Source organism: Lactuca saligna, chromosome 6, assembly GCF_052625555.1.
Source record: "Lactuca saligna cultivar CGN05327 chromosome 6, ASM5262555v1, whole genome shotgun sequence".
NCBI lineage: Eukaryota > Viridiplantae > Streptophyta > Magnoliopsida > Asterales > Asteraceae > Lactuca > Lactuca saligna.
Genome location: NC_136422.1, coordinates 14232456 through 14304544, shown reverse-complemented (window position 1 = coordinate 14304544; position 72089 = coordinate 14232456). Strand labels below are relative to the sequence as shown.

General features: G+C 37.4%; 1 protein-coding gene, 1 long non-coding RNA gene and 2 pseudogenes across 2 annotated transcripts; 2 read left to right on the top strand and 2 right to left on the bottom strand.

The window, feature by feature from the left end:
- Positions 1-34878: 34878 nt before the first annotated feature.
- On the top strand, positions 34879-36214 carry LOC145001304 (ethylene-responsive transcription factor ERF021 pseudogene; annotated as a pseudogene).
- Positions 36215-56658: 20444 nt separating this feature from the next.
- LOC144999604 (uncharacterized) lies at positions 56659-57423 on the bottom strand. The gene is made up of 3 exons (XR_013660921.1): positions 57161-57423; positions 56932-57082; positions 56659-56815 (listed from the first exon to the last, which is right to left on the bottom strand). It is a non-coding gene; the product is annotated as an uncharacterized LOC144999604 (long non-coding RNA).
- Positions 57424-59574: 2151 nt separating this feature from the next.
- Positions 59575-60322, top strand: LOC145001345 (ethylene-responsive transcription factor ERF022 pseudogene; annotated as a pseudogene).
- Positions 60323-60492: 170 nt separating this feature from the next.
- LOC145001344 (PITH domain protein (DUF1000)) lies at positions 60493-62632 on the bottom strand. Its single transcript, XM_078960717.1, has 9 exons — positions 62410-62632; positions 62001-62081; positions 61560-61609; positions 61409-61486; positions 61241-61298; positions 61113-61162; positions 60935-61043; positions 60797-60858; positions 60493-60708 (listed from the first exon to the last, which is right to left on the bottom strand). The coding sequence occupies exons 1-9, from the start codon at positions 62491-62493 to the stop codon at positions 60666-60668; spliced, it is 615 nt and encodes a 204-aa protein (XP_078816843.1). The 5' UTR covers positions 62494-62632; the 3' UTR covers positions 60493-60665.
- Between the last annotated feature and the right edge of the window lie 9457 nt (positions 62633-72089).

The window sequence follows — 72089 nt, the reverse complement described above, 5'->3', positions numbered from 1 at the left end:
ACAAACTAGATGAAACTATTTTGCTATTTTATAAAGTATTAAAAAAACGAGAATAAGTGAATGTAGATGAATAAAAAGATGGTCGTGACAAATGCTTCTTCTTTCTCCAACGGTGATGGTTGTATTTTATGACTAACTTAAAAACATAAATTAAAAACACAAGATAAAAAACAAAAAGGGAATGGTAATTAATAACTGATAATGATGGTGGGATGTCACATTTTATTTGTAATAGTATATCTTTTATATTTAATGATTAAAAATGTAAAAATATTAAGGTAAAATAGTTTTTTCATATTTTACAGAGATAAATAACTACTTTTTAAAGGCTGACACCTTAGCTATATAAAATGAAAAAGTATATAAAACGACAAACCAGGTGATGCATTTTTGTAATTTTAAAAAGTATTAAAAAACGAGAATAAGTGAATGTAGACGTTCGCTTTAGGAATTTAAAAAGATGCACCGTCATATATGAGAAGGACCCCACGAAATCTAAAAAGATTTAACTATACAAAGTTTCTATTTGACTACATATAATAATAACATCTTTAAAAATTATTTTTAAAAATTCCAACGCTTAGCAAGTTCTTAATAAATAAATATTTTTTAGCTGCATTTCAATCTTTCATTAGTTTTGATACTTATCATTTTGTGGTATTTTTGAAATAAGTATTATCCACTTGTCAATTTTTGGTTTGTTTCAATTTTTAAAATTAAAATCATATACTTATATATCTAAACTATCAAATATATATATATATATACATATATATATATATATATATATATATATATATATATATATATATATATATATGTGGATAGTGAATATATACATTACAGCTCTATCTAAGCTTAGGTACTAAACTTCTAAAATATATCGTTTTAACATGCTAGATATACCCGGTTTGGTTTCACTTGGTAAATATATCATCCTCCACAACATTTCTTTCTTTCATTATCGTTTTATCATCCCTGTTTTCTTTCCTCAATTATCGTTTATTACTTCACCTAAGTCAACATTACTAAACCCTAAACCCTAAATTTAAACCCTAAAGCCTAAACCTAAACCTAAACCTTAAATCTCAACCGTAAACCCTAAATCTAAACCCTAAACCCTAAACCCTAGACACTAAACCCTAAATCTAAACCCGAAACCCTAAACCGTAAACCTAAACCTAAACCCTGAACCCTAAACCCTAAATCTAAACCCTAAACCCTAAACCCTAAACCCTATTGTGTCGATCTTGAATTTACATCTTGAAGTATTAATCGTGAATCCATTACCCGTAATCTTTATATAGTAAAACAATATATTTTCAAGAGGTTTAGTACATAAGTTTAGGTGGGGCTGTAATGTATATTCCTTTTTCCTTATATATATACATATATATATATATATGTATGTATATATATATATATATATATATATATATATATATATATAATTCCAATAAATATGTTTCTTCCTTTCTTATTTTAAAATGATACATTAAAAAATATTTTTTATTTACACTTAAATGTTTAATCTTTTTTTTTTTAAAATCAAACCGTGTAATACACGGGTCTCACACCTATCAGGTATTAAGTATTAACAATCATTGGCACCCCAATAAAATACTAACCAGGAATACATGTATAAGTTGATTAGAAGTAAATTTTATGTCAAGATAGACCACATGAAAAAGATAAATAAATCATGGGCACACCAACCACCAACAAAAACGTCGAATAAAATCATTGCACACCTCCGGCCGCCAACAAAAACGTCGAAGTCTGTGATGTAATTCAATGGTCATGGTTATTGAATATATATTGGATAATATAAATATAATCTTCTACTACTAACGGAATAGAAGTTATATTGACAATGAATATCACTCAATCACAACACACGCCTAACAATTTGACGTTTACAAATGTATTATGTAATGGCGAAAAGTCTTCTATGCAACTCTTCATGTCTGTTAATAATCCTGAAAATACATGCATTAAAATATGTTAACAAAAGATTGTTACTGAGTTCTACAGCTTTTGACACGAAACACTTTTATAACCAGAGTATTGTATATAATTTGTATCTGGTTGACCAGCTTATATAAATACATAATTTTCTATCAAAAGTATAAAAATAGTTGGGTTATAAAAGTGTTTTTAGACTCATAGAATATTACTTGTTCAAATCCAAAAGTATAAAACTTAAGAAATATCTAAGTAATTCAAACTTATATCAAAATTTACCGTTTCTATGACCAAAAATGCATTTTATATAAACATTTTGAATATCAAGTTATATAAGGTAAAGACGTGCCACACTTTGTGAAAATATAAAAATAACCAACTTTACTCTTGCAATTGCGTACAAGTGATTGTATAGTTTATAGGTAAAACTCATAAATTTCGAGTTTATAAACTTTGTATGGTCATGTTGTAGTATTTATTAAGTGTAATATTACTTAATTTGGAACCAACACCTATTCAGTAGGGAAAAATCCTCCTACATAAATGTTGTATTTTCGTATCACAATTATTATTAAGTATCATCTTATACCTTTTTATTCGTGTCAGAAGAATCAGTTTTACCACAAATGATTTTGTACAAAACAAATGCGTTTATATAAATAACTTATTAAATGTAAGTTAATAATCCTTGTCCAACCGTGTGATGATGTTAATTAAGTGTTATATAACTTAATTTTTGGTATCGCCACAAATCTTTTTGAGTCACAAACTATCCTATTGATGGGTTTTGAGCACTCTAACAAACTTAAGGTACACATACAACCCTAAATGCTTTGAATCTATGTTTTCTCTAATTATGCATGCAATTTGATTTTCCAAAGCATTATCCTAACTGTTGGGTTTTAAGCATTATAACACTCCTACGGTGCACATGCAACCCTAGATGCTTTGGAACTATGTTTTCTCTAATTATACATGCATTTTTTAAATTTCCAAAGCATATAACTTAACTAGCATACTACTGAACATAACAACTAGTTAGATGGCTTACCTCTTGTGTAGTTCTTGGCCTTGGAAGCCTTAACACCTCAAATGTAATGCCTCTAATGTGTTAAAAACACCAATGCAAAAGAGGATTTTAGAGAATATGTTTACTAAGCTTAAAAATCAGCTCACACTCTTAGTATGATAGGGTTAACCGAATTTTGGCTCAAGGGGATTCTTTATATAGTGTTTCAAACTCTAGGGTTTCATCTATGTAACCCTAATACACCATGACCTTCCATATCCCTTAGGCTCCATGGGTTAAATCTCCATGGATTATTTAGCCCATCCTAATGGATCATTGACCCACACTATAAGAATGATTGATTTACACAATCAACCCCATATATTTAATTAGTCTCTTTTGACCACTAAATTAATTCCAAATTAATTCTTGATCAATAGTAATTAAATAATATGATTTCTTAATTAATATATTATACGTATAATATATTAATAAATCCTCAATAACCTTATTCTCAAAAGTCCATCCTATAAAAGTGCACTGGTAAAGGCAACCCAAAAGGACCATGCTACAATCGGGTCAAGTACATACCATATATAGTTATGGGCTTAGACACCAAATCAAATAGTCTCCCACTTGGATAAGTCTAATAACTATAACTGTCAATGTAACTTCAGGATCCGATTAGCAATCGTAGCTTCCAAAATCCGTTGTCAAACTCTGATCCAGTCAGTGACTGTCCTTAGATAAGTGATCATATATTGCTCTATTCTTCAAGATATCAACGGACAAATACATAGGACATAGTCATACTTATTGTCCTGCAATCAGTTTCTCGATTTACGATATGTTTGACATAGAACAAAATTGAACACATCAATTTAGTTCTGATCGGGCCTGTCACACAAGTCAAAACAAATCATTGAAGGGCCCAGATATCGCTTTTAATCCTCTTAGGATGAAAGGAACATATAGACTTCGACATTATATGTTTTTACTAACTAATCATCAAATCATGCACAACAATACGTTTTATAACTTCAAGTTACTGATGTGTTTTCGTATTATCAATGCACAACCAATTTGTAGTCAACAACTCATATATCTTGTTTTGAAGATTATATGATATTATCATCTCACAATCACTCGTGATAAATTCCATGAAGTGATTCAGGTGAGTACGAGTTGATCCAATACTCAAATTTAATTTCAGAAGTACTCATGAATGGTGTAGCAAACCAGTTGCTATGTCTAACTCCTTAGACAAATCTAAAAGACAACTCATGACAGTCTTCTTTCATACCTACTTCCAAAGTATGATCGACTGTGGATAGTTTGAATAATCTTATTATTCTGGAAGTCAAAACATGCAAAGTGAAACAATAGTAATTAATTGACACAAGATAGTAACTTTACTTATAAATAAAAAACACCTTTTATTTAATCATCAAAATGTCAATTACAATTTAGCTATTGCAAGTTTCTTATTTATCTAATCACTAAAACTAATATCATCCTTTAGCCCAATGCCTCTTGCATGTTGCAAGTGTTTAACCCTACTTGGTCCCTTTGTAAGGGGATCTACTGGGTTATCATGTGACGATATCCTCTTCACCACGAGGTGTCCTTCTTCTACCTGATGTCTTATGAAGTGGTACTTTCTTTCGATATGCCAGGATCTACCATGATCTCTCGGTTCTTTTGTTAAGGCAACCGCCCCTTCATTATCGTAGAAAACTTCTATAGGCTCTTTTAGGATATCATAACTCCAAGGTCTCTGATGAAGTTCTTCAACCATATCGCCTCTTTCGACGCTTCGTTCGCTGCAATGTACTCTGGTTCACATGTTGAATCAGTCACCGTCTCCTACTTGGAACTTTTCCAAGTTATTGCGCCTCTATTAAGGGTAAGCACCCAACAAGACTGAGAACACATATTATCTCTATAGGTCTGAAACCTGACGTCACAATACCCTATCACTCTTAAGTCATGACTCCCACCGAGGGTAAGGATCCAATCCTTAGTCCTCGGCAGGTACTTAAGAATGTTCTTAACTGCAGTCCAACGAGCTCTACAAGGATTCCCTTGATATCTATTGACCATGCTTAAAGCAAAGGCCACATCAGGGGAAGCATATAGTACTCGAATCATTTTTGCTATCTCAGCCTATGTACTCGGACTCTGAGTCTTACTCAGTTTGGTATTGCTTTGGATAAGTAAGTCACCTTTCTTGGAGTTTTCCATGTGGAAACGCTTCAGCAACTTGTGCAAGTAGGTACTCTGACTAAGTCCTATTAGTCTCTTATTAGTGTCTCTCAAAATCCTTATCCTTAGGATATAGAAAGATTCTCCAAGATCCTTCATAGCAAAGCATTTCCAAAGCTAGGACTTAACCTCATGTAAGGTTGGGATGTCATTTCTTATGAGTAGTATGTCATCCACATACAACACGAGAAAGCTAACCACACTCCCACTAGCCTTGACATAAACACATGACTCATCATCGCTTCTCGAAAATCCAAACTCTTTGACTTTCTCATCGAAACAAAAGATTCCAACTGCGAGATGCTTGTTTCAATCCATAAATGGATCTCTCAAGCTTACACACTCTATTAGGGTACTTTTGTGACATCCCCAAAATCACGGCCAGAAAAGACCGATTTTTGTTTATGCTTTATAAAAATCAGAGTACTTCATTTTATAAAAAGGTTGCGGAATTTGTTCCCAGAAAAACATGGTAAATACGTTATTAAAACATTTTCGAAGAAACGTATTTATTTCATTTTAAAATGTTTGGGATGTCATCGTTAATACCGAAACATAAGCATAAACAGAACTTACAATGATTTACACTAGTGATCTACATCTCTTTTAAATCTCTCAGTGTAATGTCACTTCACTTCGTCACCTGTGATATACATAAACTGAGTGGGTCAGGTTGGGAAACCTGGTGAGTACATAGGGTTTTCAACCCACAATAATATAATTACTATGTTCAATCAAACAATCAACCCAATTACCCATCCCCATTATCTTCTTTACTCTTTAAGGATTTAACCTAAGAGTCATCTATCCTGCATTCGTTTATTCCGAAGTCCCTTACCTCCAGGGTTATAGGACTGGCACTAAATCCATAGCTGCCAATGTTCGTTCATAAAGCACTAATTCCATAGCTGCTATGGTCTATTCATCAGGTACTAAATCCATAGCTACCAGTCTTTATCTAATAGGTACTAAGTCCATAGCTACCAATGTTCAACAGGTACTAAGTCCATAGCTACCAATTCCCAACAGGTACTAAATCCATAGCTACCAACGTTTAACAGGTACTAAGTCCATAGCTACGGGTGTTTGTCCCATAGGCACTAAGTCTATAGCTGCCAATGTATCATCTTCTATCTCTCATCATTCATCTACCCATCTCATACCCAACATATTCGTATATATAAAATACGTATACAACTTAAATTCTTTAAAACATGTATAAAACGTTCATCCAGCATAGACAACAAGTATTCAGATAATATGCACACATAGCACGTAGTTTATATAAAATACTTCATATCTATGTGTAAGATGAAAGGGACTATGCACTCACCTGAGAAGGTGGTGACTCGGTACTCGGACAGCGCTTCGAAACCTAATATTATCACCACTAGATTTTAGTCTAATATTACCGTCACTAATTATTAGTCTTATTATTATTATTATTATATAAGCGTTTAAACAATACTTTCCAACTACTATGTACAGACAGGGGCCAGACATAAAACACCGGAGGGCAGGACCATTTTGGCGTATAGCACTTCTGAAATCCAACAACCCTATGCGGCCCTTTAAACCAGATTCCCCGTACCGCGAGTAGTTAAAAGATATTATAACGACACTTATATAAGTCATAATAATAGCTCAAATATTTATTATAAATTTATAATAACAATACTAATTTTAAATATAAACTATATTTAAAATAGGGTAAGCATAACTTACTTTCAACTGGATTTTAGCTAGGAGTCGGGCTCTGCAGGGGCAGAACTTCGTCGCTGAATCTTTCTAAGAAAGATTCGTGCAGCGCTTCAGCGCTCACCTTACTATACTAAAACTACAGAAAGAGAAGTCGAATCACGAGGGACCGAAATGCTCGGGGGATAAGGAGAGAAAGACTCTTGAATCAAGAGAATGGTGCAAGAAATATGAGAGCCCAAGGCTCTTATTTATACTAATTGAATTTTCAAAAACTACCCTCCATAATTACTTAATGACCTTTTAGTTATATAAACAACTAAACACCCCTCTATAATACTATTTTAAATGGATTTAATGATATTTGTACTAAACTAATGTCGAAAGAACTCAACATTAGTCTTATAATGACCGCATCGTCGATACCTTTCTAATGATATATACATATGTATATATATGTGTACGTATACATGATTTATACTTTATTTTAATACGTAAATATGCTATTATAAATTGTAACTCGTTCATACGAACTCCGTTTTTGACGTTCTTTATATCCACGCGTAGGTGGAGACGTACTCTACAACTTTCGTTTAGACTCCGTCGGCTAATTTTGACTTTATTTTTAAAGTTATATTTTTAACAGGCCGGGACAGGATTGGTCCGTTAAAATCTCATAACTTCTTTATCCGATGTCCATTTTCGTCTGTCTTTTTATCGTTACGCTACTAATAACGAGATCTTCGATTCTTGTTTAGGTTGTGTCGGCTAAAAATCAATCGATCTAAAATTCGAATTTCGGACTGTACACCGCTAATCCGAAACTTCGAAAAATCATAACTTCATCATACGAACTCAGATTTGGGCGTTCTTTTTATCGATGTTCTTAGTTTAACATATTCTACGACTTTTGTTTAGAGCGCTAAGGCTAAATCTCTCTCTATCATAAATTTACTATTTACGCTTCCCGGCACCGTGCCGGTTCCAACGCGAAACTTCGACGGGTCATAACTTCTTCGTTATAACTCGGATTTCAGCGTTCTTTATATGTACGAAAACCTTGTGACATATTCTACAACTTGGTTAATATTATTTATTCTAAATAATCTTTTTGTCAAAAAGTTGTTTTTGACCCCTATTGCCTTTAAATTGACTAGCCCGGATCTGCGGGCGTTACAATTATCTCCCCCTTAGGATGATTACGTCCCGGAATCATCAACGAAAAAGGGCTCGTATAATGACTCCATACGTCATCTCTTCATCCTAGGTAATAATTATAACTTCTATATTCCTTCAAGTCTATCTCTTAGACTCATTGACTGTAAGCAGTACTCGATCGTGCACCTGCTCTCTACCTCAGGCTAGACTTCAAATTATGACCTATAATCATGTGATGCACGTTTAGACTTAGGTATCTTAGAGTTAAATTCTAAAATAAACTATGCCTTCCTTCATGTTCTAATGTGATATAATCACACTTTAACATGTAGCGTTTCTGGCTACCAACTTCTTTAACAACGAACGCGATACTTCTATTGATCGCTTTGATTTCAATTGTTTGGTTTAAGTCGGACGCTACATTGAACTTGGTTCCCTGAACCACGCAACATAGTCATCGTAGTCGGACTCAATTTGGTATGACCACTAGGATCGGAAATCAACAATCTTTTTAGTTATTATCGAAACGATGGTAATGACATACTTGAAAAAAATGAAATCAATTACTAGCTTCTTGGTAACCTTGTGACTTTCCCCGATCCAAGTGTGAGTCCTGTGCTTCCGGTAGTATAGGCCTCTACTACCATTCACACCTACTCATACTCGTCCCAAGTATTGTCTCACAGTTTCCCAAGTCACCATGCAGCAATTCATACAATCATTCAACACATCAGATAACAAAATGAAGGTTTTATATCATTTCTTGAAACGATTACATAGGTGTTCAAGTTCACCCCAGACTATGCCTCTACTAGGTTACATCATACGAAACTATGACTACTGCATAATCCGATCCTCGGGTAAGAAGTCCTCATTCTTGATTCCTCGCATGGTTCTCTGCTTCATCGAGGATCATGTGAAATGCCCTTGGCCTTGGTGGCGTTTCTGGTCTTGCTGCTTTATTTTTCCTTGGGCAGTCTCTGGACATGTGCCCCTTGCCTCCACATCCATAGCATACTTTGTCATTATGCGTGCAGTCTTTGGAATAGTGACCAGTCCTCCCACACTTGTAACAAGTCACTTCTTCGTTGCACTTTCCACCATGCTTCTTCTTGCATCTATCACACCATCTTGCTTCACCTCCATTTGCTCCTCCAAGCTTTGAGAATATGCTTTCCTTGTTCGGCCTCGAAGATCCTTCAAACTTCCGCTTCTCTCCTACCTTATCTTTTTCTAGACCCTTTTCTCTTATCTGGGCCTCTACGTTCTTAGCTGCCCTAACAGCTGCTTTCAAGGTAGTTGTCATTTTGACCATTGGGCCAAAGTTAGTGGGCAGCCCGTTAGCAAACCTATCAATCTTGGAGAGTTCAGTAGGCACCAAGTAGGGGAATAGCTTCATCCTCTCGGTGAATGTGGTGGCATACTCATCAACACTCATCTTTCCTTTCTTCAGGTTCTGAAACTCGTTGTTTAGGTCTATCAGATCTATCTCCGAGCAGTATTGCATTTTCAACTGTTCCAAAAACTCTTCCCACGACATCCTTAAGGCTTCTCCTCGTGGCATCGTATCTGCCAATAGCTTCCACCAGCTCAATACTCCAGTTTTAAGCTGTCTTACTGCGAAGACAGTCTTTTGTTTCTCGTTACAGCTGCAGCTCTCAAACACCATCTCCATCTCAGAGATCCAATCCATAATCTCAACCGGCTTCGGGCTTCCTGAGAGACTTGGTGGTTTCGCACCCAAAAAATTCTTGTACATCCGCCCATCCTTGTTGTTTCTCCCTTCTGGGCCATCCCTTTGCTCACCTTGAGTCCCTACTTGACTCACTTGGCGGTTGTAGTTCCCTTCCTCAGATTGCTCGGGAACTGGCTCCGTCGGTTCAATATGTATGGTAGGTTTGTCCCTGTTCAACATTTGTCTCATTTCTTCCCTTTGTTCAGCTAACATAGCCCGAATCATGGCTTGAACTCCAGCCATGGTGACTGGCTCAGGCGCAACTTCTTCAACAACAGGTATTTGTTGAACCACTGGGGGTTGGTTTCGGTTCCCATTCGCATTTACGTTTCCGCTACGGGTTCTTGCCATCTTGATCTCTACACCGAATAAGGTGAATCTAGATCTTAATTTAGGATTGACGTCTTAAATCATCCTTATCACCCCGAAACGTTTATATGCTAGTTCTAATATCGTAGTTAAACGCTTAGAATCCTAAACACATAAGGTTTCCAGATCCGGTCGGCAACAGACCATAGATCCAAACAAATCATATCATGCGCAAAGCATTTAGCACATAAAAGCAATTTAGGCATTATTCCTAAAATAAGCTAGTGCTCACACCTCACAATCATCGCTTAGCATTCTAAGTTTAAGTCTAGAAATAAATCCATATTCCTAGTTCTCTTAAACTAATGCTCTGATACTAACTGTGACATCCCCAAAATCACGTCCAGAAAAGACCGATTTTTGTTTATGCTTTATAAAAATCAGAGTACTTCATTTTATAAAAAGGTTGCGGAATTTGTTCCCAGAAAAACATGGTAAATACGTTATTAAAACATTTTCAAAGAAACGTATTTATTTCATTTTAAAATGTTTGGGATGTCATCGTTAATACCGAAACATAAGCATAAACAGAACTTACAATGATTTACACTAGTGATCTACATCTCTTTTAAATCTCTCAGTGTAATGTCACTTCACTTCGTCACCTATGATATACATAAACTGAGTGGGTCAGGTTGGGAAACCTGGTGAGTACATAGGGTTTTCAACCCACAATAATATAATTACTATGTTCAATCAAACAATCAACCCAATTACCCATCCCCATTATCTTCTTTACTCTTTAAGGATTTAACCTAAGAGTCATCTATCCTGCATTCGTTTATTCCGAAGTCCCTTACCTCCAGGGTTATAGGACTGGCACTAAATCCATAGCTGCCAATGTTCGTTCATAAAGCACTAATTCCATAGCTGCTATGGTCTATTCATCAGGTACTAAATCCATAGCTACCAGTCTTTATCTAATAGGTACTAAGTCCATAGCTACCAATGTTCAACAGGTACTAAGTCCATAGCTACCAATTCCCAACAGGTACTAAATCCATAGCTACCAACGTTTAACAGGTACTAAGTCCATAGCTACGGGTGTTTGTCCCATAGGCACTAAGTCTATAGCTGCCAATGTATCATCTTCTATCTCTCATCATTCATCTACCCATCTCATACCCAACATATTCGTATATATAAAATACGTATACAACTTAAATTCTTTAAAACATGTATAAAACGTTCATCCAACATAAACAGCAAGTATTCAGATAATATGCACACATAGCACGTAGTTTATATAAAATACTTCATATCTATGTGTAAGATGAAAGGGACTATGCACTCACCTGAGAAGGTGGTGACTCGGTACTCGGACAGCGCTTCGAAACCTAATATTATCACCACTAGATTTTAGTCTAATATTACCGTCACTAATTATTAGTCTTATTATTATTATATAAGCGTTTAAACAATACTTTCCAACTACTATGTACAGACAGGGGCCAGACATAAAACACCGGAGGGCAGGACCATTTTGGCGTATAGCACTTCTGAAATCCAACAACCCTATGCGGCCCTTTAAACCAGATTCCCCGTACCGCGAGTAATTAAAAGATATTATAACGACACTTATATAAGTCATAATAATAGCTCAAATATTTATTATAAATTTATAATAACAATACTAATTTTAAATATAAACTATATTTAAAATAGGGTAAGCATAACTTACTTTCAACTGGATTTTAGCTAGGAGTCGGGCTCTGCAGGGGCAGAACTTCGTCGCTGAATCTTTCTAAGAAAGATTCGTGCAGCGCTTCAGCGCTCACCTTACTATACTAAAACTACAGAAAGAGAAGTCGAATCACGAGGGACCGAAATGCTCGGGGGATAAGGAGAGAAAGACTCTTGAATCAAGAGAATGGTGCAAGAAATATGAGAGCCCAAGGCTCTTATTTATACTAATTGAATTTTCAAAAACTACCCTCCATAATTACTTAATGACCTTTTAGTTATATAAACAACTAAACACCCCTCTATAATACTATTTTAAATGGATTTAATGATATTTGTACTAAACTAATGTCGAAAGAACTCAACATTAGTCTTATAATGACCGCATCGTCGATACCTTTCTAATGATATATACATATGTATATATATGTGTACGTATACATGATTTATACTTTATTTTAATACGTAAATATGCTATTATAAATTGTAACTCGTTCATACGAACTCCGTTTTTGACGTTCTTTATATCCACGCGTAGGTGGAGACGTACTCTACAACTTTCGTTTAGACTCCGTCGGCTAATTTTGACTTTATTTTTAAAGTTATATTTTTAACAGGCCGGGACAGGATTGGTCCGTTAAAATCTCATAACTTCTTTATCCGATGTCCATTTTCGTCTGTCTTTTTATCGTTACGCTACTAATAACGAGATCTTCGATTCTTGTTTAGGTTGTGTCGGCTAAAAATCAATCGATCTAAAATTCGAATTTCGGACTGTACACCGCTAATCCGAAACTTTGAAAAATCATAACTTCATCATACGAAGTCAGATTTGGGCGTTCTTTTTATCGATGTTCTTAGTTTAACATATTCTACGACTTTTGTTTAGAGCGCTAAGGCTAAATCTCTCTCTATTATAAATTTACTATTTACGCTTCTCGGCGCCGTGCCGGTTCCGACGCGAAACTTCGACGGGTCATAACTTCTTCGTTATAACTCGGATTTCGGCGTTCTTTATATGTACGGAAACCTTGTGACATATTCTACAACTTGGTTAAGATTATTTATTCTAAATAATCTTTTTGTCGAAAAGTTGTTTTTGACCCCTATTGCCTTTAAATTGACTAGCCCGGATCTGCGGGCGTTACAACTTTGCATTGATAAAACCCTCTGGCTGACTTATGAAAACATCTTCAGCCAACTTTCCATTAAGGAAAGTGGGTTTGACATCCATCTGCCATATTTCATAGTTATGAAATGCAGCTATGTCCAACATAACCCTTATAGACTTTATCTTCGCTGCTGGAGAGAAGGTGTCATAATAGTCAACTCTCTGAGTTAGAGTAAATCCCTTTGCAACCAATCGCTCCTTATATGTGTGTACTTTCCCATCCATGCCGATCTTCTTCTTGAAGAGCCATTTGCACGTGATTGTCTTTCGACCCAGAATGTTGTCAACCAACTTCCAAACTTGATTGTTATACATGGATTGAATCTCGCTGTCCATAGCCTCTTTCCATTTTGCAAACTCGGGGCCTGCCATGGCTTCCTTGTAATTTTTAGGTTCATCCAGATTTATCAATGTACTATCACTGATAAATGTATCACCTTCAGCTGTTATATAAACCATATAACACAGGTGGAACAATAAATCTACTGGAACCTCTTAGAGGTACAGTCCTGTGAATTGGTTCAACAGGAGTTTCCTCCTCAGGTTGATTGCTAGTGTTTGAAATTCCTTCACCGTTTGACTCTTGAAGCTCTTCAAGGTCAATTTGCCTCCCACTGTCCCTTTGGCATATGAGTTTTCTCTCGCGAAAGACTCCTCTTATCGCAATGAAGACAACATTGTCACTCGCATCTCACGAAAGCCTCACAACCCCAAACTTTGATGTGATCCAACGAGGGAACCTTCCCCGTCCACATCTCGTGAGGTGTTTTAGCAACCTTCTTAGTAGGGAGTAGATTAAGGATATGGGCAACAATCTCTAAGGCATACCCCCAAAATGAGATAGGTAATGAAGCTTGACTCATCATAGAATGGACCATGTCCAACAAGGTTTGATTACGCCTTTCAGCCACACCATTCAGTTGTGGTGTCCTAGGAGGCGTCAATTGTGAAACAATTCCACATTCCTTAAGATAGTCGTAGAACTCGATACTAAGATACTCTTCTCCTTGATCGGATTGCAACACCTTTATCTTCCTGCCTAGTTGATTCTCCATTTCCGACTTAAACTCTTTAAACTTTTCAAAGGTTTTTGACTTATGCTTTATTAAGTAGATATAGCCATACCTACTATAATCATCAGTAAAAGTCACATAGAAGCGGTTAGCATCCCTTGTGGCAGATCTGTAGGGTCCACACACATCAGTGTGTATGAGATCCAACAAAAGTGAAGGGTGATTTGGTCATCTTTCCAAGTAAACAAGATTCTCAAGTGTCATCCAATTTTAGGTCGAATGACTCCAAGACTCCAACCTTTTGAAGTTGGCCTATGCGCTTCTTGTGACATGTCCAAGACGACAATGACACAAGTATGCATTATCCAAATCATTGGATAAATCAATATGTAACACGTCATTTCCTAAGTTATCTATAACCATCACAGTTTCATATATGCTATTGCAAGGTAATGCTTCAAAATAAAAACATGATTATAATAAGCATAAATACCACCATTCTCATATTAAAAGAAAAGGTAAAACCTTGTTTTTACAAACTGTGGAAGGAAATAATATTTCTTGCCATATCGGACGAGTAGCAACAATTATTCAGATCTATTTCTAACCCACTACTAAGAAATAAAGAGTAAACTCCAATCTTGGTCACATGCAACACTTTCCTATTTCCTATGATTAAGTTTATCTTCCCGTGCTACACATCCTTACTTCTTTTTAGTCCCTGCAAATCAGAAAAAATGTGAAATCCACAACATGTATCAAGGACCCAAGAATTATCATGTGATGAGTTATTAGATTGAATAGTGTAAATACCTGCAAAGGAGGGCTTGATCTTCCCATCCTTTATGTCTTGCAAGTACTTAGGGCACCTTCGCTTCCAGTGCCCCTTTTCATGGTAATGGAAGCACTCTGATTCCTTTGGATTAGTAGAGGGTATAACATAACCAAATTTGGTTCCACTAGAAAAAGATCCATCCCGAGACTTTCCCTTTGGAGGAGCCTTCCTCTTCTTACCCTTACCATGTCCAATTGCCAAGATAGGGGCAGTAGCAGTAGGAGTAGGGGTGGTAACAATAGATTTACCTTTCAAATTGCTTTTAGCAGTTCTGAAGAGGCCTTAAAGCTTGCTAAGAGTGACCTCCTCCTTGTTCATATGATAACTCATGTGGAACTGGTCATAACAAGGAAGTAGAGAATGAACAATGATCTCATACCTCTCCTTCCGAGCACTTTGATTTTATCTTTCCATCAAATCTTGGTGCATCTCATAGGGTCAGAAGTCCTCATAGGACTTTTGTAGCTCAACAATCATGGAAGCTATCATAATACACGACACATTTTTCGCGTACCTCTCATGAACCTGGTACTCCTCAATTTCCCCTGGAGTAGCAGTTTGTTCGTCAATTTCCTTCAGCTCTTTATCTAGGACATATTCTTTGTCCTCATATCGAAGGGCCATGCGAATGTTTCTGATCCAATAATTGAGCCTGGAGGGTTTGAGCCTGAAGTATTATTTAGGATAGACATTTGTAAGAAAAGGATCAAAGTTTAGATTAGATGAGAATCCTTAACATATCACCTAAATGAAATATTAAGGCTAGGACCCGACACAATATTATACAATTGCGAAGAGCGATGCCGTAATCCAATTGTAAAATATTTGAAAGTTGGTAAATGATCATTTACCAATTTCCACCATAAAAAACACGAAATTGCTTATTAGGTATTTCATTGGATTTGAAATTCCTAGATCCTTTAAGATTCATCGAACTTTTCGATGGCATATTTAAATCTCGATTGTGCCCTTCAAGTTTGTGACTGGGATGCCGAGGATCACAAACATGGTGTGAATAACCATGCAAATATACTTGGTACTCTTAATGTTACAAATCACCTAATCAATGTGCCCGTTAACCACACACATTCCATTGATCTATGAGTAACATTAAACTACCCTTTTCCACTCTTATTAGTCCCAAATTAGTGTCGGTTAACCACACACGCTCCACTAACGACTTAATAAAGTACAAAGTGTAATTTCATGGATTAACACATTTTTCACACTTTTCCTAAAGTAACTAAGATTGGGGATTTAATAAAAGGTTTAGTTACTTTATAATTTCATTATACTTTTAACGAGAATTAATGTCCTATCCTACCCGTTCAGCTAACGAACCTCCATGAGTCAAGCAAGCGGTGGGTGAAAATGGACACCCATTAAATTGCCATTTTATAGGCAGTAACTAAATACCCCCCTATAGATCGGTTTCGTGAATGAGGCCTACTAACGGTAATACTGACTTTTCTTACACACACACATACACACACACACACATATATATATATATATATATATATATATATATATATATATATATATATATATATATATATATGTATATATAAGTATTAACATTTAATATTATAATAGTATAAGGGTAGAATTTTAATCTTTTAAAACTCTAGGGTTTTGGAATTAAATGTCTTATTAGTGCGAGTTTACAAATTCCAAAACTTGAGGGCAAGTTTCAAGACTTTTCATATTCATTACTTATGAATATTTATGAGTTTCAAACTTCATGAATGAGACATGTCATATCACTTAAGGACAAGTTACAAAAACTCATATAAAAAACAATCTTAGATCAATTATGATTAATAAAAGTTATCATACAATTTCCTATTGATCTAAACTAACTCATAACAAGACAATTCATATCAAATACTACAAATAATTACTTTATTATCTAAACATTTGAAAATTGCCTTTAAATAGATGAAGACTATCATTACCAATTCAGAAAATACAATTTTTTATGATTACAAAACAGTTTGTGGTAATGACTCTATCCATTTCTGGCCAAAAGCTCAAAATTCTGCACACATGGGCACCAACTCGTCAAGTGTATGAACTGGACTCGCCGAGTTGATGCTTTACTAAGTGGACTCGGTGAGTCTGTTCATGGACTCTACGAGTTTATCTGTTAGAATGCAGAAAAACTAATTTTCTAGCTTTGAACATAAGTGAGCATCACATATAACATAAAAGAATCCTAGGCTCTGATACCACTTTTGGGAATTAAGCACTATAACATTCCTATGGTGCACATGCAACCCTAGATTCTTTGGAACGATGTTTTCTCTAATTATACATGCATTTTTTTTAAGTTTCCAAAGAATACAACTTAACTAGCATACTATTAAACATAACAACTAGTTAGATGGCTTACCTCTTGTGTAGTTCTTGGCATTGGAAGCTTTAGCACCTTAAATGTAATGCCTCTAATGTGTTACAAACACCAAATGAAAAGAAGGCTTTTAGAGAATAGGTTTACTAAGCTTAAATCGGCTCACACTCTTAGTATGATAAGGTTAACCGAATTTTGTCTCAAGGGGCTTCTTTATATAGTGTTTCAAACTCTAGGGTTTCATCCATGTAACCCTAATGCACCATGACCTTCCATATCGATTAGGCTCCATGGATTAAAGCTCCATGGACTATCCATGGACTATTTAGCCTATCTTAATGGATCATTGGCCCACACTATAAGAATGATTGATTTACACAATCAACCCCATATGTTTAATTAGTCTCTTTTGATCACTAAATTACTTCCAAATTAATTCTTGACCAATACTAATTAAATAATATGATTTATCAATTAATATATTATACTTATAGTATATTAATAAATCATCAATAACCTTATTCTTAAAAGTCCATCCTATCAAATTGCAATTGTGAAGGCAACCCAAAAGGACCATGCTACAATCAGGTCAAGTACATATCCAATATAGTTATGGGCTGAAACTCTAAATCAAACAATAACTAGCATACACAACATGGGTACTTGTATAACAAAACTAGTTAGATGGCACACCTTTTCTTATAGCTTATTAGCTTGGACCTTTACGAGCCTAGCACCCTAAAATGTGACACCTCAAATGCTTCACGGAACACCACCAACAATGGAGGACTTGAGAGAGAATAACTTGCACACAAAATCGGCTATGACTCTTCCAAAGATCACCAGTGACCGATTTCATGAGCTAAGGGACTCCTTTTATAGTGAGGCAAGGATTAGGTTTACATCCATGTAAAACCTAATGTGCATGACCTTTCATCTTACTTAGGCTCCATGGGTTAAACCTCCATGGACTACCATGTTGGTTTAGTCCAACCTAAATAACCATAGGCTTACACTATAGGAATCACTGATTTACTAAATCAACTACTGTATATTTAATTAGTATCTTTTGATCACCAAATTAATTCTTGATCAATACTAATTAAGTAATATGATTTTATATTGATATATTAGAGCTTATAATATATTAATAAATCATAAATAACCTCTTCTCAAAAGTCTATCCTTTCAAATTGTTCCGGTGAAATGCAACCCAAATAGACCATGCTACTCTCGGTTCAAGTACATACCAAATATAGTTACGGACTTAGACACCTTATCCAACAATCTCCCACTTGGATAAGTCTAATAACTATAGTTGCAAGTACGAATTCAGGAACCGACTAGCAATCGTAGCTCTTAAAAGCCTTTGTCGAACTGTGACACGCCATTTTAGATAAGGGATCATATAATCCTCTGTTCTCAAGATATCAACCAAAAAAATACATGGAACATAGTCATTCTTATTGTCCAACATTTGTTTCACAATTTCCGATTTGTTTGACATAGAACTTAATCGAACACATCAATTGAGTTTTGACCGGGTCCCGACACATAAGTCAAAACAAAATCATCGAAAGGCCCAAGATATCGCTTGTATTCCTCCAAGGACTAAAAGGAACATATAAACTTCGACTCATATGCTTGTACTAACTACTTATTAAATTGTGCACAATAGCACGTTTTATAGCATCAAGTTACTGATGAGGTTTTGCACTATCAATGTACAATCAACTCATAGTCAACAACTCATATCTCATGGTTTGAAGACTACATGATATTATCATCTTAGGATCACTTGAGATAAATTCCATGAAGTGATACAAGTGAACGTGAGTTTAATCCAATACTCATACCTTATGATCACTGATGAATGTTGTAGCAAACTTTGCTATGTTTAATACAATTCAGATAATCTACAAGCCTAATTCATGATAGTCTTGCCTCAATACCTATTTCCAAAGTGTGATCGACTGTGTGGGCCCCATATCATGGAGGGTGTGGGTCCCATATCATGGAGGTGTGCGCCAGGTATTGATGGAGGAGGCGCACAAATCCAGGTTTTCTATCCATCTCGAGGCAACGAAGATGTACAGGGATCTTCGTTGTAATTATTGGTGGCACCGTATGAGGAAGGATGTGGCTTGGTTTGTGGAGAGATGCTTGACCTGCAGGAAGGTCAAGGCTGAGCACCAGAGGCCTCATGACAAGGTCCAACCGCTGGGCATCTCGTTGTGGAAATGGGAGGATATTACTATGGATTTCATCACAAAGCATCACAGGACTGCACAATGAGTGGATTCGATTTGGGTCATCGTGGATCGGTTAACCAAGAGTGCCCATTTCATACCGATCCAGGGGAACATCCTGGCCGAGAAGTTGGCCGATATCTACATTCGAGATGTAGTAGCTTGACACGGAGTGCCAGTCTCAGTGATTTTGGATCGAGACGCGCGGTTTACTTCTAAGTTCTGGAAGAAGTTTCATGACGAGTTGGGTACTCGTCTACATTTTAGCACCGCCTTTCACCCACAGACGGATGGCTAGAGTGAGCGAACCATCTAGACTCTGGAGGATATGCTGTGGGAGTGTGTTTTAGACTTTGGAGGTAGTTGGGATACTTACCTTCCTCTGGCGGAGTTCTCCTATAATAACAACTATCATGCGAGTATCGACCGTCCTTCTTTCGAGATGTTGTATGAGAGGAAGTGAAGGACCCCGATATGTTGGGGTGATGTTGGTCAGAGGGTCATGGGAAGTACTGAAGTGGTACTCAAGACAAAGGAGAGGATCCAACAGGTTCAGAGCAGGCTTCAGACTGCTCAGAGTTGGCAGAAGAGTTATGCCGATAGGCGTCGATCGGACCTGGAGTTCCAGGTCGGGGATAGGGTACTCCTGAGAGTGTCATCTTGGAAGGGCGTCATTCTATTCAGGCAGCGGGGCAAGCTGGGCCCCAAGTATATCGGACCCTTCAGGGTTGTATCCCGGGTGGGCAAGGTGGCATATAAGATGGATCTTCTAGCTGAAATCAGTCAGATTCATAGCACTTTTCACGTCTCCCAGTTATGGAAATGTCTCATGGATGATTCAGCAGTGGTGATCCTTGATAGGAAGTCGAAAGACCTAAGGAACTACATCGAGTGACCAGTGGCGATCCTTGATCGGAAGTCGAAAAACCTAAGGAACAAGAGAGTGGAGTTGGTAAAGGTGCAGTGGCAGCACTGCAAGGGTGCAGAATGGACCTGGGAGCCAGAGGACGAGATGAGGGAGCATTACCCCGAGCTTTTTCAAGACCCAATAGCAGACTTCGAGGACGGAGTCTAAAATAAGTGGAGGAGATTTGTAACACCTGATTCCTGGTATACATTTAATTCAAGTAATTCTTATACTTTTCTTTGGGAGTCGATGAGTTGGGAGCCCAACTTGTTGAGTAGACTCGTGATCCGCTGGAAGTTTAAGTGATCTCCTCGACGAGTCGGGAGACCGACTCGGCGAGTATATGCTGTTTGAGTGAAACCCTAAATTTGAGGGTTTGCACCCTATTTAAACAACTTATATCTCTCCATCTCAGCCTCCATCATCCCTTATACTTCCAGAAGACATTAGCCTGAAACCCTAGCCTTGTTTGAGTGTTTAAAGGCCATTTTTGTGCATTTTGGTGGATTGTGAAGCTTGAGAAGAGGAAAGGAGCTTGGGAGTTCAAGTTGAAGCTAGAAGATCCAAAGATTATGTTCTATTTCTAGCTCATTTAAGGTAAAAGCTTCTATCTTGATCTTCCATGTGTTTAATCATCTTTAGGGCTTGGATTTTGGTATATTTAGGGCATTCCAAGCCATTATCGGGTTGTGGGGTGTAATATGGAGTTATGGCTTCAGATATTGGTCCTTGAAGGGGTCTCATGGAATAAAGGTGCCAACTCTATGGCCATGAGAGCCCCATGCATCTTGTAGGTCTCATTTTTTGTCCTTTTGAGCTTAAAGACCCATGCATGGACGTAAAGTTCGTAACTTTACGTGTTATATCGACCCTAGGAGGTCAGATCTACCCTTTGGATGAGATAAGCTTAACATAAATTGAGTTTATGGACATGAACCTTAGTGGACTCGACGAGTTGTTCTTGGGACTCGACAAGTCAGGTAGTGGTTCCCCAACCTTTGCTATTTTTGGGGCCTGGTTGAGTCTAGAGAAGGACTCACAAAGTTGGACAAGATTATATATCTGGAAATCATGGGACTCAACGAGTGCATGAACAAACTCGGTGAGTCCAAGGCAATCTCCCAAACCATGAAGATGGACTCGACGAGTTGTTTATACAACTTGGTGAGTCATAGACTGAACACATTCTTATGAGGGAGATGAACTCGACGAGTTCCAGGGGAACTTGGCGAGTCGGTTGAAGATGGTCCCGATTTTATGGTTGAATGAGGAACCGTTGAGTTGTTTCTAGACTCGACGAGTGGAGTCGAGAGTTGGATCAAATTGGAGGAATAGGGACTCGATGAGTTGGTAGGCCAACTCGGCGAGTTAAGTCAACTGGAGGTTGACTTTGACCATGATTTGGGTTGACCCTTATAGGGGTTGTGAGTACGAATTGATGACTTAATAGAGTTGTCTTGTAAGGATTGAGGAGTCGAGGAAAGTCGATTTCCACACCGGAGGTAGTTCAGACACTACGTGACATTGAGTTGAGTTACCTTCCAGTAGAAGTGGATCTAAGGCACCAAGGCCGACCCACTAATAGTTGATTACAGTTGAGATGATTGTCTTTGTGATAACTGTCTAGTTTGCTATTACTTAATATGTTCTATGTGCTAGTATGCTATGTTCTATGTGATAGTGGTAGTAGGTGGAGAATAGACCCCTGATCGGTTGTTAGGATCGAAGGGTAGGTCGGACACCCCATATATGTCTTACAGCATGTTTATGATATGTTATTATGTGATAGTAGTAGGGGGTGAAATAGTCCCCGTGACCGGGTGAGATAGACCGGAGGGTAGGCAGGCACCCCAGAATGGCCTGATATGGGTAGTCAGCACCCAGAATGGCTTGACACGGGTAGTCAGCACCCCAAAATGGCTTGACATGGGTAGGTCGGGCACCCCAGAATTGCCTGGCAGCATGTATGATTGTATGGTATGTGGTATGACGGGGGAACTCACTAAGCTTTGTGCTTAAAGTTTCAGTTTCGGTTTCAGGTACCTCTTCATCCAAAGGGAAGGAACCGGCGGCGTAGCAGCGCATCACACACATGATTTCCGCAATGATTTTTATGGGATTGTACTCTGATTTATACTATGTTTCGATGTTTTAAATTTGAGACATGTTCATGATGTTTTATGGATTGATATGATATTGACAATGTTTTCAGTAAACGATTTTTATAAATTACTTAATTACAAATGAAATTTTTGGACTTGAAATTTGGGATGTTACAATGTCTCTAGTTCATAATCAGATATCATGAAGATCAAAGGAATTTGAATTTATTAGTCTTAGGGTTGTTTATAGCAAAGTTACTATAATAAAGTAGCTGCATTGAAATGCCACTCAATGTTGTTCCTAGTAAGTATTAGACCAATTGATTTTTGATGTCTAAGTGCATGTGGTAGCTAATGGAGATTAGTGTATGTACCATAACTAAGCCCGATAATATTACTATAAATAACAATGGCGTTTTTGGCGACATGCAAGAACAAAAAGAAGCAAATATGAAAATATATTTATTTGAGGGAATTCTTTTGATAATTATTTAATACTAAATAAATGGAGTATGAAATATTTCATAATGATTTGAATACCACGGATAATTACTATTTTATTTGGTATTTATCTCTAGGGTTTCATATCAACTCCATATAAACAGAGGGCTCCAGTTCTGATTTTAATATATGAGATTTACACCTCTAAGCTACAAAAGTTCAAAATAATCAAACCCTAAAGAAATCCTAGATCGTCTTCTTCACATCGTGACGATCTATAGAATTGAGGTTTCGATTCTGTTTAAGCTCAAAGTTCGAGGATTGATTGAATCTAGTTCTTCTTTGCATCTTGGGTGTGATCACAAAAGAGGAACTCTCCTTCGGGTTCTCTAGTTTAATCTACTGGCTTGACAAAAGAAGAAACCAACTAAAAAGGTAAAGGTATCTTTTCTTTAGAGTTATACTAAATTGTATAGACTAAAGAGATTAGATTCTTCAGTTTTCAATTTTAGATTTTTTTTACCTTGATGTTGTTGACCAATTCATTCATTACAAAATTCATAAGAAAGATTTACATAGACGTTGCAGGTAAACGAGCAACAAGCTGTGTTGCAACCCCTTTTTAAATGGCAAAACTAACTCTTTTAAAAACAACATCTGTAGATCTAGGAGTTGTAACATTAGTATGCATGACCCGTTGGACTCTATTGAGTAGCTCCACAGCTTCTGGTGCAAGGAAACCAAAAGTCTGAGATACAAAGGGCATAAACATGTGTTGATTTTCCATACATGCTTTCTCATGTTTTGCCACCTTGCTTGATGCAGATTTTAAAGGATCTTTCCCAACAGTGAAAACTCCAATCCCCAAGCCCACCAGAGGGGAAATCCCTGTTAGATCCACGCATGCATGTTTTCCTCCAGCCCATCGAAACACTAAAACATCAGCCGGTCGAAGTGTTGATCTTCCTTCCAATGGGTCAGTTAGAAGGTTCACAGGGGGCTATTTCTTGGCAGAAATCCCAGCGCGCCTAAATATTTCGAAAAGCACATCCCTAACCAGATCGTGTTGGTACTTGAAACTCGGTAGCTCTTTACAAGGAACTACATGCTCCCTAAAGGAGTCCAAGCATGCATTGCGACAAACAGGGAAAGTCTCGTCAGTTGGAAATAAAGGTTTCATAAGGCGATACTTGAGGATGGTACGATACTCCACCGGCGACATATGCTGGCCACGACCGTCAATAGTAATAGTCATAAGAAAATCATGATCATGTGGGGCCCTTAGACACTCAAAAATTACTTTCTGCCTAATCTTCATGTCGAAGTGAACTTCCATGTTTTGGACAATTTTATTCTTGAGGATCGAAATTGATATAATGAGGCTCGAAACCCATCATGTATCTCACTAGGTTTCCTGACATGACTCATTCAATTTATATGCATCACAGGTAGCGATGTTAACACCGCTGGAGACTTGAATAGGATGTTGAGTGATTAAAGAGAAGACATGCAATAATATTCTGAATTGGTAGGTCTTTACGTTGTACCTATGTTGTGTATCAATTATGACATTATTAGAGTTTTGATATTTAGAAACAATCAATTGTATTCAAAATATTTTAATATACTGAGATTTTTCGCAAACAAAGATATTATAATTTTTGAAGCGTAATGAAAAAAAATCGATTCTGCAAAATAGAGCATGTACCACCACCAATATGATATTCTTTCTCAATGACCAAAGACTATAAAAAAACATCATCGAAGCTTTAAAAATCTACATAAAATAATTAGCTAACAAGCTCAAGACCGCCTTAATCAAAATGAGGTGTCCATCGATAGACAAACCTTTATGTCAGCTATGAAGTAAATTTATTAAAAATCTGCATACAAGAAACAACTCTATATATATTAGCTCCAATCGTTTAGCAAAAATAAGTAAAAAGTGTTTTAAGAGAGGGACAACTAAAACAATTTGCTAAGGAGGTCACAACATCCTCCCCAACCCAACACTAATATGCTTACTTTTGTGAATATTAATTTTCAATCATAAAGCAAATAAAAAAAATGTATAAGTCAAATCAAAATTTCCATCTTATCTTTAAACCATTCCCTGATGAAAATGGCTTCGAAATAAATAAAATGAGAAATAGGGAAGTTCATAATAGCAAAACAAAGACCTCTGAAAACATCGTTGGACATAACTTGTTCAAAAGCAACACGAAGAGCTACAAAAAAAGCGATAAAGGATCATATTGCCTCAAACCACGAGAAAACTAGAACCTCTTGGTAGGCCCGCGCTTAACAAGAACAAAACACGGAAGAAGCAAGACATTTATAGATCAAATTTCATTATGTAGAATAAAATCCCATCATCTGAAGAAGTGTATCTAAAAAAAATCTCATCTAAATAAGTTGTAAGGTTTTTCGAAATCTACTTTGAATATCAAAGCCCTTCCCCGATGCTTTTTATACCAATGAAATACCTTATTTAGGATCATAGGACCATCCATAGTGTTTCCGCCTCAATAAAATGAGATTGTTGCCAACTGACAACGCCATTAGCAACCTCAGTAAGACGATTAACAAAAAGTTTGTCAATACTTGTACTGACAACCAATTAGACTAAAAGGCGAAAGTTAAAACAAATTTTACATCAACCTTAGGAATAAGAGCTATGAAAGACAGATTTCAACCACCTTGAAAGATAACTGATGCAATATAATAACTATATATATATATATATATGTGTGTGTGTGTGTGTGTGTGTGTGTGTGTTTGTGTGTGTGTGTGTTATCAATTCAACGTGATTAAGATAATTTAAAACAAACTAAACTAACAACATAGATAATGAAATTTGATGGAGAAGAAGGTTTAGAAAAGATATGAGATATTTTATATCTTGTGAAATTGTTTATCATCGTGCATCCAATTCTTTACAATAGAAGGGTATATATATATATATATATATATATATATATATATATATATATATATATATATATATATATATATATACTACAAAAATGTTGCTATCTACATTTAATGGTGACTAGTAAGAAATGTTTTAATTTTGAAGTACTGCCTCATTAAAAACCTTGCTAAAGAAAACCCTATGGGAAAAAACGTTAGCGAAGGGAAAAAAGAGTGCAATGTATAGTTGAATCCCCTTTATTTAAACATCTGTTACATTATATTCTATGCGCATGTCGCATTCCGATACCATGTACATGTTTCCTGAAGGTTGTAGTGGGAAGTGCCTTCATAAAAGGGTCTACTACAATGTCGATGGATTGAACATATTTGATTTCAACTTGTTGGTTCTTTATAAGCTCTTGAGATGTTTCCTGAAGGTTGTAGTGGGAAGTGCCTTCATAAAAAGGTCTACTACAATGTTGATGGATTGAACATATTTGATTTCAGCTTGTTGGTTCTTTATAAGCTCTTGAGTGTACTAAAAAAAACTTTGGATGTATATGTTTTGTCCTGTCACTCTTGATATATCCTTCTTTCATTTGAGTGACACATGATGCGTTATCTTCATATATTAAAGTTGGACCTATATCTTTTCAAGTCCACATGAAGTTAAAACTAGTTGTGTCATCGATCTCAACCATGTACATTCTCTACTAGCTTCATTTAGTGAAATTACTTTAACATTATTTGAGGATGGGGCAACAAATGTTTTCTTTTGAGAACGCCAGGAAATTACAGTACCTCCATTCATGAATACATATTCAGTTTGAGATCTAGCTTTTTGAGGACCAGACAAATAACTTGCATCTCCATAACCAATCAAGCCTTGTTTTGAATTGTTAGGAGAAAATAATCCTAAATTACTAGTTCCTCGAAGGTATCAAAAAATATGTTTGATTCCATTCCAATGTGTTTTTGTTGGGGTTGAACTGAATCTTGCTAGCATGTTTACAACAAAAGAAATGTCAATCTAGTACAATTGGTAAGATGCATAAGAGATCCAATTGCATTAAGGTATGGTACTTCTGGACCAAGGGCTTCTTCATTTTCTTCGCATGGACAAAATGGATCCTTGTCAATATTTAATGATCTAAAAACCATTGGAGTGCTTAAAGGATTAGCATTATCCATACTGAAACATCTCAAGACTCTTTCTGTGTAATTTGATTGATGTACAAGTATTCCGTAAGGTATATGCTCAATCTGTAAACCAAGACAATATTTGGTTTTTCCAAGATCATTCATTTCAAACTCTTTCTTTAAAAGTTCAATCACTTCAAGGATTTCTTTATTCATTCTAATGATGTTTAGATCATCAACATAGACTGCTATGATCACATACCCAGATGTTGTTTTCTTAATAAATACACATGGACAAATAGTGTTATTTTTATAACCTTTACTCATCAAATAATCACTCAAAAGATTGTACCACATGCGTCCAGATTGCTTTAACCTATACAAAGATCTTTGGAATTTTATAGAATACATTTGTTTGTGTTTTGCACTTAATGCTTCGGGTATTTTAAATCCTTCAGGGATTTTCATATAGATATCACTATCAAGTGATCCATACAAGTAAGCTGTACGCATCTCTAAATTTTTAGTGACTGCCAAGCTAATTAAATATCTAAAAGTGGTAGCATCCATTACCGATGAAAAATGTTTCCTCATAATCAATTTTAGGTCTTTGAGAGAAACCTTGAGCAACAAGTCTAGTCTTGTATCTTACAATTTCATCTTTCTCATTTATTTTTCGTATGAAGATCCATCTATACCTTAACGGTTTCGCAAATCCAAGTGTAAGGATAATGATCCCAAAAACCTTTCTCTTGTTAAGAGAATTTAGCTCAACTTGCATAACTTCCTTCCGTTTAGCCCAATCATTTATTCTTTGGCATTCAATGTGTAACGCCCCATTTCTGGTATGTAATTCAAACAAAGTATTTTCATTTATGAAAGGGTACTCGACGAGTCTGTAGCCCGACTCGTCGAGTAGAGATGGGACGATTACGCGTTTTGAGCTGGCTACTCGACGAGTCCATATGCTGGACTCGGTGAGTTGTCCTGTCTGGATGAAGCCCTAAATTTTAAGGGTTTGCACCCTATTTAAACACACTTATGTGCCCCCAACCTCGCCCTATCATTCTCAGAACATTTTCCCTGTAAACCCTAGCCCCATTGTTAAGTTTGAGTGTGCTTGTGATAGCTTGGAAGCTTTAGGAAGGAAAGAAGGTTCATAGAAAAGGAAGAAAGATCCAGGAGTTAGCTTACATCTATTCTTCATTCAGGTAATGAAGTTATGACCTTGTGTATTCCTCCATTATAACCTCCTTTATGCTTGTTATGCCTTCTTTGGAGCCTTTTATGATTCAAAACTAGAGATATGGACCCTCCTTGGATGAAAACTTCAGATGTGGACCCTCATTGCATTCTAGAAGTGTAAAGTTTTAGTTATGGTCGTGACTGAGGTCCCTCTTGAGCTTGGAACCCCATTAAGAGCTTAGGGTTGGCATTTGAAGCCTTTAAAGCCATGCATGCACGTAAAGTTTGCAACTTTACGTGATAAACATGCCCTAGAAGCTTGGATCTGTGATTTAGAGCCGTTACATGGCTCAAATCAGGTATGTATGGAAAAGGGACTGAATGGACTCGGCGAGTCATATGAAGATAGCCATGGACTCGACGAGTTGGATGAGCAACTCGGCAAGTCCGATGAATATTGCCTTAGACTCGACGGGTTGTTCTACAACTCGGCGAGTCGGATGAGTTTTTCCTAAAGAAAAGTAGTGTTTGAGTGAAATGGTTTCATTCCTTCGTAGTTACACGTAAAGTCAGCAACCTTACGTGTTCAGATGGTCCCAAGGGATCAGATCTACGAGTTAGAAGCCCTAGGATGGATTAGAATTCGACTGTATGGAATCTGTGATAGGACTCGGCGAGTTGTTCTTCGGACTTGACGAGTCAAGTCGCTAGTCCCCGTTTTCCTTTGAGTTGTGAGTTTAGAGTGAATCAGTGAGTGGGAAAGGGACTCGGTGGGTTAAAGTCAGAGTTAGAAAAGGAGGGACTCGGCAAGTCAGCGCCCTGACTTGGCGAGCCTGGTCAACTGGAAGTTGACTTTAACCAGGGAGTTGACTTTGACCAGGGGTAAAATAGTCATTTTACCATGAGGGAATTTACAAGTAACTGATCTAGTATTTTTGGGATTTGTAGACGGTCAGTTCCAGAGCAGCAGTCATCCACTTTTAGAGTTAGCATCTCAGCAGCCAGCACTACGAGGTGAGTTTTCCTTCTAGCAGGAATGGGTCTACGGCCACAATGCCGGCCCATCTAGTTAGCAGTAGTTCCAGACTTTGGTCCGATGCAGTAGTTCAGTGTGCTTGATGTCTTTGTGATTCAAGCATGTCTTTGTGTTATGTGTTCCGGACTCCGGTCCGATGCAGTATGCAGTATATGTGTTTATGCTAGTTGATATGTTTATGCTATGCTATGTTATGCTCATCAGTTTCCGGAATTCAGTCTGATGCAGAGGACAAGGTCCCAGTCAGTTCCGGATTTCGAACCGATGCAGTTAGTTTCAGACTTCGGTCCGATGCAGGGGACAAGGTCCCAGTCAGTTCCAGACTTCGGTCCGATGCAGTTTCCGGACTTCAGTCCGATGCAGAGGGCAAGGCACTGGTTAGTTCTGGACTTCGGTCCAATGCGGTTTCCGGACTCCGGTCCGATGCAGTGGGCAAGGCCCAATATGTGTTTATATGTTATTGTATGGTATGTGGTACTCTGGGGGAGCTCACTAAGCTTTGTGCTTACAGTTTCAGTTTTGGTTTTAGGTACTTCCGCAAGCAAAGGGAAGAGCTCGGGATGATGGCATTGCACACACCACAACTTCAGTTTTTGTCCTGGGAGTTTATTTCAGATACTATGTTATGTTGTTACAGTTCTTTTGTTATGACAAATCTATTATAACTTTTGGGATTTATGACGTACAATTTTATGATATATTATAAATCATTGATAACCTTAGTATTATTTAAACAAAATTTTTTTTGGATCGTATTTTGGGTCGTTACCCAATGACAGATTGTGGTTCGGGATCATCATTCGTAATATCACATGCAACTGAATAAGAAAATATTGTACTTATATTGTCAGTTTCATTTTGGTTACCGTATTCTATTTATTTAACCATAACTTTGTGCATCATCCTCCTTGCCTAGGGGAATTTAAATAATTTGTGTCTCTCCAGGAACACTTTCCTCATGATCTAGTGTAGTTTCTGATCCTCTTATTTTTCATGGGTTCTTATCCTTAGAACCAAATGGCCTTCCATGCTTCAGGCGTGTTTTAGATTCTTGAGTGGCTTTATCTTCAGATTGTCCATGTCGAATTTTAATTCGAGTTGGAACATTAACATCCGATATATATGATTTAGTCACCCTTTTGTGTCAGTAAATGCATCAGGCAATTGATTTGCCATTTCTTAGAAATGCATTATCTTTTGAACTTCCATGTCACATTGATTAATGTGAGGGTCAAGATATGATAAATAAGGCTCTTACCATGACACTTCTTTTCCTAAAATCTTCTTTTCTCTCCTAATGATGGGAAATTTGCCTCATCAAATTGGCAATCTGCTAGTCGTGCTGTAAAAATATCACCTGTTAACGGTTCAAGATATCTTATAATAGATACTAACTCATAACCAATATATATTCCTAACCTTCTTTGAGGGCCCATTTTTTCCTGTTGAGGTGGTGCAATAGGGACATATACTGCACACCCAAAAATTCCTAAATGGGATATATCAGGCTCTTGACCAGAAGCAAGTTGTAGTGGAGAATATACATGATATGAACTCGGTCTCATGCATATCAATGATCCAACATGTAAGATTGCATGGCCCCAAACAGATACAGGAAGTTTGGTCCTCGTTATCAATGGTCTAGCTACTAGCTGGAGATGTTTAATCATTGATTCAGCTAAACCATTTTGTGTATGTACATAAGCAACTGGATGCTCAACAACAATTCCTACAGACATACAATAGTAATTAAATGCTTGTGAAATAAATTCACCAACATTATCAAGTCTCACTCTCTTGGTAGTATAATCAGGGAAATGTGCCCTTAATTTAATAATTTGGGCAAGAAATTTTGCAAATGCCATATTACGAGTTGATAATAGGCAAACATGAGACTATTTGCTGGATGCATCTATTAAGACCATAAAGTATCTAAATGGTCCAGATGGTGGGTGAATCGGTCCACATATATCTCCTTGAATTCTTTCTAGAAATCTAGGTGACTCCCTTTCAACTTTCATTAGAGAATGTTTTATAATTAACTTTTCAAGGGAACAAGATGCATATGGTTTTATGCTGTTGGATTGAGAGAACTTTTGGTCCTTCAATGGATGCCCATTCATATTTTCAATTATCATTCGCATCATTGTTAATCTTGGGTGTCCCAACCTATCATGCCATAAATTGAATGTCCTAGGATCACAATGTTTTCCTTTGATTACCATATTTGATCCAATCATATGTATATATGTATAATGCAGACTATAATCAAGTGTGGGTAGTTTTTCAAGCACATGGTTTTTATTATAAATACATATATTTCTTATATCCTTTGAAGTATATGTCATTGAAACCTAGTAAGTTTCTATTAGACTTTGGAGAAAATAATGCATTTTCTGTACAAAAGCTTGTACCATTTGGTAATATAAATTGGGCTTTCCCAGTTCCCTCTATCAAGTCTGCAGGACATGATATTATATGTATGACTGCTTTTGTTGTTACTAATTTTGATAAATATTTCTTTGATTTCAGAATAATATGTGTACTACCACTATCTGCTATACAAAGATCTTCAACTGTTTTTTGATGTTGTGCTCCAGTTGGACTCATATTAAACTTCATATATGAAAGAAATAATAAGCGAATAAACATAATCATAATAATTATTATAAAGAAAATTCATTTATTGTAGGAAATACATTACATGAGTAACAAATAAAGGAAAACAGGTTTATTAGAACAATAATAGAAATTTTTAGTTTATGTCTTCCATGTCATTGCAAAAATCATCAAAAGTTAGCGAAATGAATTCAACATCATCAATGAGGTTTACTTTTTTTTTTCCTTTTCCTTTAATGGACTCTTGATAAAGTTGACAAATATGTACATGTGTGCGAATACTTGGATCAGTAACATTAAGATATTCAAATCTTAACAGTTCATTAATATGCTTACGAAGGAAAACTTGTGCTTTTGTTTTGTCTTGTGCCAAACAATTATTAAATTCATTTATAGCATTTGAGATTCCCATGGACTCAAGATGCATTTTTGCATCTATCATCTATGGCATATAGTTTTTCCCACTAACTTCAAGTGCTGCAAACTCAAGCTTTGCAATGTTAGACATATTGTAACTATAAATTTTAAACAAAAATTAGAATCCATTTATTTCAATAAATATTACACAGAAAGAAGAAGCGGTAAAACTAGCATTGAATACAAGTCTAAAGGTAGATGAAATTCTATATTATCTTCGATGTTAAGAATTTGGATGAAAAGTAAGATGACTATTATAGTCATGATTATCACAAACATGTGAATCATCTTGAAGCTTGATTTCTTGAAATTGATTTGTTTGATAGAAGAAAGACATATTTATTGTGGGTAAAATAACAGGGTAAAAATATTTATTTATAGTAAAAAATATAGTTGTTGTTTTTACTATTTATAATCGTTGTATGTATGTGTATATATATATATATATATATATATATATATATATATATATATATATATATATATATATATATACCCGTTCTGTATATTTATAAATCATTTAATAAGATTTATAACTAATACATAACTTTACTTGGTATAATTTTACTAATTAGAAACATAAATAAATATTAGTAAATGTTTAAATAAAATTTTAGATTGTATCTAAAATATAAATAAACATTGACATGTATCAATAATGTTAGTATATATAAATAAAAATTAGTTGTATAATTTAAATGTTAGTATGCATAAATAAAAGTTAGTTGCATAATGTAAATGTTAGTATGCATAAATAAAAGTTAGTTGCATAATGTAAATGTTAGTATGCATTAAAATTAGAATACATAAAAAAAATGTTAGCATAAGAAATAAAAATAGTTAGTAGTCAATAATATATAAGTTTTATTAATTCATTAGTAGTATTATTATTTTAATATGATGAATGTTTTATAATTAATAATGTTTTTACTTAGTAATACATACCTTGATTAAGATAGATGTAATTTCCACTTCTAAATAATATTGGTTTGAGCTTTCGTGCTGATAACATTTATAAATTCAACGTGATTAAGGTAATTTAAAACAAACTAAACTAACAACATAGATAAAGAAATTTGATGGAGAAGAAAATTTAGAAAATATATGAAATATTTTATATCTTGTGAAATTGTCTATTATCATGTATCCAATTCTTTACAATAAAAGGGTATATATATATACTACAAAAATGTATATATATATATATATATATATATATATATATATATATATATATATATATATATATATATATATATATATATATATATATATATATATATATATATATATATATATATATATATATATATATATACACACTTTAACATGAAACTTAGAAACACTAAACATTTCGGTCTTCGAAATCCGAAGGACATTCCGACGTGGAAAATAATATTTATCATAACTCAAATATTTTACAAAAGACGAAGTAATATGGTGTCATTTCTGAAAAACCTCGTTCAATCTAAACATCTTCATGGTAGGGATTGTGAGATTTTTAAGAAGGGAATATGGAAATGGAAAAAAATAGTAACTTTATATGGTGCTTGGAATACGAAATACCTGTGTTTCACGCTAAAAGGTCATTTCGTTAAACAACTAAAAAAAATGCGCTTTATATCTATTTATTCTAACATATGACATTTTTATGAATATCCCTTTAAATGACCTAAGATAAATTATCAGAAGTAAATAAAAATAAATATTTTTATACATTATTCATTTCACCAAACTTGATCACCTATACGTCATTTTAAGTAATTCAATTATATGAAGCAAAAAAAACATAATTATGTTGTTTAAATATGTAATTAAAGAATGTGATGTTTTGGTTTAAAACATATAAATAAGTAGTGAAAATGATGGGATGTGTGGGAGCTTATCAACATCCAGCTGTTATCTACAACCATGGAGAAATAAATTATATTCATTTCAACACTTCGATCATATCTCCCATTCACATGACCAATTCAAACTTTGACTTTGTTTACATGGTCAAAACATGATGTCAATATGAAGTCATGTCATTGCATTTTTTGTGCTTCCATGGCTACTTTCATACCAACACTAATGCATTATTATACCTTAAACCCAGTCCGATTAACTCGACATATCCCCAGGAAAGACAATACATCAAACACAAAATACTATACGGATAAGGAATCATAAAAATGGTTATAAAAAGAGGAAGAAAGGAATATTCATGGAATACCTAGAAAAAGAAGGTGTTTGGTTCTAGACAAAAAGATTAAGTGGACCCAGGAGAACAAGGACATGACACCTGCAAGGAAACCGCGTTATAAACAGGAAAACATATCTCTGTCTTCCAAATTCAAAAATTGGTCAATAGCCAACACTCCATGAACAAGTGCATTATAATTTAAAAAGAACTAAGTGAAGACACATGTCAAGCCTATCAATGGTTGCCGAAAAGATTATTGTCTCGATGCAAAGATCATAAAGATAAATATCTACTGATGATCGTTTTTGAAGTACATTGAAACTACTTCGAAGCTGCCATTATTAAACAACACATATATAATATATATATATCAATGCCTTGTATTGTGCATATCCACATCTATAAATGCATGTCTAGATTTCATTCCAATGCATTACCTTAAACAAGAATATTTTAGCCAATTAAACAATTTAAGTACTATGAATGAGAACTCATACCCTCATAGCAGCGGAGGTGGTACTTCTTCGGTTTACAGGGGTGTCCGGAAGAGGAAATGGGGCAAATGGGTATCTGAAATACGTGAGCCAGGAAAGAATTCTCGAATCTGGTTAGGGAGTTTTGAGACACCTGAAATGGCGGCAGCAGCATATGATGCAGCTGCATTTTACCTCAGGGGTGATGTTTCCAGGCTTAACTTCCCAGAAAGAGCAACTGCTCTCCCTAGGCCACTTAGCTCCACTGCAGAATGCATACGCATGGCTGCTCATGAGGCTGCCTCGCAGTTTGGACCAGCTTCCATGCCGGAGCAGGGTGGCTCCAGCTCAGGTCATACAGTGCCGGTGAATGTCGGACTTTCTCCTAGCCAAATTCAGGCGATAAATGATTCACCACTCGATTCGCCGAAATTATGGATGGAATTGGGTGATGCTCTTATAGCTGAACAGAAAATGTATTTTTCTAACACTACTAACTTTGATCATTTTCATATGGCCGGTGATTGGGACGAGATTCCCGACTATCCCCTCTGGGAATAATTCTTAGGTAACAATCCATTAGGAGTTCTAAGATGCATGGGCACGTGCATAACCTTTTAATTAGTATCTTACTTATGCATTACTTATCTATTCATATAATACGTAATAGCTCTGCATGGGGATTAACTGTCAAACATTGTTTTTTAAAAGCTAAAAAAACGGTAAGAGTTGCTAGATGTGGGTTACTTATCAAATTCAGAACCAAGTCTTTTCGCCACTGAGTTTTTGCGTAGGGAAAAGATCTTTTTAGGTTTCATATATAGTTATATCTATTGCAAGTAGTTTTTGGGTGTTTCTAGCGACACTTTTTTCCTGTACTCTCCATCGTTTTAAGCCTATGAGAGAACGGAAGAAGGAATGCTATACGAATAAAGCTATAAGGTGCAAATTAACCCTACGTACTAGGGGTGGCCCAAGAATAAAGGATCAGCAAGATAGTCTTTAACAGCATGTGGGATTCACAGTTAACATATTGATCATCTATTGTGAATTCCATGAGAGGAGCTGATTTTTTAGAAGCTCATTTGAGATTACTGCTTAGTGCTAGCAAGGGCCAGTTGCTTAGCAGAATCAATTCTTTACTGTGTTGTGTTTATTGTTTTCTTTTTCATCCTGATGTAAACAGGAATGATTCCTGAAAGGTTATGATATAAAAATCATATTGATTTCTATTATATATCTGTGTAGTTCCTACTGGTAGATGCTACAGCCTACAGGTCTATATATGGTTACCAGGCACCTTACCATGAACATGCAAATTAAATGACTCGTTTCAAAATACATAGATGATCTGCAGACACATCACTTAAGTCTAGTGTACATATATAGCAAGATTTTCTTGAAATGAAAAAGAAAGGGTTCATCTTATATATTGAGTGACCTACGTACTTCTACATCCAACAAGTTCCTCAATGTGCAACACACCTGCAAACGCACTTTCAGATGTTGCCATGCCATGCAAATCAAGCAATGAATTATAGTTGGAAAGAAAGCATTCGAAAGCAAAATATAAAAGATGGATGCATGGATAATATTTTCTGAAGCTCTAATATAATAAAGGGTCATACACACTAGCTAAATAAATGGTGTGATAAACTTATGCTTAATTGTTCGTTAATGATGCCTTCTGACTTTGGAAGCATGGTGTAGTTAATCTAAGAATAAAGTATATATTAGTTACTGTTGGGAAGAAAGAGAAGATTGAATAGAAGAACAAAGAGAACAAATAGGCAATATCACAAACACAATTGTTTCTGATTTTAGTGTGATCAGTATTTTAGTGTAGTTATGATTATACTATTTGAAACAAACCAAGTATCTTCTAGTTATATACCGGGACACTCCAATAACTTAAGAGAACTCAAGAATAGGGAGGTCCGGAAGCAGCACCTTTGGAGGGGTCAAGGGGACGCCCTTTTTGGTATACCGAATAACGCCCCGCCCCAAAAAATAATCAATATAGAGACGATGGGCCATAAAAATTCCTGCTGAAAACCCATAGTTGAGTCCAATTAAAAGAGGCTTCGTTTCACCCCTAAAAAACACCATCTTCTGCATATAAAATAAAAGACTTGTATGTTGCAGATGATATATATAATAACTACTTTTTTTCTCTGCATTATGTCTCTGAAGAATGCAAAAATACCAAGGTATTCTGTGTTTGAATCTCAAATTTAGCCCGAATCTTAGATTCATTCTTTCTTTAATTATCTCAAATCAGATTTTGTGATAATCCAAGTAATATGGACGAAAACACAGATTTTGGAAAGTGTTTTACATATACGATCTTTGAATTATCCAAGTATAGTGATTGATATTCGAAACCCAAATTCTAACAATAATCTTATTATGCGATAAAAGTTGTGTACAAAATTTAAGGATTTATAAGATATGAAAGATATGATATATATAGACAGTACATGAACTATTGCACCATATCTGAAGTATTGCGACTCTATTGAACAAACGGTCGCTTAAATAACTTTCTAACTGTTAACCACGAAGGCTAGCTTACTTCAAATACTTCCCCTTAAGCTATACACGATTCAATCACGTATTCTCTTTTAAAAGATTAAACACTTTAACTTGAAGAGGTTTAGTAAAGATGTCTTCTATTTATTCCTCGGTGTTGCAACAATGATCAATATTGGCTTGATAATTAAACGTCCCAAAATTCTAAGTAAAAATCTCATTTTTCAACCATTAAATCATTTGTTCAAACGACAATTATAATATAAGGTATTCTCAAACATCAAAGTCAAAATCATAAATCAATAATGTGGAAATAAAACTCTAGGGATGCAGTGCGATCAAGCAGTTTCCCTTTGAAACCAGAAGTACCTGAAACATTTAAACATAAAATTATAAATGCAAAACTTAGTAGATTACCCAAACTACAACATAACCATACGGACCCCACCGACAACATAATGGGCCCCACCCAATTAGCATAACTGGCCCAACCCAGCTCGCATATCGGGCCTCACCCAACATACAAAACGCCTATTTCACATAGCGTGCCCCACCCTATTTCATATAGCATGCCCCGCCCCATTTTACATAACTAGCCCCAACCAATATACATACAATAGTCACCAAAACAACTATCATCCAATACAGCAGAGTGAGGAGACTCGCCTCACACTCAAATTCGAACTGACTATAGCTTGTATAGTTGGAAGGTTGGCGCTAAGGTCAACCCCTTAGTCTATTTTCCAAATTACCAATTTGGCTAAAATTTAATATGTCAAAAATTCAACGGTCCACAGTCACCATGTTGTGGCCAACCCCTGGCCACGTCGTGGCAGCTAAACAACGAAATAGTCGAGGAAAAACCCATCACTGCGTCGTGGCTAGCCTTGTACCATGTCATGGGCACATCCTAACAAAACGTTTGCGTCTTGCCTAACCACCACGTCGTGACAATCATACCACTACGTCGTGGCAATTGCATAGAATCAACTTAATGGATTAATCCATCAATCCCTTAAGTTCCAAATCATGCTTATTAGAGAGTTTCCTAACACTCTTAGGCACCATAAAAATCCTTGCTTTGTGGACATGTATGTCCAATGCATGTCATTCATTCATCAAGGTCAAAATGAAAGAAATGAGGTCAAAATCTCAAGGATGGGCTCAACTAATTATAACATTTTAGATATGGAACATCTAACCATATTTTAGGGCCTTAAGGACCATAAATATACAACCTTTATGGCCATACATGTCCTCCACTCAAACTAGGTCAAAGGGGAAGAAAATGACCTAAATCACATGCATGGCATTCAAAACACCAACAACTCTTAGATCCAGAAGATATAACACTCAATGGACCTTGATGAACCATAAAGTTGCTAACTTTATCTCACTCAATCATCCAAACTTCAAACATGGACCAAAATAAGCTACATAATTTAGATCTACAGGGAAGAAATCAAAAAGATGGAACCTTGAGGACTTACAAAGAGTCCACAAGATGCACAAAGAACATAGATGAGTTGATTGTTGGATTCTTTCACTAGAAACTTCTTTTTTTCCCTTCCAATGTCATAAAGACACCAAAAATGAGCTCAAAAAGTTACAATGAGGCTAGGGTTTTATAATTAGCCCTTTTGAGGTAATAGAGGTCGAGGTTGGAGGAACCCTAGCCATCACTTCCTTTAAATAGGGATAAAGGCTCGGAAATCTAGTGTTTTGCATTAAGCCGTCATCACGACGCAACAAGCATGCCACTACGTAGTGTGACTAAGAAGATGTGTGATTACAAAATGGCTACCACGTCATGGTGATCCTCATCACCACGTCGTGGCCACCCAGAAAATCGCAAAAAAAAAAAAAAAAAAAAAAAAGATAGAGTTTAGCATTAATGCTTGAGAAACCGAGTGTTACAAATGATCTTCAACTGATTTTCATATAAAATTGATACTTGATTATGATGTGCTTACTCTTTCCATGATATATGGGATTCTTAGACACAACAATGGTTGATTTTTAAAATATAAAATCTCTGTTTCTTTCTTTTGAGGATGGCTTAACTCCCTTAAAATGACCCATAACCATAAGGCTTGGCAACCTGCATTGAAAGAGACATATTCTTTCTCAACTAATGATAAAGCTACAACTCCTTGTTTCTTTGAATATTAAAAGACATGACTCGTGAACCATGAATAAAAACATATCTTAAAGTACTCTTGTTATCAGTAATGTTCCCTTTATAATCACTATCACTGAATCCAATGAGTTGTGCTTTGGTAGTTTTCTTGTAGATTATTTTGTGGCCAATAGCCTACTTGATGAAACATCCCTTATGTAGCTTATTAATTAATTTTTTTTAAAATAATTTACTACTTTTAAGATCATTGTTTACGAAAGATACGAGTTGAAAGTTTTAGTTTATAAACGAATTACAATATAAAATGTTTAATGTATGTGGATCTTCGACATAATATCACATCATTAGTTTTAAGAGTACCTACAGTATCTTCTATGGCCTTCTAAATGTCCATGTTTTCCTCTAATGTCATCTTCTTCCACTTATATTCTAAATACATATCAAAATACATAGTTTAGGCATTAAGAGTGTCTAGTTAGCAATATTGGGATTCACCATCTTTATTTTCCAAGGAATTTGCACATTCCTAAAAGCAATGAGAACCTTAAAATAATTTTTGAATTGTTTTAGTAATCTAAAAAAGATTACTTTTTAGCAATAAGATACATTCACAAGCTTGTTGCAAAACTCTGACTCTTTAGTCATTAATCATATATAACGTAAAACATAATAATACAATTGAATAATAAAAGGACATGAATAGATGGAATTCAATATGATTATACTCCCTTCCCCAAGTCGTTTCATATCAAGTTCTCACTAGTCACTATTCCAAAGGTATATCATTGAACCCTATGTAATAGTTAGCACAAAGCCAACTATACATGTCTCCTCATTTAGTCATTTTAATAAGGTACAAGTTTTCTATCATCAAATGTACCATACACGAGGTAGCTAGCCTACATGTACAATTAATGTCTATTTATAATATCATTACTAAGCCATTGATATTTCGTCATCATATACTCATATTACTTGAGATTTCAACAGAAACTTAAGTATTTCCCAACTACGTGAAACTCCAACTTTAAAAGGAATCATATTCTAAAAACAATAGTCATTTAGTCTTAATCAAAATACTTTTCAAAATATTATTTTCATGAGTGCACATAGGTTTACATATATTATTTCACATACCATAAAATTTATGCAAACATCATTAGTATAATTTAAATCATAAAAATTATATTTTTTGCATAAGGGACATGTATTCCATAGTTACTCACATTATTGCTTACTAACGCTTCACTTCACTCCTACTAGTTGAGTATTCACCTAATAATCACATATAATAAACAATTATACCATATATTAACACTTAAAATCATCCGAAAATATCTCTTCTAGCCTTATTTATCTTATTCCTATCATTCCTACAATTTAAGAAGTACTAGAGAAGAAAAGAAAATTAATTATTCATCAATGTCTTTCATAGCAACCTAGGACTCTCATAAGTATTCCACATAGCGTACTAGGACTCTAAACTTTCTATTGGTTTCCCTTATAGAATAGAAATGGTTGGAAGCTTAGCCTCCTGTGACTCTTGATAAATATCTGACTCTGGTACGTGCAGTTTTTTGTTTTTAAGCCACCAAACCTCTCTATGTTCATGCTGAAACATTCCCAAATAGTTTACCATTGATTCTATATTGTATATAAGTATTGACCACTTATATTACTCAAATAAATCTTATTTCATTCATGTGTTAATAATCAAAGGTCTTAATGTCTCATGGATTCAAGGATGCACTCATGAGAACATCAATCATCCACTTTAAGACTTAAGTCCTTAATAACTTGATATGTAACTTTATATTATCTTCTTATGACTTAATGATAAATAATTATCTTCTCCAACTTAGTTCAAACATTAAAAAAACATAATTATATCATTAAACCATAAAACATCCCTTTTTTGGTTTTAGTTTTAAAAACCATTTAAATCACTTTTAAAAATGAATAAACAACTTTTGAGGAAATTTGATCCCAAATTCTCAGTTTCAAAACAGTTTAAGTTTAAAAACAATAATAGAGGATGGTTAAAATAGTAATTTCATAACATAGCTACCACTACATAAAAGTGGCCTTCAAAATGTCCTATGCTCCTGCTAGTCTCAATCACTACTTGAACCTTAATACATGTAAAAAATAATAGGTTAGGCAAAATGAATGCCTAGTGAGTAATATCGGGATGTTATCATGTTTGTAGTGAAGGAATCAACCATTACTTGACTTATGATGTATCCTTAAAATTTGATATACCTGGACTACATCCTGGCCGGCTTAGATAGATTTATCAAAGGGCATGGAGTAAGCTTCTAGTTTAAGCTAGAATTAATTAGGAAAGTTTAATTTTAGTAGTTTGATTTTAATAAGGATGTTATTTAGTGTTTTAATTATATTGAGATTCTTTTCCTATTTCCTAGCTTTCAAAGTATTTTGTAGTAGGTTACTATAAATATAGTGCACCATATAACTTTTATTTTTATGAATCAATAAATTCCAGTCTTAGACTATCTAGGAGATCACATGTTCTCAAAAAGAGGAAAAACTTGATTCTAACCTTAAGACTAAGTCTTGTACCTATCTAATGGTATTAGAGAAATATGATTTCTAGGCAATGGTATTGTTCATGCGGCACTGTTCACCAGAGACTATTCACGCCTATTGTTCACGCGTTATTGTTCATGGACTACTATTCATGCATTACTGTTCATTCGATTTTGGTATGGAATCAAAACTCAACAGCATGGAGAGGATCGATAATCTAGAAACCGGTGTAGCCAAAATGCATGAAGAAGCTGTTGAAAGCAGGGCCAGAAGTGTCACCCGATTGCAAGATTTAATGAATGGGATTAATGACTTGAACGAAGACTCTAACGTGGGAGGGAAGAAAAACAAAAGAAAGCATGATTGGGTTTATATCGTTCGGGGATGACGATGAGGAGGGCGAGGAATCTGTGGGACCACAAAGAGGAAACTTTGGTAAAATGAAGGACTCATTACGAGATTACCGCAAAATCAAAATGTCCATATTTGAAGGGAACGATGTATATGGTTGGATTTACGAGATCAAACGATACTTCGAAATCCAATGAATAATGGAAAAAGATCAATTAAGGGCAACATCAATCTTCATGGAAGACACAAATCTATCATGGTACCGTTGAAATGAGGCTATGGGTACATGTTGACCATGAGGAGGGTTCAAACTCAACATGCTTTATCGTTACCAAGAGTTACATGAAAGAAGTGTGTACAAACATTTCTTGAACATTCAGCAAGAAGGAACCGTTTAAGAATATGTTAGTAAATTCAAAAGTTTAGTCAGTAAACTCCTTGATTCTCCAGAAAAAGTTTTGGAAAGTACTTTGATAAAGGATTTAATATTAGATACACGTTAAACAATATGAATCATGGAACCTGAAACCCTAACAAAGGCCATGAAAATTATGGTCAAGATGGATGAGAATAAAACTACGGGGGCCACCAAGACCAGCAGTAGCAACTTGTTTACGACTTAAAGATGGTTGGGTAGAGCAGCCAAGCCAGGAACACCATCGCTAACAACAATGGCGGTAAGCGGGGATGAAAGAAATTAATTGTGGCAATACGAAATGGACTATCAATCGTTTAACTGTAGCAGAACTAGCAGATAAATGAGAAAAAAGAATCTACTTTCAATGTGATGGAAAGTTTTCCCCATGGCATCATTGTCCAAGCAAGACATTGCAAGTACCGGTGGTGGATGAAGAGACAAGCAACTAAAAAGAATAAAGCTCAAAACATGCCCACCTCGATATGGTGGAGGTATTGTTGAATTCGGTTAGTGGTTTTACACCACCACAAACCATGAAATTAAAGGTGTAGATTTAGGGAACCTAAGTAGTAGATCTAGTCGATTCGAGCATAACTCATAATTTCATCTCTAAATAGGCAATTGATCTCTTGGGGTTTGTAATATCGGGTACAGGTGCAGTACGTGTTCTCTTTGGTAACAATTTGAAATATTAGAGTTTAGGAACATGTAAAGGAATCAAGCTTGCATTACATGAGTTTCAAGTGGTGGAAGATGTTTATCCATTAAAATTATGAAGTTCAGACGTAATTCTCAACATCAGATGGTTACGTACTTTGGGTGATATGAATGTTAATTGGCAAGATTTTCGTATGACATTCTGGGAAGGCAACTATCAAGTCTCATTGGTAGACGATCTGAGCCTTTCAAAAACATTGGTGTCATGTAAGTTTTCACAACCGAATCCTAAAATACGAGAACAATGGTTTTTATTAAATGTAAATTCGATAGAAGAGGTTATCACATCACCCCCATATCCCGGCAGAATTTTAAGCTGTGATCGATGAGTATTATGATGTTTTTGAGATGCCTAGCACGCTACCCCCGTTACACAACCATGAACATGCCATCTCTTACAAGAGGGTACGTCCCCTATTTGCGTTAAACCATATTATTATCCTTTCAAACAAAAGGATGAGATCACAAAATTGGTACAAGAAATGTTACTTGTAGGAATCGTATAACTAAGTACCAATCCTTTTTAAAGTTTGATACTATTGGTTATAAAAAGACAGTAGCTAGAGATTTTGTGTAGACTACCGTGGGTTGAATAAAGTCATGGTTTTAGACAAATTTTAAATACCGGTGATTGATGAACTACATAGGCCACAATATTCTCTAAAATCTATTTAAAATGTGGCTACCGTCAGATTCAAATGATGCCTGAAGACGTTCCCAAAACAGCTTTCGGAATGCACAATGATCATTATGAATTTCTGGTTATGTCGTTCGGACTAACCAATGCTTTGACTAGTTTTCAATCACCAATGAACATATTATTTCAACGAATATTATGATGCTTTGTACTAGTATTTTTTTGATGACATTCTCGTCTACAGTAAAACGACGACACGGCAGAACATATGTCGCACATCGCAATAATTTTTCAAGTATTAAGCAAGAATCATTTGTATGCTAACCGGAAAAAATGTTTCCTTGCTCAAAAGCAGGTTGAATATTTGGGTCATATCATTTTGGAAAAAGGGGTGGCATCCGATCCGTGCAAAACTAATGTTATTCTCGAGTGGTCACTTCCAAAAACATTATGCAAATTCCAAAATGTTTGTTTAAGGATATGGGAAAATAGCATTTCCATTGATGGAGTAATTTCGGAAACTACACCAAGCTATCTCAAGCGTCGGTTTTGGATTTTCCGAATATTTTCCAAAGAACTTGTGGTGGAATGGATCCCTCGGGATATGGTATGGGTGCGGTACTAATGAAGGAAAGCATAACAACCACTTATTATAACCATGTGTTAGGAATCCGAGTCTGGATGAAATCACCCTATGGATGTGAGCTCATGGATATCGTATTAGCGGTTCAAAGGTGGCGGCTTTACCTTATTGGAGGGCAGTTTGTAATTCACAAGGCTCATAAAAGTTTGAAGTATTTATTGGAAAAAATGCATGGTGATAGAAGATCATGAAAGGTGGTTATCAAAATTACTGGGGTAAAAATTTGACTTAGTCTATCACCTGTGAAAAGAAAATAAGGCAGCAGATGCACTGTTGCATACAACACCTGAGGTCCAATTACAAATGATCATGATGATGTGTAACATTAATCGGAAATATTTGAAGAAGGACCTTGAAACAACAAGTGAAATCATTGTTATTAAGCAAAAGTTGGCAAAAGAGAGTTCGTTACTTGTAGGATATATGTTGGATTCGGGAAAAGTATTATACCATGGTCGGCTATTTTTAAATTGGGATTCTTAATGGATTCCAAGATTGTTTAAGGAATTTTCACGGTAGGGTTGTTTTCGATCATTCATGGGTTCAAAAAACATATCAATGCATGACCCAAACAATTTGGTTTCGTATGAAGGGCGATATTGCTCGAATGATCACATCATGTGTTGTTAGACAATGCCAAAAATATTCCACTTTAGCACCATGTGGGTTGCTGCAACCGTTGGAGTTGGAGGTTCCGATGCAGTTGTGGTCATAAATTACTATGGATTTCATCAACAGATTACCAAGAACAGAAGGTTATACCTTCATTTTTATGATCGTAGATCAGTTACATAAATATGCTCATTTTATGCCATTAAAATGCCCTTACACAACGTTGCCAGTAGCAACCATTTTCCTTAAAGAAGTAGTTTGTTTGCATTGGGTACCTGATTTAATCGTCTTCGATCACGACAAGGTGTTTTAAGTCAGTTTTGGAAATTGTTTCCACTACAAGGGACAATCCTTAAGCATAGTACTGCATACCATCCCAGACAGATGGTAAAATAGAGTTTGTTAATTGTTGTGTAGAGACATATAATCGGAATATTGTTTGGGATACTAATGGTGGGCTAAATTGAGTGCTTGGGTGTATATTGGTATAATACCTCTTTCCACACATCAACAAAAACTACACCTTTTAAAGTGTTGTATGGTATACATCCACCACATTTACTTTATTATGGTCACGAAAGCACTTTGGTTGGGTCGGTTGACCAAGTTTTTCAAGAATTAAAGGGGTATCTATTTTAGGCACAACAAAGCATGAAAAAACAGGTTGATTTGCATTACCGGGAGGTTGAATTCGATATTGGGGATTTCCTATACTTAAAGTTAAAATCGTATGGAAAACATTGCTTAACAAAACGTCGAAATGATAAACAAGCTCTACGCATTTTGGTCCTTTTAAAGTCAAGGATTGGGTTAGTAAAGTAGCATACTGTTTGCGATTACCACCAACTTCATGCGTACACAATGTCTGTCACATCTCAAAGTTACGAATTGTTATTGGGAACCAAGTCGTGAAACCTCAATTACTTCTAACTTTTCCTGAAGAAATATATGTGTAACTACAACCTGAGCATATTAAGAGTGTACGTGAAGGGGCTATAGGACATGAAGTTTTGGTTCATTGACTGGATATTCCGGAGTATGAATCTACGTGGGAATTATTTGATGTTACTTATCATCGATTTCCATATTTTTACTTTTAAGGACAAGTTTCGTGCTTAGGAAGGGAGTAATGATACACCTGGACCACCTCCTGGATGGTTTGGGCAGGTATATGAGTAAGCTTCAAGTTTAATCTGGGTTTAATTAGGATGGCTTAACTTTAGTAGTTTTATTTAAATAAGGATTTTATTTAATGTATTAGTTAGATTAGGATTATTTTCCTATTTCCTAGGGCAAGCCTAGGATGAGAGTAGCAGTAGAAGTGACTTGGTGGAGTCAAGGCAATTCTTGAGGAAAGTACGGATAGATGTGGAAGGTAGTATGGGCCTGTACTACTGGAAGAAGAGGATTCGTACTTGAATCAGGGAAGGCTGAGATGAGACCAGGAAACTTGTAGTAGTAGCGATCCCTCAAGATATATCAGTGTTTCTGACGTTTGTCGTGATGTGTTTTCAGAATGGTGGTTTTACGCCCTAGGCCAGCAGTCGGCAGTTCATGAGTCGGCGAGGGATCAGGATCAGGCTTGGGGGTCGAGCATCTAGATGAGCATACCAGGGAGTTCCCCTCCTCAGAGGTTACTCGTATCATACTTGAGCAGAATCCTGTGATCTTTGGTTCGATCAAGGAGGGTATTTTGGAGCTGATGGACGAGAGGTTGAGCACATTCTATGCTGAGGTGGCGACCATGATGGGGTCACGTACCCTCACTTTCAGGGAGTTCAGAGCATGTGGAGCTCCAGACTACCATGGGGTGCAGGATCCCATAGTGAGTAATAGGTGGTTGGCAGATGTTACCAACGCATTATGTACCAGTAGATGTCCCGAGGTGGACAAGGTCAGACTAGCATCCTGTCTTCTGAAGGACATGGCACGAGATTGGTGGGAGGAGATCGGGCATGTTATCGGAGATGACACATCTCTTGATGCGATGATCTGGGCTGATTTTACTACCAGGTTAATAGCCAAGTTTGCACCGGTTATTGAGGTGTATCAGTTAGCTAGGGAGTTTCAGGATCTCACTCAAACTATAGAGATAGTGGCGGAGATTACCGCCAAGTTTAGGGAGAGGGCTCTTCCCGTTCCTTAGTACGCAACTGATGAGGAAATGAAGAAGGACCGTTATCATGAGATGTTGCGGAGTGATATCCGCCAGTTTGTGAGCCGGGCCAGCTGTAAAACGCTGGATGATATGATTGCGAGGGCTCGTGAGAGAGAGAGAGAGAGGTATATTTGGAGATGGAGAAGAAGAGGAAGCCAGAGGCGGCATCTGGCACAGGGAGTTCGGGCAAAAAGCCTGAGGTATCGGATCACAGATCTAGAGGACAGCAAAGCAACAGTCGGTGTGGCAAGTGTGGGAGATTGCACGATGGGGCATGCAAGGCAGCGAGTCCCGGTTGCTACAAGTGCGACCGGACCGGGCATATGAGCAGAGATTGTATAGCTACTACCACCACCACCACAACATATTATTTGATTTGCTTCCATTGCAACCATAGGGGACATAAAAAGTCCCAGTGTCCGAGTTTGGAAGCAGCGGGGAAGGTAGCGGCACCTGCCCCTACTACTTTGAGGATTACAGACGGCCGTCAGGGCCGTGGTGAGGTGCCAGTGGCGAAGAGTAGAGCTCTGCAGATGACAGCAAAGGAGGCGCGAGTGACTCCTGATGTGGTGGCGGGTATGTATTTTCCTCTTTTCTTTCTGTTGATATTGATTGTTTCTCATGGTTATATGTTTTTGTATAGGGTTGTTCTTAGTGAATGGCATTTCAGGTACAATATTGTTTGATTCGTGGGCCACCCGATCATTTGTTTCACTTGCGCTTAGCAAGAGGTTTAGTAGAGCTCCGGGGGAGCTGGATTGTCCACTTGAGGTTGAGATAGCGAATGACAGGACTGTTAGGGTAACGAGAGTACATAGGGGATGTTTGATGCAGTTATTTGATGAGCAGTTTTCAGTAGACTTAGTTCCTATTCCCCTGCGAGGGAATAAGGTTATAGTGGGTATGGATTGGCTAAGCCCCAGTGGAGCTGTAATTGATTGTGAGTTGCAATTAGTGAGGGTTCGCACTCCTATTAGGGGAGAGTTAGTGATTCAGGGCGAGAGGCCACATCGCAGACCAGTTCCTTGTTCAGCAATGACAACGAGGTGCTATGTTCAGCAGCGTTGCGCAGGGTACATCGCCTATGTTATAGATGCCCGGGAGAAGGGTAAGGCGACAGTAGATGATGTACCAATAGTGCGAGAGTATCCGGACGTATTCTTGGAGGACTTGCATGGGATATCTCCAGAGAGACAGGTCAAGTTTCGAATTGACCTGGAACCGGGTGCGGCTCCGATAGCCACGGCACCATATAGGCTGGCTCCTCCAGAGATGCAGGAGTTGTCTACGCAGCTGCAGGAGTTGCTTGAAAAAGGTTTCATCAGGCCGAGTAGTTCACCATGGGGAGCCCCGATCCTATTTGTGAGGAAGAAGGATAGGTAACACCGTATGTGCATAGATTACCGGAGTTGAACAATGTAACGGTGAAGAACCATTACCCACTCCCGAGGATAGAAGATTTGTTTGACCAGCATCAGGGAGCATCTTGGTTCTCCAAGATTGATCTACGGTCGGGATATCACTAGATGCGGGTCAAGGATGAGGATGTGAAGAAGACCGCTTTTATGATCTGCTATGGTCATTATAAGTTTGTGGTGATACCATTCGGGCTCACCAACGCTCCAGCCGCGTTCATGGACCTCATGAACCGCATATGCAGACCGGTGTTGGATCGGTCAGTGATAGTGTTCATTGATGACATCTTGGTTTATTCCAAGACTTAGGAGCAGCATGAGGAGCACCTGAGAGAGGTGCTAGAGATGCTGAGGAGGGAGAGTCTGCTCGCGAAGTTCTCCAAGTGCGAGTTCTGGTTGCACGAGTTGCAGTTCCTTGGACACATCGTCAACCAGAAGGGTATACTATTAGATTCGGCCAAGATAGAGGTCGTGATGTAGTGGGAGGTTATGAGATCTCCATCTGAGATTCAGAGCTTCCTAGGACTGGCAGGGTACTATAGGAGATTCATCCAGGATTTCTCCAAGATAGCAGTTCCGCTCATTCGACTGACCAAGAAGTCGGTGGTTTTCGCTAGGGGCCTGAGCAGCAGGCGACATTTGAGACCCTCAGATAGAGATCGTGTGAGTTGCCAATTCTTACCCTGCCAGATGGAGTATAGGATTTTGCAGTCTACTGTGACGCTTCGATCACAGGTATGGGAGCGATTTTGATGCAATGAGGCTATGTGATACCTTACGCCTCTAGACAATTGAAGCCTCACGAGGCTAACTATTCGACGCATGACTTAGAGTTGGGGGCAGTAGTTTTTGCCCTCAAGATATGGCAAAATTACCTCTATGGGGTCCGTTGTACCGTTTACACTGATCATAAGAGTTTGAGGTACCTCATGGATCAGCCGAATCTGAACATGAGGTAGCGCCGATGGTTAGACATGGTAAAGGATTACGATTGTGAGATTCTTTATCATCCGAGCAAAGCCAACGTTGTGGCCGACACCCTGAGCTGCAAGGAGGTAGCAGCCCCGATCAGGGATATATATCTGAGAATGATAGTGATTACTCCATTGTTGGAGCAGATTAGAGAGGCACATGTTGAGGGCCTGAAGGAGGATAGCCATAAGTGTGAAAGGATTGTTGGCCGAGTAGCTTCCTTTGACTATGACAATCGAGGATTGTTAACCCTTCATGTGAGAGTTTGGGTACCGTACTGGGGCGGAGTACGACAGGTGTTGATGGACGAGGCTCACAAGTCTCGGTTCTCCATCCACCCAGGGGTGACGAAGATGTACAGAGATCTTCAACCCGATTATTGGTGGTCCTGAATGAAGCAGGACGTAGCTTGGTATGTGGAGAGATGTCTGACCTGCAGGAAGATCAAGGCAGAACACTAGAAACCCCATGGCAAGATGCAACTGTTAGACATTCCCGTGTGGAAATGGTAGGATATCACTATGGATCTCATCACTAAGCTTCCCAGGACCGCACGTGGAGTTGATTCAATTTGGGATAGTGGATCGGCTGACCAAGAGCACGTATTTCATACCGATTCACGAGAGTATATCGGCCGAGAAGCTAGTCGATATTTATGTGCACGAGGTTGTGGCATGGTATGGAGTGCCTGTATCAGTAGTATCAGATCGAGACGTCCGGTTCACTTCCAGGTTTTGGAAGCGGTTTCATGACGAGATGGGGACTCGACTTCACTTCAGCACCACTTTCCACCCTCAAACAGACGGGCAGAGCGAGAGAACGATTCAGACTCTCGAGGACATGCTTCGGGCATGTGTTCTAGATTTTGGTGGCAGTTGGGATATGTATCTTCCATTAGCGGAATTTTCGTATAACAATAGTTACCACACCAGTATTAACCGCCCTCCTTTCGAGATGCTTTACGGGACGAAGTCAAGGACCCCGATTTGTTGGGGCGAGGTCGGTCAGAGGCTCATCTGGAGCACTGAGGTGGTGCTCAAGACCACAGAGTTGAGGTCCGTAGCAGACTGCTGACTGCGCAGAGTCGGCAGAAGAGTTACGCCGATAAGAGGCGTTCGGACTTAGAGTTTCAGGTGGGCGATATGGTCCTCCTGAAAGTGTCACCTTGGAAGGGTGTCATCAGGTTCCGGAAGAGGGGCAAGTTGGGGCCCAGGTTCATTGGTCCCTTTAGGGTTTTGTCCCGGGTGGGTCAGGTTGCCTACCGTTTGGATCTTCCAGCAGAGCTTAGCCAGATCCACAACACTTTCCACGTCTCTCAAGTGCGGAAGTGTTTGGTGGATGAGTCAGCAGCGATACCATTGGAGGATATTCAGGTTGATAGTAGCCTGAATTATATCGAGAGGCCAGTTGCGATCTTGGATCGGAAGATGAAGACCTTGAGAAACAAGGTGGTCCAGTTAGTGAAGGTGCAGTGGCAGCACCGGAAGGGTTCAAAGTGGACGTGGGAGACTGAGGAGGAGATGAGAGAGCATTATCCGAAGTTATTTTCAAGATCAGTAGCAGCAGACTTCGAGGACGAAGTCTAAGATAAGTGGGGGAGAATTGTAACGCCCCATTTTTTATATGTAATTTAAATGAAGTGTTTTTCCTTTCTTAAGAGGTACTCGATGAGTCAGTAGCCCAACTTGTCGAGTAGAGGAGGGATTTGCACGCATCTTTAGTAGGCGACTCGATGAGTCTGTATCCCGGACTCGGCGAGTCCGCTAGTCTGGATGAAACCCTAAATCCCAGGGTTTGCACCCTATTTAAACGTCATTACAGCCTCCCACCCCAGCCTCCAACACGTTTATAGCATGTCTCTGTAAAACCCTAGTCCTCATTGTTGAGATTGAGTGTTTTAAGATAGCTTGGGAGTTGTAGAAGAGAAGGAAGGAAATAGGATCAATAGAAGAGGAAGGAGATCCAAGAACTAGCTTCCATCTGCTTCATATCCTGGTAATAAAGTTATTACCTTGCTTATTCTTCCACTAAACCCACTTTATTGCTTGTTTATGTCTCTTTTGGAGCCGTATATGATTCAAACTCGAGATTTGAGTTCTCCTTAGGATGGAGACCATAGATCTAGATGTTATTGAGCGTTAGAAACTCAATATGGCTACCTTTATGCATATATAGCCTTGTTCCAAACCCTAAGTGCTTAGTGTTGGACGATTTTGGTGTTTTAGCCCCATTTGTGTGTGCATGCACATAAAGTTGGAAACTTTACGTGCAAAACCATCCCTAGAAGCCCAAATCTATGAATTGGATGCACTAAGACCGACTAGAAGCGACTGTATAGTAGTGGCATGCAGGAGACTCAACGAGTCCACGCCGTGACTCGGCAAGTCCAAGGCAATCTTCTTGCCTCAAGAACAGACTCAACGAGTTGTTCATACAACTCGGCGAGTCACAGTTTGGACGTGTTCATATGATGAAGGAGAACTCGACGAGTTATTCATACAACTCGGCGAGTCGGATGAAGTTAGATTTGACGTTAACTCGGAAGAAGAACTCGTCAAGTTGTTTCCAAACTCGACGAGTTGAAGCGAGTAGAGGATTAGAAAAGGTGTTAGGGACTCAGCGAGTTAGCGGCCCAACTCGGCGAGTTCGGTCAACTGAAAGTTGACTTTGACCAGGAGGTTGACTTTGACCAGGGGTAAATTAGTCATTTTACCCTGAGAATAGTTATTAGTATCTGATTTAGTATCTATGGAATTTGTAGCTGGGGAGTTCCGGAGCAGCAGTCAGCCAATTTTATATTTAGCATCTCAGCAGCCAGCATTACGAGGTGAGTTTTCCTTTTAGTAGGAACGGGTCTACGGCCACACTGTCGACCCGTTTAGTTAGTAGTAGTTATGTACTTTGGTCTGATGTAGTAGATTAGTGTGCTTGATGTCTTTGTGATTCAAGCATGTATTTGTATTATGTGTTCCGGAATTCAAACCGATGCAGCATGCTTTATATGTGTTTATGTTAGTAGTTATGTTATGTCATGCTACGTTCAGTTAGTTTCCGGACTACGATCCGATGCAGAGGTGAAGGCCCTAGTTAGTTCCGGACTTCGGTCCGATGCAGTTTCCAGACTTCGGTCCGATACAGAGGGCAATGCCCTGGTTAGTTTCGGACTTCGGTCCTATGCAGTTTCCAGACTTCGGTTTGATGCAGAGGGCAAGGCCCTGGTTAGTTGTGGACTTCGGTCTGATGCAGTTTTCAGACTTCGGTCTGATGCAGTGGGCAAGGCCCAGTAGTTGCTTTATATGTTATTGCATGGTATGTGGTAGTTTGGGGGAGCTCACTAAGCTTTGTGCTTACAATTTCAGTTTTTGGTTTCAGGTACTTCCGCAAGTAAAGGGAAGAGCTCAAGATGATGGCATGGCACACACCATAGCTTCAGTTTATCCTGGGAGTTTTTATTCGGATGTTTTGATATGTTTTGACATAAGTTGATTTGATATATTCACTTTTACATTTGAGACATGTGATTCGTGGTTTTATTATATGATGATTAACTTCATGGTTTTAGTAATGTTTAAAACAAAAAATTTTGGGTTGTATTTTTGGGACGTTTCACTGTCTTTGTGAATTATGCCGTTATATTACTTTGTGTTTATATTGACTTATGATCGGAGGGTCCATACCGAGTAGTGAGACTGGAGGGTCTTCACCGAGACACAGGATTGAAGGGTCCATACCGAGTCGTGAGACTGGAGGGACTTCATTGAGACACATGACCAGAGGGTCCTTATCGAGATATAGCCATGTGAGGCTAATTATTTGTGTGTGTGGTATTTTGGGGAACTCATTAAGCTTTGTGCTTACAGTGTTTGTGTGAAATGTGTTTCAGGTACATCTCAGGATCATGGGAAGGCACCGGCATGATTGTACACACCAATTTGTTGATTTGTATTTATGAGGATTCTAGGATATTTAATAAATAATTTTCCAATGTTCCGTGTTTGGGAAAAATTCAAATTGGCTTGATAAATACTAAACCATGTTTGTTTGGAGTTTTTGAAATTTGAAATTTTTTAGTGTTTACACAAAGTAAGTAAGCACAGTCACGGTAAGACTAATAATGCACATTTAGGAAACATGTGAGGTCACGATGTTTGTTTTAATGTTATATGTATAAATAGGATATATATATATATATATATATATATATATATATATATATACAGACACACACACACATACATTTGGGTTTTATATGTCCTTTACTCTTTTGACTAAAACGTCAACAATTAAATTTTAGGAGTCCTAATCTTTTGTCTCTTAATTAATCTTATCGTTAAATAAAACTTACTTTATCTTTTAGTATAAAGACTAGTTTGAATGTGTTTAAAAACGACAAAAGATAAGCAACCAAAATAAGGAACGATTTTAGAACATTCTGGAACTTCAGGTTCCACAACGTGGGGAATAAACAACTATGTCGTCGAACACAGAAAACATGTGAAATTATTTTAGGGTTCTTAACATCAAACCATGATATGGCCAAGAGAAGACCACGACCAGGGGATGAAAACAACCGCGATCCAAGTTCAACATCAACTGAGCCCATGACGTGGTGGAGGACCAGCCAAGACATGACGAAGAGGTAAAACGACTCAATCATCATTTTTTAAGCTTAAACCAATTCGATTTTAATCATATAAAATTCCTAAGCAATTTAAAACAATTTAAAAAATAAATCCAACACATACAAACCCTAACATACAATCCAAGACAAAGTCTAAGTGCAATAGACTAGAGTTAACCTACGCTTTGATACCACTGATGGGTTTCGAGCCTAGGCAAAGACCAAAATAATGGGCAGTAGAAACACATTTTTGATCTAATAGACTCGACATAACATATCAAAATCAATAATCTATGCAACTTATAGGACATAATAGATAGAATCATACCTTTGCATTCTTAGTGGGTTTCTTCTTTTAACGAGCCAGTTGATTGGACTACATAATTCAACGGGGAGTTCCTCTTCTGTAATCACACCCAAAAAACAAAGTAGAAAGCAAATCTCTCGAACTGTTAGCTGCAAACCGAATCGAAAATTCGATTATGGGACAGGTCATGGCGTGGTGATCAAGGTGCCACGTCGTGGGACTGTATTTAGGGATTCTTTAGGGTTTTGATGATACCGAACTTTGATAATCGAAAGGTATTTTTTACAAGTGTTAAAACCGGATTTGGAGGCCTTTATATATAGGGTGTTGATTTGAAACCCTAAAGATAATTACAAAACATAATAATAATTATCTATAGAATTCAGATCATTCTGGAATATTTCATATTCTTTTATTTTCTAATTAATTAATTAAATTATTAATTAATTAAAAAAAACAAGTCCCTCATATAAATATCTTTTCAGTTCTGCTTTATATTGTTCTTGTGTGTAACCAAAAAGGACAGTACTACTTATAATAATATTACCGGTCTTTGTTATGGCCATGGGCAAGTAATCTTCATCACTAGAACCGGAAGACCCATTGCCACCCGAACAATTTTTCACAGGAAATTGCTAATACCAATTTTCATAACAATATTAACAATAAACAAGTGTATTGTGGTAGGAGACATACTACTTATATATACATATATATATATATATATATATATATATATATATATATATATATATATATATATAGGCTTATGTTATTTTGTTTTTACTAACTATTGTGTGTCAGAATGTACAAATCTAGACCACCGGATGAAATAGAATCAAATGTCATGATCTGAGGATCTATGATACTACAATAGGGTACTATGTACCATATAATCATACAAATTTTAGGATAAGGGCATTTTAGTCAATTAACCTATATTAAAAAAGGAAATTTTCGGATTTTTATGGATAATTAATTCTATTATTTTTAAAAATCTTAATATTTTAAATTAATTCAAATTTAAAAATCTGATTTTATTCTGTCAGAATTACAGAATGTCAACCATAAACTAGTAAATATATTTTCGATTTTATTCTTGCAGAATCTATTTCCAATGCATATATTTTTGATAATTAACCTGATTTAAGAATTCTAGATATTATTTATATACATCCAAGTTGGGTCTATGATTTTATTCTTAATACACTTCCGAAATAAAATACAAATTCATACATATTCTTACATACTAATATCTTTATATATTTTAATATAGTTATACATATTCTAACATATTCTAACAGAATATCCACTTGATCTTCGCATATATACTGGTTGTTGACCTCGATTCCAAATATTTCTCTTGTATGATCAATATTGAATTTCTTCTCTATGCAATTCTGAAAGAGTAATATACATTACTTGTTAGTATTACCACTAAACAAATATAGTTGTTAACAAATATTCTCAAAGACATTATAACAGAATGCATTTATATAAATAAATTCTAAAAGAATACATTACAGAATGCACTTAAATCATAGTCTTTTCTTCTATATGCATAAACATTCTAAAGCATGTATAAATGTATTCTGTCATAATTACGAGCAACACATGTTTTATGTAATGTTTATATTCTCATAGAATGAACATGTGTTTGCATTCTGATATGAAAAAAATTAAAGAATAAAATTTGAGTTCATTCTTAGAGAACAATCATTTTAAAAGAATAAAATTAAAGCTTCCCTGCCTTTTTTGGTTGTCTAGGTCTGATCCAATTTGAAGGATTACATGTGAAGAATATTTCCCTTTTTCATTCTGAAAGAATACTAGCCTCGTTAGGTTCAAGTAATTAGTAGTTAAATAAGTAGACCATAGCAAATAAATGGCTCATGTGTAAATATGAATGAAATGTGTGAAGATTGGCATTATACCTTTAAAATAAGAAGCTTATACAGGCATTGTTGAAGCTCTTTTGAAGCATCATCATGAGAGAGCTAAATGGATTTTGAAAAGGCTTTGATGGCTAAAAGGGCTTCAAAATTAAATCAACATCTTCTTCTTCTTCAGAATCTAGGGTTGTTACTGGAGTTAACAATGAACTTCATTTATGGGCTCAACCAAATGCTAAGATTGAAAGTATTTTTTATATGGTGTAATTACCTGCTAAGCAAACCAGTCCTTTATCCCCAATTCTACAAGAATCTAGATTCAACATCATCTTCTTCTTCGTCACGTATCAAGAACCACCAGGTGTGGTGGCGATTCAGGCGAGACCTTGAGGCAGCAGTCGCCTCGCGTTCTTCCTTTCCCCCTTGTCAATCACAACAGTCCTCTCGCACATCTTTTCCTCTTCCTATCTACCCTCGCTGCCAAACCTTACATATCTTCCTGGAGCTTAGACAATCCACCTAAAGTGACAAAAGAGGAACATATAACAGTTTTGTGTATGAAAAACGAAAGAGATATACCTAAAGAGCTTGAAGGCTAGAGAACTTAAAATCGAGTTTTTCGCCTGATTTAAAATCAATAGACGATGTTGAAGAGGAAATTTGTTTATGATTTTAGGGGTTGTTGCGGTTGTGGTGGTCGTGGTGTCCGATGACTTTCGTGATTTAGGGTTAGGTTGTGAAGAAGCGGAGCAGAAGAAGAAGCCAACCGATGGTGAGTTTGATTTAGGCTAATCTGAATTTATCTTTGTTTATTGCGTGATATCAGGAATATTAAGTATTTACCATAATTAACTATGCAAAGATTACTATAATACCATTAATTGATTTATTTAATGATTTATTTTTTTTCCTAAATTCCTATTGGTGCATTCATGCACACAATAGTTGCTAGAAACATTTGAACATACACACACGTGTGTATATATATATATATATATATATATATATATATATATATATATATATATATATATATATATATATATATATGACATCACTATCGTCAAGAATTCACATAACTATATTTGATCTAGAACATTGAAAAGATAGACGTATTCGATTTGTGTGTAATTTGAACTTGAAAGCAACCAAGGTGATTAATCCAAAGAAGTTGATATGATGGTTCATATCTACACTAAAGCATGTGTAGTCTAGTGCAATATATTGTATAGATTTCTTGATTCAATGTCATTGTTTTCCACTAAAAATTTGCACTCAATAAAATTCTTTATAGGAATTCAATTTTTTTACCACTACAAAATTACAATCCTTATCTGAAATCTAAACATACTATACATAACCGTAGAACCTTTAAATAACCCAATTTTAACAGTCCATAATGACCGTACGAATATAGTCTGGAATGTACGGGTGTTAAATTTCGAACTCGGAATCTACCAACCACCACCAATTTCGAAATAGTTATAAATACTCTAGAATGCCACATTCTTGACCAAGTGGTTATTTTACAAATTTTATAAAATGCTATTTATATTGTCCAAAGAGAGAGATATTTGATAAGGCAAAGATAGTCTTTTGTTAACGTTTGGGGACTAAACCCAAAATATAATCAGATTGTCGGTTTTTCATCCAAAAATAGTTTTATAGACGACGTAGCTTTCGTGATACCACAAGGACGAAAAATGTGTTATTTTATTAGATGATTGTAATGTAATTTTCTAATGTAATGAATCAATATCATTACCAAATCACCTAACATATATTATGAATAACAATTAGAATAAACTCTGTCGATTAGATTATTCATCAAACCAAAGCGGACCACCTATGTCGTGTCAGTTGATCCAATTAAATTGAGCAAAAATAACATAATTATTTTGTTTAGACACGTTATTAAATAACAGTGACGTTTTAATATATGACTTATAAAGAATCGGTGAAAAAGACCTAGTGTGTGGGAGCTTAGTAACATCCAGCTGTTCTCTACAACCATGAATGAAAATGGGCTGACTATATTCGTTTCAAAGCTCCATCATTTTTCCCATTCCCACGATTCAAACTTTAAGCTTATGGACGAAGTAAAACCATGGCGTCAGCATGAAGTAATTAAGCTTCCAGTTTTCATGCTTCCATGGCTACTTTAACAAATCACACCAACACTTATCCCGACACACCCACATAAAAATATATAATTACATCTCCCATTCTATCAAAATATCAACGAATATAGCAAAATATAATATCAACATAAAAATAATTTGTATGGAAAGGGGAATATTCATTGAATGGCTAGAAAGAGAAGATTTTGGTCCTAGGTAATTAGATAAAGTGGGCCCTGAAAACATGGACAAACCGCGTTCCACACATGACAACAAATCTCTGTCTCCCATATTAACAAAAAAATGTTCAATACTCAACACTACATACTATACTACATGAACAAGTGCATTTTATAATTTTTTTTAGAGAAGGGACACATGTCATGCCTGTGAATGGTCCAAACAAAGTCATGTCTTGATGCAAAGATTATAAAGATATAATAAATCTATTAAAGATTTGCTGAAGTAGACTGAAATTGCTTGGAACCCGCCTTTACAAAACTTATAATATATTATAATATAAATCCCTTCCATTATATCCACATCTATAAATAGTTAAGTTAAATACATATCTGCGATTGCAAATTGATAATATTACCTTAAAAACATGAAAGAAACCATGCACAAGGGTGGTACTTCGTCGGTCTACCGGGGTGTCAGAAAAAGAAAGTGGGGAAAATGGGTGTCCGAAATACGTGAGCCCGGGAAGGATTCACGTATCTGGTTAGGGAGTTTTGAGACGGCGGAGATGGCGGCAGCCGCCTATGACGCGGCAGCATTTTACCTCCGTGGCGGTGATGTTTCCAAACTTAATTTCCCGGAAAGAGCAAATGAACTCCCGAGACCAGTCTACTCAACTGCAGAATGCATACGCGTGGCGGCCCAAGAGGCCGCCACGCGGTTCAGACCCCTGGTCATGCCAGAATACGGTGATGACCAGGGTGGATCTGGATCTGTGTCTGGGTCAGGTCATATGGTCCCGGTCAATATCGGACTTTCGCCTAGTCAAATTCAGGCGATAAATGATTCGCCACTTGATTCCCCGAAATTTTGGATGGAATTGAGTGATGTTTTTATTGCGGAACAAAAATTGTATTTTTGTAATGCTGCTGCTAACTTTGATCAAATGGGTGAGTGGGGAGAGATACCTGAGTATCCTCTCTGGGATTCTTATTAGGAAAACTTAAAAAAAAACAAAAAAAATGGGGAGTTACTTATGGTTAACATATTTATCTATCATAAGTGGAATAAAACCTATAATGTTTGACCTTGGGTATGGCCCACAAATTTCATGAAGAGCTGATTTTTTTAAAGGCTCATTTAACAATACTACTAGCAAGGGCGAGTAGGTTAGGAGAATGAATTCTTTTGTGTGTGTTTATTTTATTTTATTTTTTTTCTTTTTCTTACGATGTAAACAACTTTATGTAATATGTAATATGTTTGATTTCTATCAGATTATATATTGTTGTTAAAATGAGTCTGATACTCTGATTCAGCATAATATATATAAACAAAGCAAACTTGACACATTGTTGAAGTCTAGTAGAGTACATAGCAAGGTTTGGTTGAGTGAAACAGAAAGGGTACATTTGTAATTTATAAAAGTTAAAGGTGGAGTCTACTAACAATTTTATATAGTGGGTGCAAACTAACTCACTCAACATGTGACATGCCTCCTCCGGTTTCAGATTTTGTCCTGAAAATCAACAAAACGAATTTTAAGTTTGAAAGAAAATAATATAAAAGATTGAGAAAGGAACAGAATATAGACACGTGGCACTTACTTGTGATCAGAAGGATTTGGCATAAGCTCATAAACAATAGTTGCAACAACATCTCTCTTCAACTATACAATTCATAAAACCAAAACTATGAACAAACACAAAAGAAAAAGAAAAAGAGAAAAATTAAAATCAACTTACCTGAGTGGCTTCACCTTTTAGCCCAATGTATTGTATTCTAGATGTATCTCCACCATGATTATCAGGAAAATGCAGGGTCAAATTTCCAATTCCTTGAAACCTAGAATATCTGGTATTGAAGAAAGTATAAGTATTATATATTTTTGCATATTATATGTACAAGAAACTAACTATTCACCTTGTCTGATATTCCAAGACTCCTTGTAAATTTTCTGCCAAATCCCACTCCTAAAGAAAATGTAAAATGTATTAAAAAGTGTAAAGAGTTAGAAATGATCAATCTTGTGATGTGTTTAGCCTGCATACCTGAATAGCTTGCATACTCTGAGCATCTGAAAAGTCGATTCCTTCTCGATTGATAAACCTACAAAATTCCATAAGTGGAAAAGTAGACAAAGGTAAAACTTTAGGGTTTGGTTTGTAACATTTTGAAATTTTTGTATAATAACTTTTTAACAAAGCTATATAGCTTACGCCCTCATCTTTGAAGGACTTGTTCCATCAGCACCACCAACAATTGAAATGCTCTTTATCTTAACATCTGAAGTAAATCTGTCACAATCAAAACATAAAACAGTCAGCTTACAAGTACTGTAGATAAACATGATACAGTATTACAACTTACGGGATAAATACGATTAATTCAGGATCTCCCTCATTGCTTTCCAAGAAACCCTGTACAATAAAGAAAGTTTCTAATCAGATATAGATGCAAATGCTAGACAAATGACTCTGTTAAGGATCATAGAATGCAGAGTTAGCAGTGACTTCACCACATTGAAAATCCTCCATTTTGATTCATGTTAAAAAGAGCAAATTTATGTTACTGAAGTTAAATGTAGCATTCATTAAAGATTGAAGTGACATGCTTCTAAACACTAGGGCTCCTACTAGATTTAAGTTTATTGGAAAGAAACAAAAAGATAATATCCCCCTGTGTCTAGTTCTTTGACCTTAATCCTTCCATTGCCAGTTTCTAGGGTTTATAATTCTAATCAATCCCCAAGCTTTTATGAAACAGCAGACAATGCAAAAGAAAGATTGAAAGTCTTTAAAGAACAATTACCTCTGAAGAATTCAGGCGCTGCTCCCAAGCTTTGAAAACTGATTTAACACTTCCGGGAACAGCCTCATTCAGTGCAGACACCTTTAGAATGCAATTAAAACGAAATAAGTTCAAACTCATTCTCAGATTCTACCAGAAGATCATCCATAAGTTTCTACCTATGCCCAAAAAAACGACCTAATTTACTATAACCTAAAATCAGCCTTTCCGTTTTTTGTTTTAGTTTCGCCTGAATAACATATCCAAGCATCGTAGTTCAAAAACGCTGAAGATATTCGCCAAAACAATCGGTAACACCAAAGAATGGCCGAGTCAATGTCGAAGCGTGATCATCTCAAACGACGACAATGATGCCAGAATTATCGGCATAGTTACCTAAGATGAAAGGGGGGAAAAGACGCGAGCGAACCTTGGGGATGTCTATGTGTTTGTAGAGAGACCAATCGGATGAACAATCGTGATCTTCGCAGCTGTGATCATGCAAGCACGCCATATCTTTCGCTTAAAATTTCTGTAAAGGGAGGGAGGCAGGCAATCAGAATCTGAACGGCGATGGATGATCTCCAGTAATCTCTACTCGACGGTTCGACACCGAATAAATTCGGAGTTCGTAAAAGGAAAAAGTAAAAGCCGTCACGTATAAGTGTGTCGATATTCTATCATGTTTTATCGACTATGTTGAAAAAACAGAACTCCTAACAAAAACAAAAAAAAAAATGATATATCAATAATAAAAAATAAAAATAAAAAGAAAAAAAAAGAAAGAAAAACATCGTACAAGGAATGAGAAAACAAATGGACAACAAGTTGCACCATTAAACCATTTTTGTATGGTAAAGCCAATGTTTTTAAAGACGACGTCCATAGATCTAGATGACATAACATTGTTATGCCTATGCATCATCTATTGTACTATGCTAAGAAGTTTCACCGCATTCGTACACAAGGAAACCAAACGTATTAAATACAAATGGTATAAACGCGTGTTGATTTTTCCATGCATGATTTCTCATGTTTTGTGACCTTGCATGTAGCAGCTTTCAATGCATCCCACCGTGAAACCCCTGACCCTCAAGCTTACGAGAGGGGATACCCCTGTAAGGTCCATACATCGTGTTTCCCTCCAACCCATCCAAAAATCAAAACATCAGTCGGTCTAAGGGTTGACATTCCTTCTGTCGGTTCAGTCAAGAAATTCATAGGAGCCTCTTTCTTGGTGGAGACTCCGACACGCTTACATATGTCGACCAAAACATCCCTAACCATATCATGCCTGTATTTGAACCCTGGGTGATCTTTGCAATGAAACGCATGCTCACCGAAAGAGTCCAAACATGTCTTGTAGCACACCGGACAGATCTCATCGGTTGGGAATATTGGAATCATGAGTCGATATTTGAGGATTGTATGATACTCCATATGAGACATATGTTGGCCAAGCCCATTTATGGGGATAGCTAGAAGAAAATCTTGAGCATGTGGTGCACGTAAACTCTGGAAAACTGCTTTCTGTAGAGCCGTCATATTGAGATTCACTTCCATATCTTAGACAAGTTTACTAAAATTGGAACTCGCGTGTATTCTGGAATTTAAGGGAGGGGGGTTGTCCTTAGTAGTAAAAATGCTAAGGCCAATATCCGGAAGCTTTTTACGAAGAGAATTTAAGGCACCAACATAATCATAATCCATACCATAAATGTCGCTATCCCACAAGATGTACTCTTGCAATACCCAAGATTGGGCCCTTGAGGCAACAAACACATATGAGGTAGCTTCTATATAATATCTTAGTACTTTGGGCTATATTTTAAAAATAAATGATATCATTTATAATGATGTAAATTCATATTTTGCAGATAAATTTAGATAAATTTAAAGATAGGAAGTTAAATGTAACAACCCGTTATTTCAAGTCAGTAAAAATCGAGTCCTGTAACCTCTTTGAGAAAGGAATTAGAATATCATCGAAAAATGAAGTATTCAAAAACTCTATTTGGAGTACACTATGTGGTATTTATCGTCTTAAGGTTTCCAAACATATAAATAACACAAAAATCCGAGTTATAACGAAGAAGTTATGATCATTCTAAGTTTTCCGACAAAAAACGGCAATACGAAGTTGCGTAAAAACGCAAAGTTTCAATAAAACACTTTCCGACCTTAGGTATCTAAATGAAAGTCGTAGATATCGTTAAACTACAAACATGCATAAAAAGAACGCTCAAATCGGACATCGTATGAATAAGTTATGAATTTTTAAAGAAATTCCTTAATCACGTCATTTTAATAAATAAATAATAAAAATAATTCCGGAATTTGCCAACGGAATCTAAATGAAAGTTGTAGATCGTAGTCTCACCTTCGCGGGGATATAAAAAACGTCAAAAACAGAGTTCGTATGAAGGAGATATGAATTTTCGAAGTTTGATAAATAATTTATATATAATTTTTATTAAAACTTCGGTATTATCCGAAGAGGAGTCAGCGTCCTCATCCGAGGTACGCGCTGCGTACCCCTGTACGCCCTGCGTACCCGAGGAGCTTGGCCTCAAACCGTCCACGTCGCCCTATGCGAGGCATCCGACCCGCCCGTCCGACCCGCCGTCCCATCCGACCCGAAAGCCTGAGCCGTCCCATCCGAGGCCGAGGCAGTCGAGGCTTCGGTCACGCATGACGTACGCGTACGCGCTGCGTACGAGCGTATGCCCCGCGTACGAGGCTTCTCAGGCCCCCCTATAAATAGCATGCGAGGGTTCCCGGGAAAATGGCTCATTCTCTCTCATTTTTCTTGCGTTTTACCTCGTTTTCCGTGCTCGCACTACCCCGAAGCCCTGGTCATTTTGTGCAAGTCCCGAAGGTCGATTTTACTCCCGAGATTTCCGAGGAAAATCCATTTCCCGAGACGAAACTTTGCCCGGTTTTCCATCTTGCCATCTTCAAGCTTTCAAGTGAGTTCATACCCCTTTCAAACACACTTTAAATACATTTTAAATGCTTTTATACTCTTTTAGGGGGGGATACAAATAAACATACGGTTATTATCGTGTATTTTATAAAGTTTCACTTCACTTGTTTTATCGAATAAATCACTTGGAACTCATTACTACTATGGAAAACTCTTGTCATACTTTGCGTGCATTAGACTTATACAAAGTATATAATGATTTCAAAGTACCTTTCATTGTTAAGTCGATTTATACATTCTAAAAAAACTTATGATTTTGCTTTGTCAAACATTGTGAAAAAGGATAAACTTTGCATAGAAAACTATCACTTTAATACGGGCTTAGTTGAGAATCCATGAGACGTGTATATCTTCAAACGTTACTTTTCTTTATTAGAAAGTAATGCTGCAAGTCCTGTCTATAACCAGAGTCTCCCGTTCGGAGAACGTGTCAAATGTGTATAGATCTATACGGGAAGTCATGATCCTGCGCCCTGACTGTTAGCTACAGTCCGTCTTTTGGGGTGACAGTTGTCATAACGCTGCGACGCCTGAAGAACGTCGTTACAGGCATATTATGTTTAGTATGGTTATAAAACTCATCGGATATACAATTATTATGGTATTATGCTTTTATGAACGAGTAGCTATTAAAACTATTCTTCATCTAACAAATGCGATCTTCGTATAGCTTTATTATATAAAATTATGACACAACTTTTGAACGTCGGTTTCTTGCAAATTTTTGGTCTTAGAGACTGCCATTTATGTTAGGAAAATAAGTGATTTTCCTGGTGCAATTATTTACAACTTATAACACGAACATTCATATGCATTTCATACTTTTATAAGAAAATAAGGGTTTTTCTTGGGAAGTACAACAACTCGTATCTCAACCATTAGGGAAAATATGGGATTTTCTGGATCTAAAACATTCACTTCCAACACAACAAATCACATCTCTTTACATTTGAAATGCTGCGTTTTCTGGAAAACATACACCCATTTTGGAATGACATCAAATTTTTCTAAACTACTTATGAACTCACCAACTTAATTGTTGACACTTTTTCTTTGAATTAACTTGTATTCTCAGGGAACCGCTAAGCAGGTTTGGGAATCAACTTTTGGGATTAACGCGTTGGCGTTAATTACTTCTTTTGAATGATGTTTATGTATTTATCTTTTGAACGTGTAATGAATACATTTATGTAAACATCTTGGAAACTTTATTATATATGGTGGTGTGTACTTTCCTTTCTATGAACTGTTATGATACTGAATATGACGTCCTCCGCCTCCGAACGTTTCCGCCGTTCTGGTTTGGGGGTGTGACAGATTGGTATCAGAGCTTTGTTTATAGGGAATTAAGTATATCAAAACCATTCCTTTTTGATATACAACTATAAACTCAACTGGGCAAAAACACTCTGAGAAAATTCATACTTTTTAAATTAAATCTAATTAGTTTTAAAGTAAGCATGCACTCATTTTATACTAATAACAGTTTCATAGTAAATAACTTTAGAAGTATTATAAATAAGTTGTGCAGTACAGGTACGCCTTGGGACATGTAATCGGAACTGGGAAGAATATAGCCTGATCAACTATATTTGTCCAAGAGCCGACTAACGTATGCCAAGGAGTGTCTGCAATGGACAACAAATTTAAAACTTACCAAAAGCATATCGCTAAAGAATACTGAGGGAGTATTCGAGTGCCATCAACCATTAAACTTAAGGGTAAGTTTCATGTGCTCTAGCTTATAGTAAATTTTTAACTCTACTCTCGTACAGTCTAAATGGCGGGATTCCATCACCCCAATGACCCCTACTACCCCAACCAAGGTAATGGAGGGTGGATCGAAGAAGATCCTGAAGAAGACGAAGAGCCTATAGAGTTGGAGGGAGGGGATGACTCTGGCACGGATTCGGAGCCAGAAATTATAAATCCACCAATCCCACAATCTCCCGTCCACGTGAGGAATTTCCAAGGACCCACTCCAGTGTGGGGAAGTCACCTCCATCATTGGAGCCAACAACAAAGCTTACGCCCTCCCTACGGCATGTGCCGAGATTTCTATGATGTGAGAGGCGGGGGATCAGCCGATCGAGCACTTCCGGTCATGGTTGGCAAACTCGCCAACCAGTGCTATCAATCCGGAGTGCAAGCCAACCGAATCCGAGAGGTCAATGTGGAAGTACAAATCCACACAACCGATATCAACCGCCTAGAGTTGTTGCAGAACGACATCCACATTCGCGCCGAAGCATTTCAAGCACAAGCAAATGCGGCCTTCGCAAAATTAAGAGAACAACAAGCTGCGTTTGATAGACGCCTCATGGAGTCGAAGTAGTCTGACACGGAGTCGAGCTCCAAACGCAAAGCGCGCCGCAAGTAGTACTTGCCCGACTCTCAAATTTTGTTATAAATTAGGACTTCGGATAAAAGTATTATTTTCTTTAAATTGTTCTGTAATCGGAGGCCTTTAGAAAGGCCAAGAACTTTTGTCTAGACCCCGCTGTAACACAACTATATGTTTAATATATATAAGGGTATATCCCTTTTCTTGTTGTTGTTAATCATGCGCAATTCGTTCAATTCATTGGTACATCTATTCAAACTTTACTTTCAAGCTCAAAACATTGTGTCGGTCAAACCCAACTTCTTAGAACTATTAGAAGTTAACTCAATATCATTCAACTCTGAACTGCCAAAACTTATAAAATTTTCCATTTTTTTTTCTTTTGGCAGCGCGATGCCTCCTCGTCCAAACCTAAGGCCCAGGCCGGGCACGGCACCACCACCACCTCCACCACTAGCTTATGATCCAGCCATGGTCCAGGCTGCTATCACAGCAGCAGTAACTGCAGCCCTCTCGCAAATAAACTCCCACGGAAATGGAGGGGCGGGAAGCAGCACGAATCATCCAAATCATGGCACTGGTCATGGCCAAGGAAGAGAATGTACTTACAAGGAGTTCTCTAACGCTAAGCCAAAAACTTTTAATGGAACTGGGGGAGTCATTGCACTAATGCAATGGTTCGAGAAGACCGAAACGGTCTTCGAGATCTGCTCATGCCTGGAAGCAAGCAAAGTCAAGTTCGCTGCTTGCACTTCCGTAGATCGAGCCCTCACTTGGTGGAAAAGCCATGTGAATTCAGTGACGCTCACTGTCGCCAACGCCATGAGTTGGGACAATCTAAAGGTTCTACTACTGGAAGAATACTGCCCAAGGGGCGAAGTGCAAAAGCTTGAGCAGGAGCTCTGGAATCTGAAAATGATTGGGTCTGACCTAGTCACCTACACAGCTAGGTTCAACGACCTCGCTGCACTGTGCCCTACCATGGTCAACCCAGAATCAAAGAAGGTTGAAAGGTACATTTGGGGGTTGTCACCCCATATTCAAGGGCATATCCTAGCTTCCGGCCCTGTTACCTACAACAGCGCTAAACGTCTGGCTCAGCGACTCATCGACCACGGAGTAAAACCCAGTATCATTTCAACAACCGCAAATCCACCTAGGGAGGCTCAGGGCCAGAGTAGGCCTTGGAACAAAAGGAGGGGACAAACTCTCCAGGAAAACCCCAAGAAACAACAAGTAATAGCGACCCACGCTATGACTGTACCTGCGAACCCTGCCCCCACAAGCTCATATAATGGGAAACTTCCTAAGTGCAACCGATGCAGCTTCCACCACCACGGTCCTTGCCATGATCTTCAATGCACCAAGTGTAATAAGAAGGGACATACAGCCCGCTATTGCAAAGAGCCAACCCAACCATCCGTCCCCACTACTAATATCGGGGTAAGCCACGCCTGCTTTGAGTGCGGAGACACAGGGCACTACCGCAGGGGCTGCCCAAAGGCAAACAACCGGAATACCAGCGGAAGGGGCCGAGTTTTCGCAATGGGACAAGATGAAGCCATTGCGGACCCTACTGTTGTTACGGGTACGTTTCTTCTCGATAACTCGTATGCATGCATTTTGTTTGATAGTGGAGCGGAAAGGAGTTTTGTGAGTCACTACTTTAAAGGCCTGCTAAAATCAATACCACAATCATTAAGTGAACCATTCATAGTAGAAATGGCCAACGGGAAAACCGAAGGCACTAAGGAGATATACTTAAACTGCACCCTAACTTTAAACGATAATCCCTTTTCAATCAACCTCATGCCAGTCTCGATTAAGAGTTTCGATGTCATCGTTGGCATGGATTGGCTGAGTTCTCATCATGCGGACATTCTATGTTACGATAAGGCCGTTCGCCTTAATCTGCCAACCGGCGAAACTTTCATTGTCTTGGGCGACAAACCCAGTACCACTCTTCGTATCATCTCCAGTATCCAAGCTCGGAAATGCCTACGCAAGGAGTGTCACGCGTTCTTGGCACATGTTGTAGATGTGAAACGCGAAGTCCAGGACATCAAGAGTGTGCCCGACGTATGCGATTTTCCCGACGTTTTTCCCGAGGATCTCCCGGGAATACCTCCCGTGAGACAAGTTGAGTTCAGAATCGATCTGGTTCCCGGAGCTACCCCAGTAGCCAAAGCACCCTATCGATTAGCCCCGGCAGAGATGCAAGAGCTATCCAGCCAACTGAATGAACTACTTGGAAAAGGATTCATCATGCCGAGCTTCTCGCCATGGGGAGCACCCGTACTGTTCATGAAAAAGAAGGATGGATCATTCAGAATGTGCATCGACTACCGAGAACTCAACAAACTTACCATCAAGAACCGATACCCCCTACCCCGAATCGATGACTTATTCGACCAACTCCAAGGAGCCAACTACTTCTCCAAGATCGTTCTGAGGTCGGGATATCACCAGCTGCGAGTCCTGGAGAGTGATATTCCCAAGACGGCTTTCCGAACACGATACGGACATTACGAGTTCGTAGTGATGCCGTTCGGACTAACCAATGCCTCGGCCGTATTCATGGATCTAATGAATCGGGTATGTCGTCCATTCTTGGATAAATTCGTGATAGTATTCATAGACGACATACTCATTTATTCAAAGAATAAAGAAGAGCATGGTCAACATCTAAGGCAAGTTTTAGAGACGTTACGGACTGAGAGACTGTATGCAAAATTCTCAAAATGTGAATTTTGGATTAGAAAGGTGGACTTCCTCGGTCACGTGGTCAGCAAGGAAGGAATCCACGTGGATCCATCAAAAATCAAGGCTATCAAAAACTGGTCTGCGCCAACTACACCAACAGAAATTCGCCAATTTCTAGGTCTTGCTGGTTATTACCGAAGGTTCATCCAGAATTTCTCCAGCATCGCAAAGCCTCTTACCGCCTTAACCCAGAAAGGTGTGACCTACAATTGGGGAGAAAAGCAAGATGCTGCATTTCAGACTTTGAAACAGGCCCTTTGCAGTGCGCCCATCCTTTCTCTCCCAGAGGGGACTGAAGATTTTGTGGTGTATTGCGACGCTTCGAAGCAAGGGCTGGGCTGTGTACTAATGCAGAGGGGAAAGGTTATTGCATATGCCTCACGACAACTGAAAACGCATGAGGTCAACTACACCACTCATGATTTAGAACTTGGGGCGGTGGTCTTCGCTCTTAAAATCTGGAGACACTACCTATATGGTACCAAATGCACTATCTTTACAGACCACAAGAGCCTACAACACATCTTCGACCAGAAGGAGTTGAACATGAGACAGCGACGTTGGGTCGAATTGCTCAACGACTACGAATGTGAGATTCGCTATCATCCAGGAAAGGCTAACGTCGTGGCAGATGCCCTTAGTCGTAAGGAGTACTCTGGCCGAAGAGTGAAGTCATTAGCCATGTCAATCCATTCGCACCTGTCGACACAAGTCAAGGAAGCTCAAATAGAGGCCCTGAAACCCGAAAACGTGATAGGTGCGACCCTTAGGGGAATGGACAAGAATTTAGAAATCAAGAGTGACGGAGCACGCTACCTCATGAACCGAATATGGACACCCAAGTTTGGTGGACTTAGAGAGGTAGTTATGAGCGAGGCACACAAGACTCCATACTCCGTACACCCCGGGTCAGACAAGATGTATCAAGATCTCAAACAACTCTACTGGTGGCCAAACATGAAAGCAGAGATCGCTACATATGTGAGCAAGTGTTTGACTTGCGCCAAGATCAAAATAGAACACCAGAAACCCTCAGGACTACTCCAACAAACTGAAATTCCTGAGTGGAAATGGGAGCAGATTTCCATGGACTTCATAACGAAACTGCCCAAAACTCAGGGTGGCCAAGATACTATTTGGGTAATCGTCGATAGATTAACCAAGTCCGCTCATTTCCTACCGATCAAGGAAACTGATAAAATGGAAAAGCTATCGAGAATCTACATCCGAGAGATCGTACGACTCCATGGAGTGCCAATGTCTATCATCTCGAATAGAGATAGCAGATTCACATCTAGATTCTGGCAATCATTGCAAAAATCCATGGGAACAAGATTGGACATGAGTACAGCCTATCACCCCAAACTGACGGACAGAGCGAAAGAACGATCCAAACCTTGGAAGACATGTTACGAGCATGTGTAATCGACTTTGGTAAAGCATGGGATGTTCACTTACCTTTGGTTGAGTTCTCTTATAACAATAGTTATCATACTAGTATCAATACTGCTCCATTTGAAGCCCTTTACGGCCGTAAGTGCAGATCACCTCTGTGCTGGACGGAAGTGGGCGACATACAACTAGCAAAAGGTCTAGTCCCTGATAGCACCCTCACTGGTCCAGAGATCATCAGAGAAACTACTAAAAAGATTGTGCAAATACGAGAACGACTGAAATCCTCGAGGGATAGGCAAAAGAGCTATGCCGACAAAAGACGTAAACCCTTGGAATTTCAGATTGGCGATCGGGTACTACTGAAGGTCTCACCCTGGAAGGGCATGATACGCTTTGGAAAGCGTGGGAAGCTAAATCCTAGGTACATTGGACCCTTCGAAATCATTTCAAGGGTTGGTCCAGTAGCCTACAAACTCCAACTTCCAATAAAGCTTAACAAAGTACATCCAGTATTCCACGCATCAAACATGAAGAAGTGTTTGTCCGAAGAAACACTTGTAATTCCACTCGATGAGATCGAACTAAATGAAAATCTTAACTTTGTGGAAGAACCCATCGAGAT

Coding starts and splice junctions, on each gene's coding strand:
- LOC145001344 (XM_078960717.1), bottom strand. CDS start 62,493: ATGGCGTGCTTGCATGATCACAGCTGCGAAGATCACGATTGTTCATCC. Junction 61,163..61,240: donor AGAGTATGCAAGCTATTCAG/GTATGCAGGCTA, acceptor CATTTTCTTTAG/GAGTGGGATTTGGCAGAAAA. Junction 60,709..60,796: donor CCAAATCCTTCTGATCACAA/GTAAGTGCCACG, acceptor GTTGATTTTCAG/GACAAAATCTGAAACCGGAG.